Source organism: Emys orbicularis, chromosome 2 (genome assembly GCF_028017835.1).
Source record: "Emys orbicularis isolate rEmyOrb1 chromosome 2, rEmyOrb1.hap1, whole genome shotgun sequence".
Classification (NCBI taxonomy): Eukaryota; Metazoa; Chordata; order Testudines; family Emydidae; genus Emys; species Emys orbicularis.
Window position 1 is genome coordinate 71,597,049 of NC_088684.1, and position 72,089 is coordinate 71,669,137.

General features: G+C 40.2%; 1 protein-coding gene across 4 annotated transcripts; it reads left to right on the forward strand.

Annotated features, from left to right (window-relative positions):
* Window positions 1-3,536: 3,536 nt before the first annotated feature.
* Window positions 3,537-56,324, forward strand: ST18 (ST18 C2H2C-type zinc finger transcription factor). 4 transcript variants are annotated; one of them, XM_065398268.1, is made up of 19 exons: window positions 3,537-3,726; window positions 7,611-7,973; window positions 8,064-8,405; window positions 10,867-11,001; window positions 12,711-12,801; window positions 14,289-14,393; window positions 15,865-16,070; window positions 19,806-20,017; window positions 30,076-30,321; window positions 36,563-36,678; window positions 41,673-41,735; window positions 42,520-42,588; window positions 46,676-46,738; window positions 46,834-46,914; window positions 48,108-48,329; window positions 50,053-50,141; window positions 51,691-51,794; window positions 53,737-53,880; window positions 56,184-56,324. In XM_065398268.1, exons 1-19 carry the CDS (start codon window positions 3,546-3,548, stop codon window positions 56,322-56,324), a joined length of 2,973 nt encoding a protein of 990 aa, XP_065254340.1. In that variant the 5' UTR covers window positions 3,537-3,545. The 4 variants fall into 4 exon arrangements, with proteins under 4 accessions (XP_065254340.1, XP_065254339.1, XP_065254341.1 ...); XM_065398267.1 differs by having other exon boundaries at window positions 7,611-8,405; XM_065398269.1 differs by lacking the exon at window positions 30,076-30,321 and having other exon boundaries at window positions 7,611-8,405.
* Window positions 56,325-72,089: the final 15,765 nt, after the last annotated feature.

The following is a 72,089-nucleotide window of genomic DNA, read 5'->3' on the forward strand; positions in this document are numbered from 1 at the left end:
TTGCCAAAAAGGTGCTTGGCCAGAAATGGATTTTTTTTTAACAAAAAGCTTAAAGTTTAGTCACATGCTACCATCCAAAACAATCAGAATTTGTGCCAATTTAGCACACATAAGATATCTTGGAAGGATTAATTTATGCTGTTGCGCCTTGTAATATGTGTAACCAATAGGGAGCTGTTTGGAGACATGGATTTTTGCAAATCTTGCAGTTAAATCAGAGAGCCAAATACGAAATCCAGTACCCAAGGGCATTGTGTAGATTTATGATGCTTCCTAGGGTCTAGAAACCAATGAGTGGATTACATTGATCCATAAATGTAGTTTTTTCATCTGTGACAGATATAATATGAATGCTATTAGTCATATTACATAGCTGTATTCTCCTGTCTGAGAGAACAATGACCACAATGAAAAATTACTTATACAAAAAGTGAGAAAAGGGTTGAAGAATATTGTGTTGTGAGGCAGATCTTGTAGTGAAATGTCACATTTTGACTTCTTAGTTATGATGTGTCACCTAGATCACTGGTGGGCAACCTGCGGCCAGGGGCCCCACGCGGCCTGTCAGGGTAATTCACTGGTGGGCCGCAACACAGAGTTTACATTGACCGTCCTCAAGCATGGCTGCCTGCAGCTTCCAGTTGCCGCGGTTCGCCGTTCCTGGCCAATGGGAGCTGCAGGAAGCGGCGCAGGCTGCAGGTTGCCCACCACTGACCTAGATTGTCATGCCACTCAGATGCTAGCATGGTGGGGGCTGCATTGAATACATAGATATACTAGATAGCTGACAGACGTATAGATATTCAGGTCTTGTTGCAACTGAAAGATATGTTTAGATCTTCTGCTAACCTTCCACTCCAAAAGCTTGCACAAATGTGAAACAGCCACCACAAAATGTTACATTACTCAACCTGTTGTGGAAGGTATAGCATATTTCACACACATTTTTGTTTTGCGGACCTATAAATAGGTATATGTAAAAGTTATAATCAAGTTACAGGGCTACATTCTCAGCTAGTAAATGGCACAGCACCAATAAAATCTAAAGATCTGGCCTATGATATGTAGGAAAAATATTTATTTACTAACTTATTTATTTGTAGTATTTTATAGGAACCAAATATTGTATATATTGTAGTTCCTGGTCATGCACATTAGCTGAGCTGTTCAACCAAAGTTTGTTTTCATATTCCCTTGAGATAATTTTGTAGTAATCAGCATTCCATGCACATCATGTTATGTCTGCAGAAATATGACTTGGAAACCTATTGAAATTTGCTCAGTTACAATGAAGCATAGGGCAGCCACAAAAAACCCGTAAATAGACAAGATATATGGACATAGATAAAGCAGTGAATTGACACATTGTACGGTCCATGACACTGATGCAATCCCATTGGCATTGGTGGGAGTGCACTAGTGTAATGGAGAGGGGAATATGGCACACCATGTGTGCCAGAAGTATATATCTGATTTCAGCTCTTGTGGACAGATCCCAATGTGTACAGATCTATACAAATCAATAGCAAGAACGTAGTGTAACCTCCCCTAAATGAAAAGGCCTGGATTCACATAAGGACTGAGGGTGTTGTGACACTAAGTGTCATGGCACCTAGCTTTCAGGAGCCTAGAAAGTCACAGGAGCACTCTGTGATTCACAAAGCCTGAGTTAGGTACCTACGCCCCTCCACACACACACATATACACACACAGAAGGGACACCCAAGTCTGATCTGCAGAAAGGCACCTATCTCTATTTGCGATCCACTACCTTTGGAGTTAGGCACCTGTGCTGTTTTCACTACAACAATGAAGAGGAGGACCCCCCTTCTACCATTTAGCCCAGTGGTTAGTGTTAGAGTACAAGTCAGAGAGCAAGGGGTCGGGATTCTGGATCTCCCACATCCTGGGTGTGTACTGTAACCACCGGGTTATTGAGTCGTTCTCATGCTTGTGCTGTCTCTCTTGCTTGTTGTCTCTCTTTGGCTCAAATAGCTTTTTAATTATTTATCCACAGTGAAACAGCTTCAACAGAAGAGACTATGGCTATGTCTACGCTATGAGCTAGGGGTGTGATTTCCCTGCATACACGTACTTGCACTAGCTCTGGCTGAACTAGCATGAGTATACATCACAGTGTAGCTGCGGTAGCCTGAGTAGCAGCAGCAGCGGAGGTACAGCTTAGCCATGCTGAGTATGCACCCACCCGGTTCAGGCAGGTTTGTACTCGGCATGGCTAAGCCATACCTCCTTTGCCTCTTCCAATGCTGTCGTGGCTACACTGCTATTTATCCTTGTGCTGGCTCGATGAAAGCTAGTACGAGTATGTGTACACAAGCAGCACAATCAACACACCCTAGCTTGTAGACATAGCCTGAGGGCACTTCCTAGCAGAATATCCCATAGCCTAGTGGTTAGGGCACTCACCTGAGAGGTTTAGAGCCTAGTTCAAATCCCTTTTCCCCTTCTGGAAGAGGGGGGACTTGAACTGGAGGCCTTCCACATCTTTGGTCAATATACAAACCATTGCGCTAAAGTGATGAGGTGGAAGCAGCTGTTGTTGCGTTGTGTGAACTTGCTTGAGGGGGCAGATCCAGTAAGCATGCTGCGAGGCAGCCTACTGGATCAGGTCCTATACATGGCATAGGTGGCCAAACACCTACCTTCTCCTGGCTGGTGAAATACTCTGAGGCTTAGGTGGGAGATCAGTGTCTGAATGGAGGCTCAGGGGAAGAAATATAGGACCCTAGGGATCTTTTACTGTAAAAGGGAGTTTAGGTGCCTACAGGGTTCAGTAAGAGCACTGTGAATTGCAGTAGAGCTTAAAACTGGGATTTAGGTGCCTAAGTCTGGAGTTTAGGCACCTAAGTACATTTGTGAATCTAGGCCATGGTGACCAGAAAAATCAGACATTGACATTGTTTAGTTCATCTCATAAATCACACACAAAAAATGCCCTTAAATATGTGTCTTCACACTGAAAAAATGCATTCATCTTAAAATGGACTCTCACCCACCCATCAAAGACAAACAAACAAACCAAAAAAAAAAAAAAAAAAAAACCCACAAGCAGCAATGCAAAAGAAGCAAGCACATATCCAGACCCATGTAAGTAGAAGGGTCATAAAGTTACAGTATGCTGCAGTGTAACTGGTGGTATACTTTTCACATTAGCTGTTTCTCAGGATTAGCAAATCAATATAAATCTTTTCTCATCCCTTTCTGGGTGTATTTCATCTAGTGCAGGACAGATCTTAAATTAACATATGTTTACTTGGGATTAAGGATTTTTTATAACCAGACTTTGGTAGCAGTGAAAGAGAACCGGTGCAATGGATTTGTCTGTGCCCTGCTCTCTAGATCCAAGAGCTAAAACTAAACATCCTCTAAACACAGCTGGCTGGAAGTGCAAGTGTATTAGCATTTTACCAGCCTCATTTTTTCTACTTGAAATTAAAATATAGGACAGTGCTGTTTGTTTAATAATGTCCAATTTGTTTTCATTATTGCTGTTTTTAAATCAATGCAGTGCCTACAAATGCTCCATGGCTAAGAAGAGAAAAGCTGAAGAACAGATTTCAGGAGTTCCAGTCAATAAAAGGAAGTCCCTGTTAATGAAACCCCGTCACTACAGTCCCACTGTGGAATGCAGAGAAGAAAATGAGGACAGAACAGAGTTGCAGGAGGACGTCAATGTCCTCGAAACAAATGACACGCCTGCTACAGGTAGCAATGAAGAATGGCTCCAAATTAGTGTAAACTTCCTGCCCTCAAAGAAAAGAGGCCTGTCAAACTGAATGCTTTCAAAAAGAATGTAGAATGATTTGGGCTCAGAGTAGATTTGAGATAATACATTGTAATCTGGATATAAATATGGTAATTCAAAAACAAGGACCTTGTACAACATCTCCTTCTATGGTTGTTAATGCTGTGTAGGTCACAGAGACCTGCCATCACTGCAGGTCAGATAAGGAATGGTGTCTGCTTCTTAATATAGGCTGTCAAAGAATGAGGCTAAACATGTAGTGAAAAACTAACTACTTAGAAAAACACATTTGTAAAGAGAGGATTTTCACGTTAATATATTCAGCATGAGTGTGGGGGCAATCACCTGCTTAACAAAATGTTGACTTTAACATTTAGCAAAGCAATTTTATTCATGTGACTATTATCTGTGTTCTATTTAACCTGATCATTAGACTCTGCACTGTATTTATAATACCCAACCCAAACATGCTCAACAATTTATAGAAAGTTCTACCATGCAGGTGCTACAAAATGTGACTGCTGGGGGGAGAATATAAGATAAATTTATAATACACATATATATTTAAATAAATATATATAAATTATGTATGTATGTTTTCTGCCTTCACCATTCAACTATATATTCAAAATTAATGGAATACTTTTCAAAATAAATTGGCAGTTATTTTTTCTTTGAGGAGCCTTGCACAAGTTGTTAGCCCAACACTTAAGAAAGTGGTCTCAGATTTCAGTGGAATCAATACTGCATTTGTTAAAAAGAAAATAGTTGTCAATAGGTTATAAAGATCAATATCTAAGGAAAATGGGCAGATAATCTGAAATCTGAAATCATACATAATATGAAAAAGTAATGGTACCTCTATTTAAGAGGAAGCTGTCCTCAAGCCCCAGAATTGGGATCCAGATTCTGATGCAGATTCCCAAATTTTAGGGGGCTTTGGATCTAGAGTTATACCCACATCTACTTAGAATAGAATAAACTTTGTTCTTGAAAACCAATACCCTTTACATTTCTGGTACGTATAGCTGTTACAAAACTAGAATGTATACTTATATGTCTATATTGAAAGCCAAATTTATTATCCAGGTAAGAGAACTATGGGTGAAATTCTGGCCCTAATGAAGTCAATGGGAGTTTTGCTATTGACCTCATTGGGGCCAGGATTTTATTTTTGGTCAATCTTCTATCAGGGGTCTCTTTTGGAATGCAGATTTGTGGGTACATCTTGCAAGTTCCTGTGGAGGGCTGAGGGGGGGGGGGGTTACTTTTAAAATATATCTTAAACTAGTAGGGAATTGTGCACTGACTGTCCCATTCTGATGCAATCACTGAGCCAAACTTACTACCGACCCAAGCAAGCACAACTCTGCTGTTTCGCGGCTGTTCTGACCTCCTAGGAGTATTTCCATCTCATAATACCAGCAGTCTCCCAAAAAGCTTTAACTGACTTTTTCTGTGCTGATTCAGGCTGTACCCTGTACCTCCATAACTTCAGTGTTTTAATCCTCATAAATGTGCACAGTTTCTCCTGTGTCTATCTTCTGTACAACTCCAGGAAAATTCTGAGAGCAGGACAGCATGGTATAGAGTTAGAGTGTTTTAAAATCACTTTTTTGGTATCTTGATACAGTGTTGCCAACTCCCATGATTTTATTGTGAATCTCACAATATTTGGTTTTTGTCTGAAAGCCCCAACTCCAGGAGTGATGCAATTTCAAGAAATATCAGCATTAATTAATTTCTTAATGTAAGTTTCAAGCCCTTGTGGTTACAGAAAAAAACTTCAACATGTGAACCACAAAGGCTCAAAAAACAGAAGGCAATTAAAAAAACCCAAATCCACATTTTTAAAATCTCATAATTTTTAAACCAATCTCATGATTTTGGGGGGGGGCTGAGTCATTATTTTTTAATCTTGTTGTTGGTAATATGGTTAGTACAATCTTTTACCCAGTAAATTAATGAAAGGCATGTATCAAGCATACTTGTTCATAAAAAAAATTAGAGCCATTTGTATCAAAATGGCCTGGTGATGGGAGTATGTGTAATTCCAAGCAGAGCAGAGAGATAAGCTATTAAATCATAGACACTTATTTGTCAGAGGTTCATTACAGAACCACAAGGAATCACAATCATCATTACTAGATGCCATGTTTTGAAAATATAGCAAACTTTTTCATTCAGATGACTTCAAAGTCTATAGTGAGAGATGAGCTGGTTTAAAAGTTGCACCGAGCTTTGCAGACATTTAAAAAAAATACCCAAAACACACAACTATCTGCACATAGTGCATGAGGCCACCTCTCCCCATATGAGTCCAATTTTCTGAAGAAGAATAAGAATTAATAAATATTTTCTTTTAACATATAACAAACAGTTGAACCAAACAATTATGTAAACTGGAAATGACCCAAAATGCTAACAGTTTGGCAGCAGCAAAGTGAAATGCATTGTGGTGCACATGTGCATTTTTGTCCCTCTTTTCCCCTCCACAATAATCTGCACTTAATAGGAATATTTTAAACTATGTAGCTAAGCAACAGAGGTAATTGTTGCTTTCTAGAGCTTTTGTTAGGCACTCTAACACAGCCCAAATATGCATAATTAGGTATAATGTCTATAAATCATTATTGTACACATGTGGGTAGTTAAGTGGATTGAGAGAATAGTTCAATGAATTGGACATATTCACTGAAAATGCTTTTTATTTGTTTTCTGTCGTTCATAATACTTTAAAATTATCATAACCCTTTACACTTTCTCTTAATAGCTCACTGTGTTATTGAGAGAAACTTCATTTGCATTTTAGACTATGTTTAATTTATTATTTAAACCTGGAGTTCCTCTGATTCAGGAGACGATGGGTCCATCTTATCAAATATTATATGCTTATTTATCCATCCTTCTTTCTAGGAAGTAAAATGTTAAAATTTTCAGTTAATGTTGAATAGATCCCAACAAAAGAATGCACCCTATAATCAGCATTATTGAAGGGGCTAGTGTTGTGACTAAATTCTTCCCTTCGTCCAAAAATGCTTTTAGTTACTATGGCAATATTTACTTGATCCTGGCAAACCAGTGTTGATTTTAGAGAGATAATTACCAGAAAGAAAGATGATGGAGATGTATTTTTGAGTGTCCTTGTTAGAGCAAATGTTTTTATAAAAAATTAAATGAGATACAAAAGGCATATTGTCTTCCAACATTGACACCCTTACCTACACGCAGCCTTTACTACCTGCTGGCTGCTGCTTTTCGTCCAAAGAAAGATGTTTATTAACACAGGGTGTATTTCAATGGTGTCTTTAGCAGTCCTTTAAGAGTCTATTCATAAGAACCATTTCTGTTTGCTTGTGCATGACCTAATGTATCATTTAGTGTGGCAACTGTAATGGTGACCAAGAGCTTGCCCTTTGTAAACTATAGAGTCTTTTCAGTCAAGGTCTTTCATGCAATCTGAAGTGATTTGAAAAGTAATTGGGGACCCATTCTGAGAAATATTTGGGCATGTTAGACATGGAGGAGAGTGAAAATAGATCAAAGGAATGTTATATATTCAACAAAGAAAAATGTGAAAACATTCTATTTTCAAAGGGCTCTGCAGCCACACTACACAGATTTAATCTTAGAAGGGTTTGTGATGGTTATATACTACCAGTAATTTCAGATATTATCTTGGTAAAAGGGGGTGTTATTTCTTAAGGATTTTCAGAGTATCCTTGAGTAAATAAACAGCGATTGTTAATAAGTCTCTTCCCATTTAAGATTGAAACCAGGTTAGATCAAGATTAAGTTTCTCTATAGAAAGCATTCATTTTTCTCTTGCTTTTTTTCCTTATAGAAGAAAATACTACAAAATCACCTGATGAAACCTCTCATTCAGGTGGGCAAGAAAACTCCAGTCAAACGAAGGACAACTACACCCGCTACCAGGACCTCGTGGTCAAATCTTTAATGAACATAGGAAAACTAGCAAAAGATGCACCAGTTCAAATGGTGACTGAGAACCTAAATGACAGTGGCATCCAGTCCTTAAAGACAGAAAGTGATGATGTTGATGAATGTTACACAATTAACTCATCGGAAGGAAAAGAAAAGATTTGTGTTTCCGACCCACAATACTGTTCATCTGAAGACAATGAAAGTAGCTCTGAAATTTTGGACAATGAATGGGACAGTTCCTCGAACTTCTCAGAAGACACTAGCATAAAGCCCCATGTAACTCAGAGATATATTGCAGGGTGTAACCGACAAGACATTCTGGAAGTTCCAGAAATTAAGACTGAAGAAGCAGAATTTCGCCCCTGTGAAACAGTTTGTGACTCAGAAACAGAGCTAAGAGAATTGCAGGAATCTCATGTTGATCCTTTTGACAAGAGAATTCAGAATCCATTCCCTGAAAGCGAGGAAGATGATGAGTGCCTATCAGAAACTACAGACGTGTCAGTTGACCTGGACAAAACAAAAGGGAATTTGAGTTTGCTAGAACAAGCGATAGCTCTGCAGGCAGAGCAAGGTCATGTGTTTCACAGCACCTACAAAGAATTGGACAGGTTTCTTTTGGAGCATTTAGCTGGGGAAAGGAGACAAACCAAAGTTATTGACATTGGTGGGAGACAAATCTATAATAACAAACGTAAGAAATATTTTTGATTACTCATATTGGCTCAAACATTTATTCTACAGCTGGTAAACAATTTTGTACTGGATGTTACGTCAAAAGTAAAGATTCTGGAACAAGCCATATTCTTCAGCCTCATTCACCACCAGAAAAATTGCCATCTAAATTCCAAAATTTTTATTGTTTCTGATGATTTGTGGTAATCTATGAAAGAGAGAACACATTTCCATTTTCAGATACCAAGTCAGGCTTGTAATGCCAGAGATTAAAAAGATCTTGTATTGATTGGCAAACTGGGCACATTTGATATGGAATTCATGGATTGAGAATAACTATGGAACATCAAAAGATATCACTTTACACTCACTTTAATCTTTCCCAGGAATTCTCTTTTATAAATACAAAGTAAAGCAGTAGTCACCCTATAAAAGTTGCCATTTTTGCCTTTGATAAACAAATATGATTCCTTTGAAATATGCAGTATTCCCTAGAGTACGTCTCAATACTTACTGCAAATGCTGAAGTAAGTTATTTACTGGTTACCTAAGGCATTTAGAATCTAAGATAACTGGCAATTTTTTAAGGGTTACCACTGTATAATCCCTCTTGTACTGCTTAACTAGAGTATGCATTTACCTGCTTCTTCTGTGGAAAGTCACATACAGCTTACAGATGAAAATGCCCTTAGCACTGTACATACATGCTAGTCAACCTCCTTCCTAAGTTTCATATACTTATCCTTACCCTCATTTGCTCAAATAACCATAATCAATTCAGACCAGATTCTGATCCTTTTACTCATGTGGAATACTCACCCTTACTCCAGGAATGGTCACATTGGACTCAGTGGGACTACTTGCAGAGTAGCGTACTGCACAATGTGGGTAAGAATGGCAAAATCTGGTCCTTCCTGATTATTCTCAAGCAAGCACTTAGTTTGCAGTTTGGTTCAGAGATAACCTTCATAGGAAAAGTAACTTGAGCTTCCCTCACTCTACTTCTCCATGTGCTCCATATGCTCTGACAGCTTTTTTTACAGTACGGTACTAGGTCTGGAATTTTTTCATTTACAAAATCCAACTATGGCCAGTATTTCTTATACCAATTGTGTTGGGAATTCCACATCCTTCTCAGCTTTTTCTTTTTTTTCTTTTTTCTTTGTGGCTCCTATGTCAGTTAAATGTACTTGTTACCTTATACTGATCCTACTCTTTCCACTTAATGTTTTACACTACGTGCACTTAGATTTCAGATTAATGGAAGATTAAAGTAAATGATTTTTTTGTTTTAGGTCCACTTGTTGTTCTCTGTTAGTGCTGTAAACAATTTCCTACAGTGACTTCTTACTTCTGATTTGCTGTGACTCTAACAGGCACTGTGGTTCCCTGTTGATGTTCATTCTGTTTTCTTTCCTCCACATTTTTCTTATCTAAAGGCTTGCCAGAAAGTTTAACCCCGCAGCTGCTTCTGGTTCTACATCGTAGCCTAGCAAAATATCCTACTAGGTGGCTTTAACCTGTCTTTGACTACAGCTGTTTATCTCCCCTCAACTCCATGTTGTTGGCAGTGAATCACAGATTGATCTGAAACCATCCTCAGCAATTTATATGTCCACTTGCTGTCTGTCTCCTCTCACAAGAGAATTTCTGGATCAGAATTACTTCCCTTCTCATCCTTTTAGATTCTGCATTCAAAATCAAAATAAACACTTTCTAATCGGTACTTCCTGCACACTGCTAGTACCTTGCAATTGGAAGTTGAAAAATGCACTAAAGAGCCCAGCCTCTGCCTCATTGTACGTTGGTAGTTATACGGGTGGGCTGAGATAGTGCCCTGTGAAAGGGTATCAGTTATTCCATGTTTGCACTCTCATTGTGGGCTGATCTGCAGAGCAGTGCTGCCATGTGTACCAGAGGGAGCTGCCTGCCTAGCCTCTCAGATGTAAAGTGGCATGTATTCAGTTTCTTAACAAAGGACCAACAACCTAGAGATCTGTGATATTTAAGGAACTGCTCCTGGTTGCAATGCTTTTTGTTTGTTTGTTTCATCCCTCAGCTTTTATATGGTGATCCCAGTTTCCCAGAACCTGGCATTAACAGTATAAAAGATTGTTTCTGTTTCAATATTTATTCCTTTTTAGATCTTTCTGTTGGTTGCTGTTGCCAATTTCTGGCTTAATGGATGTGGCTTGTGTCCTGCTTGAGGCTCTGAATGGAATAAGTGACATCACAATCCCTAAGCCGCGTACGTTTAGCACACAATGGCATAGTGGGAGGTGAAAGTCATTGTTTAAAAGAGACAATGTGAGAATCAAAAGAGATGCTTAGATTGTGTAGTTACTCTAAGTCTAAGTTAAAGCCTTGGGAGGAAATTGCATCTGAAATATAGAAAAGTTATTTCACACTTCTAAGACTACTCAGCTGAGTGCAGGCAGGAAACCATAACTGGACAAAATCCTTATTTGATTTCTCTACAGATTCACCCAGGCCTGAAAAAAGAGAAACCAAATGTCCCATCCCAGGATGTGATGGCACAGGGCATGTGACTGGGCTGTACCCACATCACCGCAGTCTCTCAGGCTGTCCGCATAAAGTCAGAGTGCCACTAGAAAGTGAGTATCATCCTACAGTACAGAGAGCAACTGAACCAGGCCTAAGTCTCTAAGTCATGTGAGTTCATACTGGACACTCAGTGTAAACACTCAGGGCTGGATTGTAGCTAGCTCTGTGCAGATGCACAAGGCAGGAGATGGTTTGATGAGCTTTTGCCACTCTGGTGCTCCTGTGCAGAGTAGAGTTGCAATCCCAGTCCTTACACTTGTGGTGCTCAAGGCCTGGTTAAAACTAGCACCTGTAGTGGCACGAACCTCCCTGAAGGGGCTGGAGCGGAACAACAAGGTCATACCCACACACACACTGGCCAGTATAGCTGGGCTATCACATAGCCCTGTCTGAGTGTGCTGTTTTCCCATTTCAAATAACTGGAGGCTCAGACGTGTGCATTCAGCTATGTGACTGGTATGTCCCTCTCCCACTGAGACCAAGCGGGTCACCTCCACCTGCCAAGGAGAGGGAATCCGGCAGTTGCTTCATAGCATGCCTCTCTCCTATGACTGTATTATGCTAACCTATGTGTGGCCAGCCCAGCCTGAATTCCCCATTCATTTCTTGCTGTGCCAGTCTGATTACATTGGTTTGTGCTGGGTATGTCGTCTTCTGACATGATGCAGTGAAATGATATATAATAAGCCAAAATAGAATGTGAAACTATTACTTTGAACAACTTAGTCAGTCTGACTGGTTTTCTTTTCTTTTTTTTTTTTGTAGTGGCATTCGTAACAACAAATTAAAGGGATACTTGCACTTTACCAGTGTCCTCTTCTTAATTGTAGCTTTCTTTTTTAAATCTGTATTTATGGAAACATCTCTTGAGCTAACCAGGCTGCTGCAGTTGGAAGGCCTCAACAACATTAACTTTTTTAAAAAGCAAGTCTTTGTTAATTATCACACTTCCAATCAGCTCAGTACTGTTCTGCTGGGTGCAAAATGATTATCTGTAATCAAAATTTGCTTACTAACAGAACAACCCAGTTGATTAACAATCAGACAATCTTTTGAGGCAGTGTACACCTAAAAGGATAGCGTAGAGCTGACAGCATGAAGGGAGATGTACAAAGCTATAGAATTATGTTTTACTTCACGTTTGATAAATACAGATCCAAAACAGCTACTCTGGTTGGGGAGCCGAGAAATGTACATACAATGGGTCCTATTCACTACTGATGCAATTGTCACTACAATGGCTTCCAATGGCACAAATGCTGTCAGAGATCCCTGAATGTGCAAATTACAGCTTGGGGATAGGGTCCACTGGCATAAGGTGGATTTACATACATACTGAGCAGAAGAGAGTAAGGGATGCAAACTAAAGTGGGTGGAGCTAGAGCCAAAAGGGGTGTGTCCAGGACAGATGGATTTTGCACTCATGTATCATCTTCTTACTCCAGCATAAGGAGTGAAAAGTGCTGATGTCATTTAAAGCTTGCCCGGCCACTGATTTAAACCAGGCAGGGGCCATCGGATGACACAACATGAGACTATAGCATAGGCCTCTCAGCACCATCTTTTCTGAATTTGTAAGTTTCATTTGAGCTAGAGGGTACAAAATCAGAAGACAAGCTTTTGTGCATCACACTTGAGAATTTTTTATGTTGCTAGAAGAAAATGTTCCTTAGAGAGAAAGAAAGAGAGAGAGAGAGAGAGAGAGAGAGAGAGATTACTATATGTATGTTGCTACCCTTTACTCTTTCTTTGTGTTTAGTTCTTGCCATGCATGAAAATGTTTTAAAGTGCCCCACTCCAGGATGTACTGGAAGAGGACATGTCAACAGCAATCGCAACACACACAGAAGGTAATCCAGATCAGTTAGCATCCATTCAAATTAATATGTAGCTGGGAGGAAATTGCCACATATATTTGGAATTCAGGAATATGAACAATATAATGTACTGCAAACACTGATTGACCGATAGCTAACATTATTTATAATCAAGCAATTAATCTACACAATTGTGTTAAATATTAAATTTCAGTATAGTATCAAAAATATTATCTCCAGTACCAGGTATGACATAATCCATGATTCCTAATTCAGAGATGAGATTTCAAACTACAGTAATGAAACAAAATATATGTGAAACTTAATCATGTAAATGAAATATTATTAAATAAATAGATGTGCACCCCAACCAAAATCAGAGCCCCATTGTCCTACATGCTGTATGCATACATAGTGCATTCTTGTTATTTTTACTGTTATATTGCAGTTGCCTGGAGAAGCCAAAATCAGGGCCTGATTGTGCTAGTCATGGTACATAAGAGTAAAACAAAGACAGTTTATGACAAGTTGCGACAGGTGGATGGTTGCAATAAGGGGATGGAGTCGGGGACAGGAAATGGAAATGTTTCTAGTCATTTTCTTGTTTGAAAACCCCGGTCACATTTACAGCCCCTTTGAGACCAACTATATTATAAATCAGTACTGCTAATTATAAATGGATAGGAATTGAGGCAAACTGGAAATCAGCAGCAAAGAGAAAACATAACTTGAGACAGGATATGTACCTATTTCACAATCATACGCCAGATTTTTTTAATTTTTTTTCTGCCAAAGTCCGCCTTCCTATCAATCTGTAATAGGGTTTATTCAATAGTTCACCTGACATTGAGGGCAAAATAGACCTTTTTTAAAAAAAATTAAATAGAGATTTGCCTGGCCCAGAACCTCTGATCTGAACAGCCTAAAACTTTCAGCCTGGTTCAACTTCCAAACATTTCACCCAAGAAGCATACAAATTTCACATCTGACCCATCTCTGCATAATGGGATGGACCCCAAATCTGGATCCAAACAGCCACATTTGGATCTGAAATAGCAGCTGCTACTTCTACTGTGTGTGGGTGGGGGAGAGGGGGTGATAGGTGGAGTTGGGCCTATTGGACCCTGGTAGTCACAGATTCTTTGACATGCTTCAAACTCCACATACTCAGTGCAGGCTTGTTTAGCACCAATGAGGAGGCCACCCAATGCAGCTGCTCCACCCATGGCCTTCCTACATGCAGTGACACTCTGAGATAACAATGGCATGAAAGGCCTGCATGAGCCTCGAGAACCCCAATGAATTTCACCCTCCAGCGTTCTTTGCTTTTTGGCTTAAATTGGTGTGTATTTTTTTTTCTGTGCATTGTTAAACAGCTGCCACATTTCATCCCAGCGGTGGCTACAACTCAGTGGTAGGAGAAGCCATCTGTAATTTATGAAATCCTCTCAGGTCCTTTAGGACTGAAAGATAAGTTCATATTCTGGTAACTCAAATCATGCCACTCTTTTTTTAAACAGTCTTTCTGGCTGTCCAATTGCTGCAGCTGAAAAATTGGCAATGTCCCAGGAAAAAAATCAGCATGATTCTCCTAAAACTGGACAGTGCCACGCTCAGGTTCACAGGTAGGAGTCTCACATGACATGTCTCACACAGGTATTTCTGTCCAAATGCTGTGCTTTATTTTGTAAGGGATTTCGTTCCTTACAGCTTTTAACTCTGAGCTACTGAGGGAGCCTAGTTCATTGTAGCAGGCTGACCCTATACAAAAATGTGGGTAGCAAAACTGATTATGACTTGTGATAACCAAAGGACACTCAGCGGGTCCCTGTGTGTTCAACTAACATTAAATGACTACATGCATGTCCTTGAAAGATGAGTAAAAAAATCTCAAAAATATTATTTCAACACAAAACCATTATTTCAGGGGTGGTTCTGGAGTGCCTTCCTAGTGTTAACCAGCCTCCTATTTTGATTAGACTGGAGTTACTTGTTAAGAAGCTTTCCCAAATTGTCCCTCTGCTGCAATGCTTTGGCTCCTGAGGATTGGTTAAAGATCTTGTTGCTTCGTGAGCTCATCCCCGTTTTTGCAGCATGGGATTCCATGCTGATTTATACTGAGATCCTTTGCAAAGGAAACCCTTGGCAATCACAGCAGCATCTAACTATTGTAAGCGTAGTAGTATTTAAGTGGGCTAAGCACTCTCATTGCTCTATTTCTCTGCTATAACAGATTTCTGATTGACCCATCCAGTTACTTTACTGTAATGCAGTTACTCAGTTTAATTTATGTTTTATACTACAGTAGCAAAAAAGTGCTTTAAAAAATCCCAACCAAAAAAATCTCTCATTGAGGTTGTATTTGGTCTGAGAGTCCTATTGATCCTGTAGACTTGCATAAATTGCACATCATTGGCATCAGCACCATCATGGCCTATTATATTCAGGCCTATTTGGGGGCACTTTAATTTGTGGATTATTGACATGATTGGCTATAATGGCTCCTTCTGAGCCATTACAGAATATTGTGTCAATGTGTCTGCCAACTGCACGTGCCTTAACTCTACGTATGAAAAGTCCTTAGGAAATTATTGAAGACAAGTAGTTACGGCACAGTAGCTAAATGGAATAACACATTGTTAATTATTCTTTCCTCACAAATAGCAGAAGCAATTATTTTGGACCATGCTCTATCATATTTATTTGCCCAGAAAGCCCACCTCTAGAATGATGGTAGTGATCCACAGCTCTACAAGCCCCCGCTGACTCATGTGCAAAAGACCAAGCATGATCTCGTCCTTTTTTAAAGAAAGGAAACACCATCCTACGGTAGTGAATCTATAAACAGAACAGTAATTCTGTTAGTAAGTTACAGGATTGCTAGACCACTAGATCAGCCACAAAATAAATTTTTGTAACTGACGTGTACACCCTAAAATAGGCTTCTATAAAGGCAATGCTTATGATCCTTACTTATATCCATTTTGGCAGGTGCCATCCCACTATATCCTGTCTTTCAATGCAAGGTACTGAAAAAGATGTTCTTATTGTTTGTCCTTTCTGTTTTTCTCACTCTCCCTCTGGCAGTCTCTGCAGGACAAACTTAGCAAAGCAGCTCGAGCTATCTCAGTACAATTACCGAACTGCACAGCCAGCCACCTCTCCCAGAGCCACCCTGACAAAAGAGCAAGAGAAGTTTGGGAAAGTACCATTTGACTATGCCAGCTTTGATGCACAAGTCTTTGGCAAACGCACAATGGCACCAGCAGTGCAAGGCCAAAAAACCCCACCGTTCCTTGAATGTAAGCTTGAAACCCCCATCGTACTTGAAAGAAAAATAATATTTATCTGAGAGTTTTCTTGTTTCAGGAAATAATGCACACTAGCAAATGTCTTTAACCCATTGTGATCAGTATACCTGAAAATCTGCTGGAGTGACTACAACATCTTATTTGTTAATTAAGCTTTTAAAAGCAATTCCATGGTAAAAAAGAAAATACTTGACTTGTCGCTTTCCTGTTGGGCCAGATTGTGATACCCATATTCATGTGGTACTATTCCACCATGAGTAGTCCCATTTAAGTTAGAGATCAGATCGTGAACTGGCATAAATTGGCATAGCTCCATTGACATCCATAAAGCTATGCCAGTTTGCAGCAGCTGAGGATGTGTCCAAAGGGACTATTTGTGCAATATGCTACTACTCAGTGTGAGTAAGGTATCACAATTTAGCACACTGTTATGAGTAATTACATGTATAGATCCTCTTCATTGTAGGATCCACACAGATAACTGCTGTAAGTTTTTACTCTGTTGCATCAACCCTTAATAACACCACTATTGTTACAGCTATTTTAATGTGTGCACAAAATCTTGGCAAAAAATGCCATTGCTCTGAGGGCAATGGAAGAATCCTAAGGGGGTTTCTTTCATGTCAGAGCTGGGTTCAAAGGAATGTGGATCCAAAACAATGGCCATGAAAGTATTTCTTAATTTTTGTTTTGTTTGCTATCATTAAAATATAACCAAAGAAAGTGAAGATGGAAAAAAATAACCTAATGTTATACAGCTCACATAATCCAAAAAAACAAAGGACAGGCATAGTTAAGGTGAACAGAAAAGCAGCAATTAAAAAATAATAATAAAGAAGACCCTGTTTTTAGCTTTCAAATTATTAATAGCTTATATATATATTTAGGTATGGCACAATTTGATTTTATTTTTTATGTTGACAGACAATATTGATATTTGTTTTAAAATATGTTTTTCAATTTTTATTGATATACATTTTCACAGTGGCAGGAAATTATGTGGGAGTCGGACAATAGGGGAGGTCAGACAAAAATTGTTTAGTGACAGTAGATGTTGAGATTCAAAAATTTCAAGCTTTATAACTGTTAAAACACAAACTGTCAACACCACATGCCAAAATATACAAAGTAAATATCCTTAAATCAAATTCTAATAAGTTCTCAAGGAGCATTTTTCTTACTTTGCCTATCTGTAAATTTCAATTATTATCAATGGAAATATTTTTTCATCATTTTGTGTCTGCACGATGTTTATTGACAAAAATCTAATCCTGCCAAGCCTATTTATATTGGAGTATCTGAAGGCCACATTTACAAATGTAGAAACCTAAGTTGGGCCTGTAAAAGAGGCATGCTCAAACACAAACAGATTTGTGTGTTACTGGGCACTTGCATGAACAATTTCTAATTTTGTGCACAGAAGTGGACATGCTCCTTTAGTTATTTGTTTGCACATGCACAAGTCTATTTAACAGTTGCATTTGAAGTGCTTATATTTGAAATGTTTGCATATATATGCAAATAAATTCATTATACAATTTCAAAAGAACATCATATAATTAATTGAATTTTCTAACATCATGCTTGTGAAGATTGCACAATACACAACTGTTACTACAATGCAAAGACAAAAGTGTAAGAGTGCATGAATATAGTAGACATGGGGACGTATGAAGGATTGGAATAATAAAACAATTGTGTAGAGTTTTGTTCAGCAGCCTAAGCAAATAAGAATCTAGAAATTCATTAAAAAGCAACAGAGGGTCCTGTGGCACCTTTAAGACTAACAGAAGTATTGGGAGCATAAGCTTTTGTGGGTAAGAACCTCACTTCTTCAGATGCAAGAAATTCATTAGTACTCTTTGGATTTTGCACATATGAATTTGACCTGCTGACACATGACACATGCTCATTTAGTAACATGGTTTTTTTGGTGGTATCTTTGAAGTGGATAATGGAAGAAGCACTTTAAATCAAACTCTAGTTTAAGTAGGTTCGGTGACTCAGATCAGTTGAACTAACTGATAAAAAGCGTAGACTAATGATTTTCCAGACACTCCGGCTTTACAGTAATTTGCACTGGTATAAGGGAGAGCAGAATTGGGCTGTCAGTCTCAGTTCTCACTAGATGGATCCAATATTTAGAAACATTCAAGCACGGAGCTCAATTGTAGTCAGTGTACAAAAGAAATATTGTTTTGGGGATGATATGACTTTTGGGTCTGACCTATAACTTTTAATCAAAGCATCCCAAAATTTTAGGGAAGTTTGGATCTTGACCTAAATTTTTTATGTAGCCCTCAAATGTATAATGGGTGAAAAACCTAGATCCAAAGGGAATTTAATCTTGGGGATTGATAGCTGGATCCCAACTTCTGTAGTTCAATCCACAGCTACATAACAAACACATGGTTATGTGCAGCAATGTTCTTATGTTCATGATGCTGATAAAGAATTATGATTTTGCTTATTTCTTCTTTTTTGCTTAGGTTCTAGATATGTATTTGTTTAAAATACAGCTGAATATTGTTTCCAATTTTACACATCGTTGTAAAGCACTTTAAGAGCTACAGATGAAAGGATGCATTGTTATTGTTTGTGAAGACCTGAATTTATGGTTCTAGGTTTCCCCTATCACAGTCAGAGCAACCTATAACACAGAGCAAAGAAGGGCACCTCCTGGCTCTCCTTTAGAGTCTTTGTTAGTGATAGGGGAGAAACATAGAACCATGTACTCCATTTTTGACATGTAAAATAGCTTTTCTATTCACCTGTAAGGCAATCTCTTCATTCTTAATTGACCTCGTTGTGTCTGGTAGCTACATAATATTCCAGAAGATCCCAGCTATAAGAGGAACAACAAGATGAATTAAGTACCACCTTAACTCTGAATGTTCTTTGGTTGTATTTTTTAAGTCTAACATTTAAATATTGGGATTTTCGTTAACATGATACTGCACATGTCCCCAAGGGGTAATGTTTGTATTCCATTTCCCCAGCCTCTCCAAGAGGCAAATCTTGTTCACCTTGCATGGTGTCAAGTATCAGGGGGTAGCCGTGTTAGTCTGTATCTACAAAAACAACAAGGAGTCTGGTGGCACCTTAAAGACTAACAGATTTATTTGGGATGCATCCGAAAGCTTATGCCCAAATAAATCTGTTAGTCTTTAAGGTGCCACCAGACTCCTTGTTGTTCTTGTTCACCTTACTCATCCAAGTAATCCCATTTGAATAATGGGGCTGCTCACAGAAGTAAGGCAAGCAGGCTATAGCCTTAATGTTGTTTTACCTAAATCTTCACACTTCCATCTTATTTTGACACAATGGTGCTCTAAGAATGAAAATCCCTTATGAATTTGATTATTTTTCCCAATATGTTTGTTAAGTAAGTTGCAAGAGCAATGTTGGGGTCAAATCTTGAGATCCCTGCTCATTTTTACTCAGTCTTTGCTCAGGAGTGAGTAAAACCTGAGTAAGAACCACAGAGTTTATCCCTTCGAATTTTTATGGTAAAAATGTAAATACCAAAGGTATTCTTGTGACAAAAATCAAATAATTTGATCCCTGAGCCTATTTTTTTAGAGCAATCCCGAGTAACCAATAGAAAATGGTTTTTTAATGTATTCTTCACATAACTTAACGTATGAAATTATAACCTGAAAAATGAATCTGTTTAATGGGGGAAACCACATACATGCAATTGCTAATCAAATCTCTCTTCAACAGCAAAGCATTTTTCACATCCAGTGAAATTTTCTAATCGACTGCCTAGTGCTAGCGCCCACACACAGAGCCCTTGTCATGCCAACTCTTATAGCTACGGTCAATGTAGTGAAGACACCCACATAGCAGCAGCTGCTGCTATCCTGAACCTTTCCACCCGCTGCAGGGAAGCAGCAGAGATCCTCTCCAGCAAACCGCAGAGTCTGGCTGCCAAGGTAGGGTAGTCCAAGAACCTGGAGGGTGTGCTAGCTACTGAAATGTGTGCATAAACTGTCTTTCATGGTAGTGACTGCATTAAATCTCAAAAAGGAGGCTTCTGTTTGCATGCTCTTTTGAAGACAGACAGAAAAAAATAGTAATATACTGACTGCTTCTGAAAACAAAATTTGCAGGAATTAGGTTTTGATTATCTTCATAACTGGATCCAAAGTACATGGAAGGGTGGAGGGAGGAGGAAACACCAAATCAAATAATTTTTTGGTAGGTAATGGAGCTGGGTCTGTTAATGAAGGATTTTTCCTTATCTTGAAACCTGTGGTAAGCAACCATTCAAATGATTGATAAAAATCAGCTGATTAACAGAGGTTTTATAAGAAAGGTGGAGCAGCAGCATATTCATTACGTCTGCTTATGATCTTTCTTACAGCAGTTGTAGAGTAACTCTACTGACTTCAGTGGAGTTAATTCTGATTTTTACTGGTGGAAGTGAGAGGAAAGCCAAACCCTTTGTGTTTGGAGATACTTCGGACAAGTCTCTTTAAGACTGAAGGCCACCTAATAAGAGTAGCTCCTTGTGTGGGTTTCATTGGAGTCATGTTTTCAGTTTGGTCTGAGATGTCTCACTGTTCTTTGTCATTCACAAGTGTCACCATTATGATTTAGTAGCCTTATTTTATGTGACATTACATAGAACCACATTGCTGATGCAACTAGTCAAAATACATTTCTGTGACCTCCTTCGTGGGAATAGGAGAAGCATTTTTGTTTATTATTTGTATTGCAGCCCCATTGTGCTAGAAATTGTACAAATACATATCCTTGCCCTAAAGAGAAGATGAACGGTTATAGTTAAACAATCTGGCCAGGAGGAAACTGTTGGTGTAAGACAAGACATGTACTAAAATAATACATAAAATATTATATTTATACTTGGTGTGGGCCTTCAGGATCTATCTATCTATCTATCTATCTATCTATCTATCTAATTCTAATCTGTCCATCACTGTCCTATTTAGGCACCAGGCTCAATCTGGCTGGAAGGAGTTTCCACATCTGTTGGCCTACAATGTTCATTGGACCTCCTGCTCTCCACAATCACATAGGCGATTTGGTATTCTTTGTGTGAAATCCCTTCTTTCCAGTAGCTGGTGTAACACCTCCTTAGGTGTTCTGAGCTCTGCGCTCCTGCAAAGTGGAATCTCCTATTTTGCTGAGTCTGATTTCCATTTGTCACAGCCAGGGTACTGAAATTGATGTTGGGGGACTCCACTAAGCAGACATTCTAATGTGGGGCCATGTTCATACCCACCCAGCTAGACGTCAGTCAGCCCAGAGAAATATTTACCAGGAGCCCAGAGGAAAGAGTGGATTCTTTCCTAGTTGACAGATCCATTTCTGATGTTAGCCACAGAGAGCTTCTTACGCCAGACTTCAGTAGAGGTTTCCTGTCGTGTTGAGAGGGAGGTTGATGCCAATGGTTGAATTAAATTGCTGCCCCAGCCTTTGGCTGAACTCAGTAACAGACCTTTCTTGCCAGCAAAGAGCAATAAAGGGACCATGCAAAACCCAAAGATTTTCTATTCTACACCTGCTTCATGTTTGCCAAATCATGGTAGGTTTGAGTGGGATTGAACATAATAGTACAACACTCAGAGACACTTGGGGCACACAGTTTATTCCTTTCTCAGCCCCAGGACTAGCAGCCTAAAAGAAAATCATCTGTATACCTTGTCATCTGCCTGCCTCCACTTTTGCCAGACTTTCAATAGGACACAGTGACAGCCCAGTACTACAAAACATGTGACAGAAGAATCAGAATTAGCTTCTTGCCAGAACAGAGGCAAATAAGCTTCAAACTGAGTCAGTGGCCAAAACCACACACAACCCTTTTTTATATGGTTTTAGCGATTTATTACTTTTAGCAAATCGGGCTCTTAGAAGAAAATATGGAAATAGATTCTCTAGGAAACTGTATCTCCAATAAGGGGAACTATCTTTATTTTAATATGCCGCAACTCAAGTGATTTTTAAAAAATACCTACAACTATTTTTAAATGTTCCTGATTTTTTGTGACGGACATCTGCTACGGGAACATTTAACTATTTGCACATCTTATGTATTTTTCAAATTGTCTAATAGATCCTAAGGATTCTATCTACTGTATATTGCATTTGTGCACAAATAATACAATAACAGCAATAGATTCATTTGACACAACTGTTAATTATTTCCTTTATTTGTTCTCAGCAATACACATAGGTGCCACACCTGAAAATTTTTGTGTGAGGGGCTTAATTTGGGACTGTGTAAATCCAGATCCCTGGGCTCTGCTCCTACATCCTGTCCATTTGCCAAAAAATAATAAATAAAGCAGTACAGACAGCACCACTGCAGATCAAAGCTCCATGACTTGCAAGGGTGTTTATCTCCTGCATGGCCTTTAAGTATTGTCCCACCATTGCACAATGGCATACCTTGCTGATGTGAGTGATATGGGTGGATGGATCTGCACCGGTTCTGTTGCATTCAGGTTACTCTGTGTCTGCAGAGGCAGCGGCAGGATTTCTTCTCAAAGAGTAGCTGAAAGTGCATATCTGTAAATATATCTGAACAGTTTATTTTTACAAAAGTCATTTCCCAGTGCTGTTTCTAGTATTTCATGTCTGCCAAATTTTGTGTCTTGGTTTCTAAAACTTTGTTCATTTCTTAGTAAGCATTTGCCCTTTTGCCTTGAAAATGGGTCATTTTTCATTAAAAATATCCAATACTTAAGTGGGAAAATTACATTTGTTTTTAAAAAAATAGCAAGTTTCATTTTTTTTGGTGAATTTGGAATATCTTCAACTATGTTGGAAAAACTTCCTGCATTTCTAGGTTTCAGGGGGAAAGGAAGGTGAGTAACCTGAGCTAAATAAAGGAAGGGGGGGAAATTCACATTATACTTTTAGCAGTGCTCATAGCCAGAAAAGTAGCACAGTGACAATTGATGTACAGTGTGGATCGACCATATAGAACTATAAAAATTATCTCATGATGGACTGGGTTTACTTTCAGTCCAAATTAATTTGGATTCCAAGTTCCTTCAATTAATTTGCAGCTAACTGCATACAAAATATAGTGGCCATCCTGGAAACCTTTAGAATGTTTTTGTTTGTTTGTTTGTTTGTTGTTTTTTAAATAGGTACTATTACTGTGATATTCACAGGGCTGGACCTGGTTTCTAGATAAAACCACCTGGGATGCTGCTATGCTGGGCCCCTGAAATATAGAAATGATACAGATACAGTCCTCAACCCAAATAAAAGAATCAGGCATTGCATCGCAGTCTCGCAGCATAGGGCCCAATCCAACTCCCACTGAAGCAAATGGAAGTTGGGTCATTGGAAGTTGGGTCAGGCCCATGTTCTCTAGCACAATGCAAGTGCACATAGCAGGTCCTGTCAGAAATTTTCTCTGTTTTACAACCATCACCACTGCTGCTACTCACAGAGGTAGAAGCACGCAGTACAATCTATCTTTATCCTCATCACTGCTGCTTGCCAAGCATTCTGTTGAATGTTTTGGTGTTTTTCCCACCTGTTTAGACAAAATGGCATATGCACACAGTGCCTTGAAAGAAAACAAAAAAATGACACTTGCTTGAAATGTTTGAAGTTCAAATACCGTTGTTGTTTTTAACAAAACCCGAAAACACAAACTATGTCATCTGTCCATTCTTGGATATTGATGATGATGACGACTGCATCAGTTATGTAGATAATGCAGTTGATTGGCAGCATGCTTACCAGACAAGCCCCTACCCCAAACATCTTCAAATCTAAATACAGAACAATCTGCTTACAGAACAAGACCAATGGCTAGCATGACCTTCTGAAGAAAAAAACGACACACTGAATAGCTCTAGCTGTTGCATTGTTACACGGCTGCAGATATTGTATCATTGCAGTGTTCTTCTCTTTCTTTCTTTAGTTTGCAAGTTGCTCAGGGCAGGGACTGTGTCTTTGTGTGTGTGTGTCTCAAACAGTGTCAAGGGTAGCATAAGATCCTGATCTTGCAAACACTTACACCCATGCTTAACTTTAAGCATCTGAGTATTCCAGATTACTTCTATGGAAGAACTTGCATGCTTAAAGTTAAGCATGGGTGTAAGTCTTTGCAGAATCGGGACCCAAGTGCTTACATTTTTAAAATAATTGTTAGCAACCCTTTCCCCCCAGCATAATACCTTGAATGCAGGCACATTAGGAATCACATTCATTCAAAGAGTAATATAGTGTGCACACTTAAAGAATTCATTGTGATTTTATAGATTTATTGGTTCCAGAGATATTTCTTATATTGAAAATAAAGTGTATTTTAGAATAGTAATAACCAGACTGAGCTTTCCCAGTGCATCTATTGCACAGTGGGAAAACAAAATAACAGGTGTTTTTCTTTCTCTGCAAAAAGAACAGGAGTACTTGTGGCACCTTAGAGACTAACAAATTTATTAGAGCATAAGCTTTCGTGGGCTACAGCCCACTTCTTCGGATGCATATAGAGTGAAACATATATTGAGGAGATATATATACACACATAGAGAGAGCATGAACAGGTGGGAGTTGTCTTACCAACTCTGAGAGGCCAATTAAGTAAGAGAAAAAAACTTTTGAAGTGATAATCAAGATAGCTTAGTACAGACAGTTTGATAAGAAGTGTGAGAATACTTACAAGGGGAGATAGATTCAATGTTTGTAATGGCTCAGCCATTCCCAGTCCTTATTCAATCCTGAGTTGATTGTGTCTAGTTTGCATATCAATTCCAGCTCAACAGTCTCTCGTTGGAGTCTGTCTTTGAAGTTTTTCTGTTGTAAAATAACCACCCGCAGGTCTGTCATTGAATGGCCAGACAGGTTAAAGTGTTCTCCCACTGGTTTTTGAGTATTATGATTCCTGATGTCAGATTTGTGTCCATTGATTCTTTTGCGTAGAGACTGTCCGGTTTGGCCAATGTACATGGCAGAGGGGCATTGCTGGCACATGATGGCATATATCACATTGGTAGATGTGCAGGTCAACGAGCCCCTGATGGTATGGCGGTTTTGATTAGGCCCTATGATGATGTCACTTGAATAGATATGTGGACAGAGTTGGCATCGGGCTTTGTTACAAGGATAGGTTCCTGGGTCAGTGTTTTTGTTCAGTGATGTGTGGTTGCTGGTGAGTATTTGCTTTAGGTTGGGGGGTTGTCTGTAAGCGAGGACAGGTCTGTCTCCCAAGATCTGTGAGAGTAAACCTATCCTGAAAGATGATCCTTTACTCTCTAAAGTGCCACAAGTACTCCTGTTCTTTTTGCGGATACAGACTAACACGGCTGGTACTCTGAAACCTTTCTTTCTCTGGACAATCAAAGAACGGATAGAAAGCCCTATATGTTACAGTAGAACCTCCCTAAGACCCCAGTTCTGCATTGAGAATCATGTGGAAACAATGATTCACCATGCTGATCAAACTGTAGTGTAAAGGCCTAACTTGGAATTGTTACTTCAGAGACATTGCAGAATATTAAATATTGTGAGTTACCAAATGAGCCAACAAAAACAAAAGCAAGGGATAAATCCATCATAATGGGCCATACCTTGTTCATTTAGTAGATTAATGTAGTTCAGTTTTAATGGTTAATGGCAATACTTCATAGTGTACTAGGAAATGTTCTGTAATATATTTTATAAAATAAAGAAGTCAGATTGTGAGACCTCACGACAAAGCTCAGTTATTAATCTAAGCTATTAAATCTTTGCTGTGAAGTGGCTAGTAATTTTTGTGTACAATTTTTGTGGTATTCATATTAGCGTGGCACTTCTGCTGTATCTGTTTCACAGCACAGATCCTAGGGAAAAGGGGAAATATGTTTTAGTCATTTTTCTCTCATTTTTCATTCTAAACTCCTTTTTCCAGCTGTTTCTCAGACCTGTGGGGGTGATTATACTCTCATTGACATCAGAGTAAATCAGGAGTAGCTTGAATGCCATTAGCATGGGTCTGTTCTCACATTGGTTTTGCACTGGTTTCACTTTATTGTCTTCACAAAATTGTTTCCTGGTTTACATCAGCATAAGTGAGATCAGACTCAGGCCCTTTACTGATTTAATATAGGGAAAAATCAGGCACGTGAGCCTTCATTGGCCAGATTTATATTTTATACTTCTGTAGTTTATATACTTCAGTTTTTAAGCTAAGAACTTGTACATTTTACATTGCTATGGTGAACTTATTTGAAAGGTGTCATGGTGTGAAACCAAACAGTCCTCCTCTAGCCCTCGTTAATTTTAATAGGATCAAAATTGGGTCTTTACTGAAGTCAAAACTGCTCTTAGAACAGGAACCAAATATTACAAGTCAAATATACGTTCCTTCTATTTTTTATTTCGTAGCTGGTAGTCTAACAAAAACTTTTGGCATTTTTGTCTTGTTAATTTCCCTTTAAAATAAATACTGGGAAAATAAGTAAAGGAGACATATTCAGAGGAAGGTAGGATGAGAATAGAAAAGAAAATTGGAACAGTCTCTGTGACCATCCTTTTTTCTTCACCATTTGGAGTTTGCAATGAATGCAGCAGAGTGTTCAGAATAAAAAGCCATTCTGTAAATTTGTGATCCATCCGACTATGAGCAAAAGGGAATATTTTTCCATTACTATATTTAATTGTTGTGTGCATCTGTGAGCTCACTTAAACCCCATCTGTACACTGCTTCACAAATGCATACAATCCATGCTTTTTCTGGTTGGAATTTGGTGCGCGTTGCACAACCCAACTTCTGTGTGAATTTTGGGAAAGCACTGGAAAATCTCTTAATAGCCACATCAGTAAATGTTCTTCCCATCAATCAAATCTCATTGGTGCAGCGAATGATGCCCTATTTCCAGTGATGATATATATTTCCTGACATTTTGCAATCTGCAATTTAATTTGGGCGGACTATGACTGTTTTTGTTCAATTTTTTGTTGTTGTCGCCTTCAGAGTAGTTGATATTTTGTCAGTGACAGAGAATCTGCACTATTTATGGTTTTTTGCACTATAAAAGTACTGCAGCCCAGTCACATGGCTTCTTCTCCTAAGCCATCTGTCACAGAGGTCTGGAATTTTATGTGAATGTTGGTTGTGCAGACTTAACTCAAGTTTTTTTTATTATGAAAAATGTCACCAACTACAATATTTAGCATTTTACTTTACATTGGTCATTAAACTTGATTACTGTAGGTCTGTTTCATTGCTATAGTTACATATCAACTGTGAAGCCAAAAAACGCTGGGGCAATCATGGCCAACCTATATTGTCGGATCCTGGAGAATGTACTTGGCAAAGATATAGTTAATATCTTGGATTTTTGTAACTAAGGTTTATTAATGCTGGTATAAAAATGTATTTGATATTATACAGATGGCATAAGATGTTGTGGTTACTAAGTTATTATCCAGGATAAGCTGTACTGTCAAATTCAGGGCTTAAAACTATCACAGGAGATTAAACTATTTACTAAAAAGGGGCAAAAAGATATAACCAAAGCGTCTTAGTATGAACATATTAGAAGTGTATTTACTTCCCATAAATATAATAACGCATAGCTCTCTTTAAGCTGAGTGATTGAAAATGTGAACTTTGTCATGCAAGAGAAACAAATACAAGAGGTGCCTTTGAGTTTCTAAATTGTGCACAAGCAGCTAGCCGAGTAGTCCTTGGAACTAGGCTAGTGCATCTCTCTTAGGCTTTTGGCCCCACAGCAAGAGTTGATCATTAAGTTCTTCATTTCCAACAATGCCTAGTGACTTTGTATGTTTTGGTCTCAGGTGCCCAACTTGAGGCACCGCACAGAAGCCTGATTTTCAGAAGGCGGGCGCTTAACAGTTCTGAAGATTGGTTCCCTTTAAGGTGTCTCAAGCTGGGCACCCAAAAATTGACCCACCCCAAATCGCTCATGACTTTTGAAAATGTAGGCCTGGATCACTGGCTACCATCTGCATTCACAGCCTGCCAACAAATATGCTTGAGGAAACTGCTTTCCTTTGCTGAAGAAAGTCTAGATGGGCAATACTAACAGTGAATTGTTGGATGGCCTTTAAATGCTTATAAAGGCCAGGAAGTTGCTAATTATGTTACCAAATCTTTGGCCTCCTTCAGTAAAATGACATTACTGCTGCTGGTACCATGATTTGAAGTGGATCACAATGTGGAAGTCACCCTATGGTTAAATGGGCATTGTGATTTCATTTATTCTTTGAAAATGGTGCCACTGAAGGATTAGTACATGGCTACCTGGATGGTGCCTGTGCTCCATCTGAGTCCAGCCAGGGTGGTCTATCATACCATCAACACTGAAGCAGAACTCCGCATTCCATTGTATTGGATTGTAAGCTCTTTGAGGAAGTGACTGTCTCTTACTATGGTTATACAGTACCTAGCACATTTGGGCCCCAAGCTCTAACTGGGGCCTCTGGGCCCTTCTGCAATACAAATAATAAAACAATAACAATGGGAACATATAGTGTTAACTGCAGACATCTTTGTACTTACTGCCTGATAAGTCATCTTTACTCTGATGTCAGCCCATAACCCCAAAGCCAGTGTTGACCTGTTAAGACTGGACAATTTATGCAATAAGACTACATAGGTCTCTGCTCTTCCAGAGGCCAGAAAGCCATACATACTCACAGCCTGAAACCAGATTCTCATTCCATGGTCCCATTTGACTAATAACTGTGAGCTGTGGCAGAAGCTGACTCTTTTAATTTGCCCCCATCCACACACATATAACGTTGCTCCTTGATTTGAGACCTGCCCTTTGGCGCCATCTCATGGCTTTTCTGTCCATGCAGAGGGGATGGGGATGCCCAGAGGCAGTGGAAACTCCACAAACAAGTGACAGGGAGATGGTTTGCAACTTCTTAAATGAGGTTGTAGACAGGCCAGGTGTGTGGGTGATGTGTTTTCAGAGGTGAGGAAACCCAACAGGCAGGGGGAGAGCTGGATTGTTACTTCAGATACTGACAAAACCTAGGGTCAGCCCTGCCTAAATTATATAGTACATAGGATGTATATTTGTAGCCTCTGTTACTGAATCCCACTTTAAGGACACAATTGCCAGACCAAGAATTCTGTCTTCTATTCGCTTTTATGGTCAACTGTGGAAGGAGAGGGGGAGGGAACAAGGAACTTTCCCTTCCCTGTGCTCCTAAGAAAGGCAGTAGCAGCCCCTGCTACCAGGTCTCAAGATGACATAAGGAGAGAGGGAGGGGCAAGGATGAGGCCTACCACACACACGTACCAGCCAGCAGAACTAGCCCATTGAAGAGGAGAGTGTATGCTGTATGCTGGAGATCTCTGAGAGGAATCGTACATGGTGCCTCCAGGAGCTTTCCCTATGCCGGTGTGGCTCTACCCTGCTCCTATTGCAGGTCTGTGCCTTAATGGCACAATCTGGCACTTGTTTTGTAGTAAATCTTTTTAAAGGTGCTTTCCAAGTCAAATTCTGCTTAAGGCAATATGTTATTTTCAGTGCTGTATGAAACATCAGGGGAAAATTCTCCTTCATCTGTTTTAGCACATTTCCGCCCCCCATGTTACAGATGTTGTAATATTTCCGGGGCATGAGGGAGGAGAGGGTGGAAATGTAATAATAATGCTGTTGATGAACTAAGCAGTGCATTAATGCTTTTAACTGTGACTGGGGGTCATAGTTCTCTCTAAGAGTAAAAAGATCAAGAAGATTTAAAGCTAAACTTTTTTTAAATAAACTCAGATTTAGCATGTATAGTTTACATTTTAGAAGCATCTTATTTAAATGCTACTTACTGTGTTTAAGCTCAGAAGCCTGGAGAGCATTACTGAGGTTACACTTAAGTCTGCCTAAGAATTAAACATTAACTGATGTAAATCCAAAAGCTGGTTTTAGACTCAGATAAATTTAAATAAAAGCGTGCATTTACAATTATCCGTTAAAAGCACCACATGGCTATTTTGCAGCCTCAAACTGTGCATTGTCTAAACATTTCTCTATTTCCTGTTATATATCAGGGAGCTGAGATAGAAGTGGATGAAAATGGCACTCTGGATTTGAGCATGAAAAAGAACCGAAACCAGGACAAGGTTATGCCTCTAACTTCTTCCAACGCAGCACTTCCCACTCCTTCCTCTTCTCCCTTCAAAACAAGCAGCATTCTGGTAAATGCAGCCTTCTACCAGGCTCTCTGTGAACAGGAGGGCTGGGATATGCCAATCAACTATAGCAAGACACATGGCAGGAAAGAGGAAGAGAAAGAGGTATCTTTTCAGCTTTTCAGTTAGAGCAGTTGAAGAACTGACACTAAAGCCCTCTGTTTCAAAAGTGGCCTCTAATCTTGGGTGCTTGAATGCCCAGCTTGAGACATCCTGGCCTCAATATTCAAAAGTGATGACTGATTTGGAGTACCCAATCTGATACATCTTAACGAAGACTGATTTGCAGAATGTGGGTGCTCAGCAGTTTGTGAAAATCAGGCCAATTTTAATGGTGTCTCAAATACAGCACATAAAATCATTAGTCACTTTTGAAAATCTTGGTCCTAAGGCCTTACTTTTAGAACTGCTGGGCACTTGTAAAGCAACTGTTCATTTTAACCAGAATAATGGGGCATGCAAGTCTCTCAACCTGCATAACCTAAGGCATCCAAAATTAGAACCCATTTTTGAAAATGTATCCCTACTCTCCAGTGACTGGAGGGTCATGACCTAACTGTAGTATATTTTTGGTCTTTTTAAAAAGTAAAAGTAACCTTATAATTTTGAAGTGCAATGTAATTCTTCCAAGCAACTTTATTATTTTGTGCATTCCAGACATCTCTGTGTTTGGGTATGTATAAATACAGGCATGAAATCCTACAATAATTTTTCACTGGGACAAAGTATTATCATTTCTTTGACACATTTCAGGTGTGCATTGCTCACATCATCCTATTGCGAGTCTTACAGGGTTCAAAGATTAAAATTCCAGAAATGCACACTCCCCAATATATTGCTGGAATTAGGGAATATCAATTGAAATAAATAGCCCAAAAATACAAAAACCTAAATAAATCACCCAAAACTAACTCTCAGGATGGGTACAGGCAGCTGCCATGACGAGACTCCACAAGACAGGCTGCCAGGTGTTAGGTGGTCGTATGGTAGCTGCCGTGTCCAGGAGAGCCAAGTGCTGATAATTTTCTTGCTTTATGTGTCTTTGTTTTTGCCCCTTTTGTGTATTTTTTTATTGACTGTTGGCAGCATAGTGTCCTTTGGTTTTCTTATTTCTTTTTTTGGCTGCATGTTTCTCTTGAACTTAACTGCCAGAATAGGGTTCAGAGAAGGTTTGGATGGATTTGTTATCGTGGTGAAGAATATTCATAGGCAAGTAACTAAATGAAATCTTGGTAATGGACAGAGATGGGCCTGAGTTGCAGAGTTCAGTTCCAGCCCCAAAGTTCCCCATAGTTCAGATCTGGAGTTTTAGTTCAGGTTCGAATATATGGCTATCCCATTTGTATTTGCATGAAGTAGAAAAGTAGCACTTTAGCATTGTAGTTATTATAGAAGTGGTTTTTTTTCTGAATTATCATGATTGGTGAACTTTAATAAAGTAACATATTCAACAAGGATAGATCCACCTAGAGCTGAGGATGGGGATTCACCTCTAGTATTTCAAAATGCCTGGTAGAAAAAGGGTATCAGTCACGTGAATAGAAAACTCTCAGGATGGGTACAGGCAGTTGCCATCACGAGACTACACAAGACAGGCTGCCAAGTGTTAGGTGGTCTTATGGTAGCTGTCATGTCCTGGAGAGCTAAGTGCTGTGATCCCCACTCTGCTGATGCTGATCTGTAACCCAGGGTTAAGCATCTAGAATAACAATTTTTATTGAGAAAAGACAGACAGTGGCTGGAGAGTGGTTTAAATTATGTAGTGAGTAAGAGGACCAGATTCTTCCCTGCAATATGGCCCCTTTGTGCTGCACTGCCAGCAGGTATATCCAGCCTTGAGAAAATTATCCCACTGCCAGGGAATCCACTGGTATTGCAGACCTGGCAAAGAGCTCTCATGCCACTCCTCTTCCCTGCTGCCAGCGTAGCATAGAATAGGGATCATGGCTAGAGGAAAGAGGGCACGGATAGAACACCCCTATGCCACGCTGTTCCCCTACTGCAGTTTTGGCCAACTGTGGTGTGGGGACTGGCCCCAGGCACTGCATAAGCAGCATCAGTGCCATCACTGAGGAGGCCACAAAGTTGAGTATACAGCCATCTTTGCACCCCACCACCCCAATGGACTGCACTGTGTGCAATTTGTCCGTAATCAGGGATCTGGCCCAAGACCTCTGCTCTGAGCACTTCTGCTCCCAGAGAACATTGACATGGCCAATGGTCTCAGGGCCAATGGTTCTGTTTTGCAAGTAGAAGTCTGGCAGTTATCCCCATGCAAAGCAAATGAATGATAATATCTATTTCTAATTCATTGTTATCTGGTTCATATGCACAACAGTTGCTTAATTTTGGTGGTAATTTCCAGAAAATATTGTCTTTCTCTCTCTTAGTGAAATAGCCTGTCCAGATGCCCCCTAAAAAAAAAATTCTGAATTTGGAAAAAGCTCAACATCTCTGTAAAAAGGAAAGCACCGAGAAATAACCAGAGCTGTCAGTTTAGTTCAACTGTCAGTTCTCCAAAGATTTCAGGGCTTAAAAATGTTAAAAGTGCCAGATGCTATTATCTGTTATTCATGTTACCATTATGTTCTGGTCTTTGCTGAAATCAATATAAACTTCCATCTGTACATTAATGGAATTTCATTGCTCGCTTGCTTTCTTTTGTGCCCGCGCGTGAATACACACACACACTCTTTGTAGAAAATAGACCTCTGGTTCTGATTTTTTTTAAATCTAATATGCTTTAGAATTCTAATAACATTTCATTCTAACTCTGCTGTCTAGAAATTGTACTCTGCACTTAATTAACTGAGATAAGTATCCACTTACCATAAGTGAAAAAAAAAGGGATGGATGATGGGGGGGAGTTTTTTTGACCCATTCTATAAAGGATTTATGTCACACAGTAAATATGAAATCCACTAGAGGAGTGCACAGCCCAGGTACCTGGTCTACGTGCTCAGCACTATATGTGCAAAGCCAAGGAAAGAATTCTCTGCTCCAACTTGCAGTAGTAGCTTGCAGCTGCTAATGCAGGCTATGGACAGGACTAGCTACTCAGGGGCCAATGGACAGCCCATACGTGTGTTTATTGCCAGTGGATCTGCATGGTCAGGGACCAGCTGGCCATGAACATAGCCCAGTTTGCCTCCTCCAGCCTCCCCTGGCATGCAAGGAACTTCAGTGTCTTTCTGCATGGCCCCTTTGCATCATGCCTCCCTTCTAGTTACTACTGCAATTTTTAACTTCCCCAGCCCCCAGGATTTCATGCTGCTTGAATAATAACAATATCCCCCAAACTATTAAGGGAAATTATTGGTTTAAATGTTTGTCTCTGTCCTTCTTCAGAAATATACTAGAGAATTTCAACAGGAAAAAGACAGATTTTTATTATCCCCTTAATCTCAATTAGCACCTTTTTCATGCTATGTGCTTCCCTTTAAAACATGTCTTTCTTTTGCAAAGAATCTCAGACAAAAAAACTTTATTTACAGTGGAATTAAGATTGTAAGAAAGTACCTGTTAATATAAAAGAGTATTCTTACATTATTGCAATGCAGGGAATTATTAAAATTGCAATGCAGGGAATTCACAGTTAACATGTGAAAACCCAGATGTTTGAAAGTCAAAACATTCAAACCAGAGCTGGCACTAGGCATAAGCAGACTAAGCAATTGCTTAGGGTCCCAAGCAGCTCAATGGGGCCTTCTGTAACTTGCAAGCAACACTATCTAATGAATGTATGTGCTGCACATATCAGACACTTACTGGGTGTATCTCTCTCTCTCTCTGTCACTCACACACACACACACACACACACACACACATCTTCCACTTGATATAAAGAACAAATCCCTTTGATGGGAGCATTAATAGGTCCCTTATCCTCTATGTGAGTCGGCCACTAGAGGGCAACATAAAACACACATAAAATCATAAAATGCAGTCCGGCTGGAGCAGGTAAATAGGGACATTAAGCCTGGCTTGTGAAGTTATTTGGGGTCTCTGGCCCATGCTGCAGGATGCAGGGAGGTACCAGTCTCTAGTTTCTGATTAATGATGGATTTGCTCTTCATAGGCAGCTATAGTGCTGAGGTTCCTCTCTGATAGTAAGGGTCAACAGTTAGCACTTGAAAAGTACATACGGAAGGGTGGTCAGAGTAAAGGGCAGAGTTCAAGTTGATGGGAGAAATGCTGACCCCTTTGAAATCAATGGCAAAACTCTGATATTTAGACTTTTGAACAACATTTTTTAAATTTCCTAATTTTCAAATGCTGCTTTTTAACATTAACTCCAAATTGTATTTACTTTCACAGGTTTAGTTTTTTATATTTACTTTTTAATAATGTTTTAAATGAATAAATATTTATATTATATTAATTAAAATTAAATTGAAGTAAAATAAAGTAATAGATAATTACACCTTTGGGATCTTTTAAGGTTATCTTTATCTGAAATTTTCCTTTAAAAACAAAATCCCTAAAGCCTAAAATATTAGTTGAATTGCCTCCATTTAAAAGTATTAATAATTACCATGAAAAAACTGTGTAGAAAAAAAATGAAGAAAAATATTTGTACTCTCTATGTTAGTTATAGTAGCATATGAGATGATTCCCAAACAATCTAACCTCACAAATGCAGTTGTAAAAATTAGCAGTAATTGATTTATCAATAATATGACGAGGTTTATATGTGTGTATATATAATGTGAGTTATAGTAGGCAATAGATAGCCAACACCTGAAAGCAGAAGGAAGTAATGTAAAGGAACCAGCTACAGACTGGCATAGGTGAGCTGCCAGAACTGGGGAGCATATGGAAGCTTTATCAGAAGCAACACCCCCATTAGGCAGAAGCTCATAGGTGCTGGAATAGGGGTGCAGTCACACCCCCTGGTTTGAAGTGGTTTCCATTAAGTACAGGGTTTACAGTTTGATTGAATGTCTCTCAGTACTCCCATTATACAAATTGTTCCAGCACCCCTGCAGAAGCTCCATTTGCAGTCCACATTCACCCCAGTTTCTGCTGCTCTCGTCACTCTGTGCTTATCAGCTTCACAGAAGTCCCTGTCCCTGTGGTTCTCTCCAGTCCTGGAGATCCTCTAAGTGCCACAATTCCCCAGCCCTTATCCTGGAGAGCTTGTCAACTGTACAATGCCAGAAGCACCTACAGTACTAGGTCTGGGAGCTTTGCAGGACCAAAGTGCTTCTTGTCCCAACCTTAGGCAGCAATCTCTGGTCCTATTAAGCCTTTTCTGCAAAGCCTACTTATCTGCGACTCCTTGCTCCAGTGGCGTTTATAAACTGGCATGAATCCCAGCTGGGAATTCTACAGACTTTATAGTTCTGCCAGGGACTCTGGAGATTTCTCAAAGGTTTATGTGTTCATAATGAATCTCTCCAAATGAACCACTTAACCTTCCAAAAAATTTCAAACCCACTAGTCCTCAGTGAGGACAAAACAATCTTGAACTTTCTAGACCAAGCCATTTTGAAGCAATGACATTCTAAAAAGAGAAGTCTTCAGAAAGTGAAACTGTAATATTCAATATTTCAGATTTCCAAAATGTCTTTTCAATGGAGTGACTACTATGTCTCTATAATATCCATTAAACAGCAAAACAACAGATGGTAACATTTAAATTTTTATCTACAAATGAACAGGCCAGGTTAGAACTGAAGACCATTCCTACAGTTCTGCAAGAAAATTGCAAAGAACATTTGTGATTTTTTTTCATAACAAGACTCTACTATTTGGATAAGATTAAAACATCACTTCATGCCACACTCTTAGGGAGTTTTGCATTTACATCTCCTAGACTGCAGCTTAATGATTTATTTGTTTATGGTACAATCATATTTATTTGTACAGCATACAGTAGCACAGTGATTTACTTGCAGAAGAAAACCAGAGTAATCCCCCCTTGCAAAACTTTAGGTTCTGTAACTCAAAATGTTCAATAACTTTCAGGCCAAGGGCTGTATTTTCCCCTTCTTTTCTCTATGGATTTTTTCTTTCGCTAGCATTATCATTTTCCAAATATAACCCCTGTTTACCCAGGATACAGCCTCAAGACCTCGTGTGGCTTCGAGACCTCTAGGAATTATTTTACAAATAAATCATTGCACATAGTAAAACATCTATCCCTCAATCTCTGAAAATATGGTGCATTAATCTTTTATCATATCTCCATCACTGCTGAAAGCTTAGATAATTTTGCCTGTATGTTCTTCAAGAGGTCCCCCACACACACACACACACATACACAAAAACAAAAGATTGGTTGAATATAAGAAAGACAGGGAAGAGAGAAAACCCTTTGTGACATTCTTATCTGATATTTCAGAAAGATCCATTGAGCTCCCCAGAAAACCTGGAGGAAAAAAAGTATCCAGGAGATGTCTCCATACCGAGTCCAAAACCCAAGCTCCATCCAAGAGATCTCAAGAAGGAACTCATCACGTGAGTCACAAAAATGTCACATTTTCCTTTCTCCTCTTCTGTGAAGACTAAAGACACTAAGCACAGCAGAACGTCTGTGAGTCAGCTGCTTTGGAGGAGCTGTGCAGGGGAATTCTGCACCCACTGCTTCCTACACAAGAGTGTTCCATTGTGGCTCTCTTGGGCTGGGCAGCAGTGAGATTTATAGTCAAGGCAAGTCAGGAAAGGACTGTCGGCCTGGATGGAGGATTCATGACTATATAGATTTACTGGCTAACCCCACCTCTCATGCACAGAGGTAATAAAATGGCAGCAGCCACCACTACACACGTGGATTGTAGTAATGATTGCAGAGTGGCTGTTCTGAGACTCCTATTACTGTTGTGGAAAACAGATTTTATTCCCCTCTGTCCTCCATGGAGATCCCCTACAGTGATTTTGTGTAGGAATCCAGGGCATAGCTCTAGGATTTAAAAGAAGCAGAGCCGATAAAAAATATGGACCATAAAGACAAACAACTCACTAAGGACTCAATCCTGCCTATCTGCAGAGAACCATGTGCAAACTCAGAAAAGATTGATAGCTAAAGACAATGAGGGTAGCAGAGGTTACCACACATACTGCACAATGATGTCCATGTCAGAATGGCATGTAGATGTCACCATGAGTGTAGTTCTAAGATGCATGCTGCCCTTCTATAAGATAATGGAAAATCAGCATCCATATCCATACGTTACATTATGTGTGCATATTACCAGATGATCCCAGAGTTCTCAAGCAGGAAGGTAAGGAGGAAAACAGCTTCAGATGAGTTTAGTTCAAGGACTAAATCAAGAGTCTGAAATTCCTTTGTATGAGAATAATACAGACTGAGGATAAATTCAATATGCTTTAGATTAAAGGATCATTCTTAAAAGAAACCTCAGCTGTTCCTTTACAATAAATTACAGGAGTTCAGACTTCTTAAATGCTGGTGCTGAATGTAAGACAAGTAACACTGACTGTAAAAAAAAATCCGTTGAGCAGCATTGTCCCCAGGTACATTCCATGTACTCCAGATGTTGAACAACATAATGTGCTTGCTGGACAAAGTATTTTAAGGCCATTGCTCAAAATAGAAAAAAATAGTCTCTGCCTTGTACATTACAAAATAATTAACTGTCTGCTCTCCCCAGATCCCCAATATACAGAGCATGATTCTCTTCTCGCTTACACTGGTGTAACTCAGTAGAAGCTCCACTGAAGTCTGTGAAGTTACAACAGTGTAAAACTTGTGTGAGTGGAGAATCAGGCCCACAGTCTCCTTCATTTTTTGCAAGATGGCCTGCGTCCTAGAGCTCGACCCACAAATGAATGTGGGGTGTCTGCCTCAGAGTCATTTCCTTTCTGCATGTCCTTGTTGTCAGTATTTGTTATGCAGTAACAGCAGGTTCTGCACTGTACTGAACATAGATGAAGAAACAGTCCTTGTTCAAGGTGTTTATAGGGTAAACAGACTGTTCCCTTACTTGCACAATCTGAACTATAATATGTCTCACTTCCTTTTAAAAAACAGATTTAAAGTAGGAAAATGAAGCAGCTTTTGAGCATTAACACAGACTGGGCCATTTTGTTATCTGATAAAGCAACACAGTTGAGGAAACATATAGAATAACACAGCAGAGTCACTTGGCACCTACCTTTTAAAAACAATAAAAACCAAAACCAACTGCGACTTATACAGATTTGCCTCAAGTGGCAGGGAACAAAGCAGTGTATGTGCTGATTAAGAAAGTTAATTAATAACTTAGTTTTATAAGGATTAGATCTGAGACCTTCCAAACAGGCAGATTATTTAAAACGATTGAATGAGGTCATGTTATTCACCAGTCTGTTTACATGTGTAATGCCAGTAGCCAGTTTGCATGCACAGGCCAAGATTTTCAGAAATGACTAGTGATTTTGGGTGTCCAGCTTGAGATTCCCTAGAGGGGCCTTGTTTTCAGAAAAAGCTGATTACCCACCTTCTGAAAATTAGGCCCTTTTCAACTGTCTCTTTTTGGACACCCAAGACCACTAATCATGTCTTAAAATCCTGGCCATGCTCCTTGAAAAATCTTTGGATTCACATCAAAACATTGTCAACATCTAAAACGTTTTTTTGACATCCATAGACTGCTCTGTCTCTCATTTAATATTCACCTGGGACTCAGTACACATATTTCATTGCTGTTTTCCCCTCTATCTCCCAACCCTGGTAGGCGCCTCAAGACAAAAGCAGTCTGCACCACTTACTGATGATAGTCCATAGCACATCACTGCAGACTCATTCACAGCTGAACTCCATGACATCAACCCTTGTCCTGCTATTTGCTTTGCAGACTCAGTGGCACTGAGTCAGTGAGACTCAATCTCTGTCTCTGGAAATTACGTTTCCTAAGGGAAAACTCTGTAGAGTGAGTCTTTCACCTCTGGTAGTGCAATCTGCATATTGGCTGTTCACCATATTGTATCTGCAATTGCAGTTCATGACCTAAATGGTCTCAGGCTTGAGTTTATTCTGCCTCTTGTAAAACAACAACAACAAAAAATGGTTGTGAATTTATTAAAAACACTAATGTCTTTCCTTCTGTGATGTTTATTGCTTTGTGATATGGGCTGATTTCCAGATGTTGATAAAGACATTTTCCTTCTTTTCGTAATAACTGGGTGTCCTTTCTTCACCATATTATCAGATTACTTACAAGAATTGCATCCAGTTTTAACACATACACAGTGGATACATTGCACACAGAGTGGCAATGTATAGCTAAAGTGCACCTGTCCAGACAATGAAACAAGAAACATTTTTAATATATTGGATGAAGAATCCATAGCTGATACTGGGGGCAGACAGTATGTACTGTGTGCCCACTGAGCCCAGAACATACTGAGCAAGTCAATACAAGTGGCTCCATCATGAGGAAGTTCTTATAATGACATAGGCCCTTGAAAAAAAAATTATATCTATACACAGAGGATGATTTCCAACAGCTCCAATGGGCCATTCCAGCAACTTCGAATAGCTGGGTCATAGAAACACCCTGGCCATACCCATCCTGCAAGAGGTGATGTAGAGCCAGCTACACTGATTGTGCCTGTTGGGGACTCCTCTACACTGGAGAACTCTGATGGAGCACATCTGTCTGGTTTGAGACCCTGATTGAGTCAATATAAAGGCCCCTCAAACCCTGATTTTCAGGTATATTAAAGACCCTTTATACAACTCCAACAGCATAAAGAGCCTTACAACGTGCGTACATGTAATTCATCCCTGCTCCTGTCCTTTCTGCTTTACACCACTAGAGCAGTATATAGGGACTTAAGTGTGAATGAGAATCAGGCCTCAATGAGTAAGGCCTGGTCTACACTCAGGGCTGGCTTTAGGGTGATTCAGCCGATTCCCTGGAATCGGGCCCCGCGCCCCTAAGAGGGCCCCACAACGTCCCGAAGGAGCTGCCGCCGAAGTCCCGCCACTGTCTTCGGCGGCAGCTCAATCGCTGCCGCGGAGGAAGGTCCCTCCGCCAAAGTGCCGCCGAAGGCACCGGCAGCTGATCGAGCTGCCGCCAAAGTCCCGGCACTGTCGTCATCGGCATTTCGGCGGAGGGACCTTCCTCCGCGGCAGTGATTGAGCTGTCGCCGAAGACAGCGGCGGGACTTCGGTGGCAGCTCCTTCGAATCGGGCCCCGCGGTGCCTAAAGCTGGCCCTGTCTACGCTACACGGGTAGGTCAACATAAGCTGCCTTGCGTCAACCTAGCTGTGGAAGTGTCTTCGCATAAATTTGGCTCCTGCAGACATAAGTGCCTCTCTACGCTGATTTAGCAACACCATCTCCCCAAGTGGCGCAGAGTCACGGTCGATGTAACTATGTCGATGCAGTGGCTGTGTAGACACTGCGTTGCTTACGTTGACTGTTACTGGCCTCCAGGAGCCGTCCCATAATGCCCCACACTGACAATGCAATCGATACAAGCACTCCTGGAGAGGATGTGCACCGCCGACGCAAGGAGCAAAATGTGCATGCACACAAGCGATTTAATAACAAAGATAGCTGTATGCCAACGTAAGTTAGGTCGATATCATTTTGTAGTGTAGACATAGCCTAAGTCAGACTTATTTTACTACTTTGGAGCAATTTTTTAGTGCTTTGCCACTTACACTCACTTTACACTAATCTTGTAATTTATGATCCCCTTACTAGGGCCATTAGCAAGGATTGAACTCAAGATGTGGCATTGCAGCACACTCCTATACAATTTGAGCTATGGAAATAAGTCAGTTAGCTGGTAGAAGCCCGTGGGATGTTAGTGGAGACATGGCACAATTTTGCCAGTGTACTACATGTATACCATCATTTTTGTTATTGCTGAATATAGCCCAGAAGCTTCCTAGGGAATTGAACCTGTTCACTCCGGGCTGCAGTTGGATGAATGGTCAGTTGTGTCTGTCCTGGAAGTCACAATGACACCTAATTACGTTACTGGAAGTCTTTAAATCAAGACCGAATGCCTTTCTAAAAGATATGTTCTAGCTCAGCCAGAAGTTATGGGCATGGTGCAGGCATTGCTGGCTGAGGTTCTGAGGCCTATTGTTATGCAGGAAGTCAGACTTAGATGTTCATAATGGTACTTGCTGACCTTAAAATCTATGAATTGTCATAAAAAATAGCTGGCAGTAATGAAACTACCCAGACTGCACCATGATCTGTGGTAACTGCAAAATCTATGCAAAACATATGGTGGTTTCAGCTAACCCAGAGATACATAAAATTGTTTTGATTCACATGGGTTATGAAACTTTACACAACTGTACTGTGTTCTAACCCATATACTTAGATCGAGAGTGGTACTGTCATGATGATAACATTGATTTTAGATCATGTCAAATGTAGTTGGTGTGAAGTTGGTATGTGGCAGGTTGTTGTTTAGCGGGGGGGTGAACTGTATTTACATAATTTGGAAACAGTCTTAATTCTAACTGCACTTTCTATACACAGCTGCCCGACTCCAGGATGTGATGGCAGTGGTCACGTAACAGGAAACTATGCATCACACCGCAGGTGAGAAATGACAAAAACTCATAACAGGAAGTAGAGCTGCTTTCTTTACAGTCAGCTTCTAATATTTTTATATATAACACTATTGGGCAAATAATTTTCAGCCAATTAATGTACCCAGCAAACTCAGCCTTTGTTTTTTCTTGTGGTATATCTCTCAAGGTTTTTTTAGCTGATTACAAACAGTTCACTTTGATTATTTGTTATGCAAGCTGTGTGGATTAGCTGAGATTGGTTAGATAAGTCATATGGTACTGTTTGTGCGTCCTTAAGTGGATGAGTGTGCAAACACTACTGCCATGAATACAGATTTAAAAGTAGGTTTCCACAAACTTTAGTACAGGTGGCTCTGAAGTTCTCAAATTTGCAAATGCTTTTTGTGTGGTGGCCCTTATTTCCTCTCTGAGCTGGGACAATGGTCCCATCTCCTGCCGTTCCCTTTGGATGTATGGAGGAAGCAGTCCTTGCCTTTCCCCAACAATATGAACTACAGCTCTTTATGCTGGCAACACAAAAGAGTGGGAAAGCTCTTTGTACTCTAACCAGCTCCATGCATAACTGCTTTGGGACCAGACAGAACCTGGCTCCGAGCAAGTAACCTGCTCCGATCTAAAGAATGACTACCCTGTATTATCTAGCTCTCGTTTGCCAACAGCAAGTGTGGTTTTTTAGGGTTTGGGGGGGGGGGCTGTTTCTATTCCATAATAAATAATTAATGCTTTTCTAGAAAAATCATTTTCTGTTTTAGCATATTGAAGAAAACATGTTTCACATCTGTTTTCCTTAGTGTTTCCGGGTGCCCATTAGCCGACAAGACATTAAAATCCCTTATGGCTGCCAACTCTCAAGAGCTTAAGTAAGTAATGACAATAGAAAAAAAGGCTTTGGTTTGGTGATTGCTGTTCATCTCATATTGGCATGTTTCCCAAACAAATGCAGTTATTTAATAGGTAAGAGAATTGATCTTTGTAAAATAAAAGCCAGTTCAACCCCTTGTCCCAAACGTGAAAACAAATTGAAACCAAAGCCTTTAAGAAAAGTTGGGCTCACTTTTCTTTGTTTTTCATGTTTTTGCACCTCTTCATATCCATACACTTCCCCAAACCTGGTGCAGATACTCCGAACGTTGAAAGAGAGGCTGTTCTGATGGTATTTCTGAACCAGCTGGAGCCAGGAAGTACCAAAGTCTTACAAAGAATCTGATCTCACAAAATACCCCGTCTGATTTCTAGATCAAAGAGGTTAGGATAAGTATTCAGACATTTGAAAACCAAAACAAGCCAAGCCTGCAAATCTTCAGTCTTCATCCTCCAGCACTAGATAGATACCCACAGCTTAATGTCACTGAGGCAGCTGTCAAATCATATGATTCAGTGTTGCATATTTCTCACCATGAAATGACACAAAAGGGTTTTGCAGGCCCCAGTAGATAGGCAGATGTACAGGGCCTTAAGCAGACCTCAGTAATCTGCACAGCTGGCCATGGGAGTCAGCAGAGGGATTGGCAGCCAATCACCTAGTTAATGGACGGCTTTTGTCAACAGAAGGGAGTGAAGTAAAAGGATGGTTGGCGCTTTTTAGCTACATCTACACTGCAAGCTACGGGTGTGAGTCCCCTGCTTGTAGTGTAGATGTAGCTTTTGACAGGTTTGCCAGCCCTCTTTTCTCTTTGCATCAATAAATGGGGTCCTGCCGTATATGGCTTAGAACATAGTGGGGGTTTGTGGGCCTGTACACCCTGCCCATATTTAGAGTCGCCCTCAGTCCAAATAGAGGAAAGTAAGTTCTGATGATGGTACGTTTACACTGCTTTAATGGCGTTTCAAGTACAGGTGGCCAAATCCAGGTTTTAAGTTCAGGGTTTAGCTAGAAAGTTTGTCAACTTCCCAAAATAAAACAATGCCGCTTCCAGTCATGATATTCAGGTGCTGCCCTGCATTGTAAAAAATATGTTGTGTGACTCTAGCCAAGGAAAGCCTGCTCTCTAGGGACAGAGCAAAGGCAGTAGGAAAAGGCCAGCTATGTGGGCAAGAGGTGAAAGCTGTTCTTAGAGCATAGTCATTACTGAGGTGCTGACACAGTGGCCTGACATTTCAACTTTGGGGTCTGCTGAACTCACCTCCCCAGCATTTGGTTTGAATAAAGCTGTGGAAAGAGTGACAGAACAAAGATTCGTGAAAATGGTGCCAATTTCTAAATCAGTCGCTGATTCAGCGCTTTTACTTGCTTTCCATGAACTCAGAGCTGAATGGGTGTTCACACAAACAAAATAAATGGCTGCTCTGCATGCAAACCCACATAGTCACATGTGAACAGTGACATTTGCATACCCACATAGATACTGTTTAACTAAAGCTTATAAAGTTTCAGTTGTGTAATAAGGAAAGAGAAGCAACAACATGTGACCTGAGTTACTAACCACATGCTATGAATAACGAGTGAGTCATGGAAGATATAGTCAAAGTTCACGAACAGCCCATAAGCAGAAATAGGTTGCATGAAGTGTTCAGCGTCGAATTTCAAATAACCAGCAAAATAGTAAAACTCAAAATTTGTTCCCAGACCATTTGAAAAGAGAAAAAAGGGTCCAGTAAAATTATTTGCTACACATCGGTCATCCAGCTTCAGGTCTGAGCAAAAACTAATTTCACTCTATCCAATTTTAAATAAAATCACATTTTAAAAAAGGTATATTTTTCTACAGCATTATCTAGAAAAAAAATATAGGAAGAAGGAAGGAGAAAAGAAACCCTAAACCCAGATCCTGAAAACACTTCTGCAACTGCGTAGCTATACTCACATCAGTATTGCCTTTTAGTTCACAGGGACTACATGAGTAAAAAACCTCATGGTGTGTCTACACTGCAAATGCTGATTGCAATGTAGATATATCCTTAGATGCATAAGGATTTGCAGGATCAAGCCCCCAGTGACCATTGTCCTAGTTTTATTTCACATAGTTATACAGATATATATGGCATCAAAAAGAACAGATGCATATATTTTTACAATAATGTTCACATTCAATTCGCAATAATCAAGTTAAACTTTTGCCTTCTATTTTGACTCACTAAGCCAGCAAGATACCTTTTCTGATTTTCAGCTAATCTACAGTTTGCAGTGAAGAACAGATTTTAAAAGTGGTTACTTTAGTCAGATTGAAGACACTTAAAATTAGAGGCTTATTGGTACACAGAGTACTACAGAAAAGGACTGGTACAGAATACCTTACCTGGTGCCTGAGATGATAAAGGTTCCCAAATTTTAAAGGCAGAAGGAACCATTATGATCATCTAGCTTAATTTTCCACATAACACAGCCATGGAATTTCACCCAGTAATTTCTGCATCAAGCCTATAATTTCTGTTTGAGCTATAGCATATCTTTTAGAAAGGCAGCCAGTCTTATTTTATAAAGTTCAAGTGATGGAAAATCCACTACGCCCCTTGATCAGTCTTTCCTGTGATTAATTACCAATATAAGTTAGCTCTTTATCATTTCTTTAAACCCATTTAAAGAATGTTGATCCCCCCAACTATCATGGTTTAAATATTGATGCAGTAAAAAAATAGAATAATACACTTCTAAAAGGTGCAACTGTACCTTTAAAAGAGAGTTTACAACTGTATATTTAGGTGTTTAATACAGTATCCCAGTATGCCTGTACTTAGATCACCCAACCACAATGCTTCCACCACGGGTAAGATGTTGTGACGTGTAGAGGGTTATTGAACAATGTGAATTTCTATAGTGGATCAGTACAAGGTTACTTGGCACAGATGTTTCTGTAATTCTGATACTCTGGAAAAAACATAGTGTTCAAAGGCCCTTGGGGAGGCTTAGCTTTAGTACTCAAAACTGTACAAAAATGCACAAATACCTGGCACAGCATCTGAAGGTAAATGTTTTCCTTGTGCTGTTAGTGCTGCTTTGTACGCCTAGGTGTGTTTCTTCTTTCTGAATTTTTAAAAGGAACACTTACGGCAAAAGAGAAAATCCCTTCAAATATGTACAAGATTCATTTTGAACCTAAATATCTGCCACTCAACCAGCAAGTGCCTGATCCAAAGCCCATTGTAGTCAATGAAAAGGCTCTTATTGACTTCAGTAGACTTTAGAATCATAGAATCATAGAATATCAGTAGTCCAACCCCCTGCTCAAAGCAGGACCAATCCCCAGACAGATTTTTGCCCCACATGCATTGGCACAGCCAACATGTCTATTCAATCTGAGCACCAGTGAGAAAGTATGGTCATAACAGTAAGATACAGGTTTATTCCTTCCATTAGGATGCTGAAATATTTTGTTACTAAACTTTCAAATTTGAAGGCTTCTGTTTGCTGCATGCAGAAAAGCCCCTGAACTCTAAAATGGAATCAAGGCCCACTTGCCAAATAAAATACCCAGTCATATCCTATGTAAAACAGACGTGGTCTCCTTTCTGTGTACAGAGCTAAAAAACAGAAACTCCTGAGTTCTTCTCCTGGCTATGATGTTGATTTTCTCTGTGACCTTTAGTGACATAACTTCTCAGCCTCAATTTCCCCTTCTATAAAATATATTGAAAATGTGCCGGTCATTGTAAGTCTGACATCAAATAAACACATAACAGTTATTTAACAGAGAAGTCAACAAATAAAAGGCTACATGTTTGTTTTTCCACAGTTGCTCCTTCATAAGAAAAGAAATATTTTGCTATGAAAAAATTAACATATACTGTTCAAATCTGCAATGCTGTGTTATACAATATATTTCAAGTTCCCTATTTAAAAAAAACAATTATAGAAGAAAACATGAAAGCAGTTTGCCTACTGGAAAAAAATATCAGCAAGAGCTAGTTGTGTTTGTTCAGCAAAAGTGCCACTGCTGTTTCTTCCACTGAAGACAAATTTGTCTGTTCCTTTTTAAAAAGTCATTTCTTTTGCTCTGTGCATTATATTAGGTGTCCCACACCTGGTTGTGATGGCTCTGGTCATGTGACTGGAAATTATGCTTCACACAGAAGGTAAGAATCATTCAGTTGTTTGGGAGTGAAGCTGTGGGAAATCATGGAACGTGTCAGCGGAACAAAATTGTTTTTCTTTTGTGTACTTCTTTCAGCTTGTCTGGTTGCCCTCGTGCCAGGAAAGGTGGTGTCAAAGTTACTCCTACCAAGGAAGAAAAAGAAGACCCTGAACTTAAGTAAGTGCAGAAGCAAGAGTTTATCAGCCAAAAGGGAGAACAAGATGGTGCTTGGTACATCCCAAGAAATGTGCAAGTTATTCTTAGACGTATGTGGGTGTGTCCTACTGTTAAAGCTAAGATAAAGGATATTTCCACAGCTACTGAAACTGGTGGAACATTTCATTCCAGTCCGATCTGACACAAAGTGTGGCAAAATTTAGGAAAATTCACAGTCTAAAATTCACAACATTTTAGACTGTGGCAAAATCTTGCTATATTTGCTACAATAAACTGTAGCAGTGGTGAAATTTAAGCCTGGATCCAATTAACAAATTCTTGCAAACATTCACCAAAATCTCATGTATCACACTTGGAGACACAAAGGGTGAAATCCATCCCTATGCAAAGAGCTACCACAAGTCACACGTTAAGCCCTGAAAATGTGGATTACGGGGATAGAAGTGGTACATAGGCCTTATGCCATCCCTCTTCTGTACAGGGGTAAAATTTTAACCAAGGCAAGAACTGATAACTCTACATAAATCAACTTTATTCCTAACTCGAATATATGTTCTGTGAAAATAAATAAATAAACAATCAGCTGCCAAGCCCTGTAGGACCAGTTCATTTACAACAAAGGACTTAGTTATTTCCTGTGCTGCTCTTACTATTTAGTATTTCAGTTAGTGATTGTCTTTCAGACGTCTGGTATGTCATATGAAAGGCCCTAGGCATGTTCTCATTAATGCTGACAGAACTCTGCAAAACTATCAGGTTTCACCTTGGCAAGTATTTGGAATATATTTGGAAATAACAGTTTTCCACCTGCAGAAAACCACCTTTTGTTTTTTGCCAAAAATTTGAATAGAGAACAAAAAATGTTGCCTCTTCACAAACCCGTTAAAATGTGATTCTTTTCCCCCCTCTGATAACAATTTTTTTCTCTTTGACATAGTTTTATATGATGTCAATGCTGAAGTGGTTAAGGCATACAGCTGTATTAGAAATGCCTAATCCTGAGATTTGCCAAACACCCCTCATTCTCACGGACATCAGTGGGACATTCAGGTGCTTCTCAGGATCAAGCCATAATACAGTTGCACAGACAGCGTAGTAGCCACTTAGACTCCTTTTCTTAGATCGTTATTTTTAGACTATTGTCTTCTGTTCTCTTGAGTAAATATAAGGATTCTTTTGCTGTGTTTCTGTAGATGTCCAGTGATAGGCTGTGATGGCCAAGGTCACATATCAGGTAAATACACTTCTCATCGCACTGCTTCTGGTTGTCCTTTGGCTGCCAAGAGACAGAAGGAGAGTCCTCTCAATGGGTCTTCATTATCCTGGAAACTGAACAAACAAGAGCTGCCACACTGTCCTTTGCCAGGCTGCAACGGGCTGGGTCATGTTAATAATGTTTTTGTCACCCACAGAAGGTATAATTTTGTGTTTTCTCTCTTGTTTGTTGTTTTTTCTTGACAATCCACTGTAGTGTTGCTTTTAAAAAAATAAAGCTGTAATCTAATTAAATTATGTTGAATTCTTATAAAGAGTTTATATAGCAGTTGAGGCGATAGGAAGCTGAATAACTTGAGAGTTTGCATGAGGTTAGAACTGTTTTTAACATTGCCCACGAGACAATGACTTTCACAGATCTTTCTAGATTTCCTGAGACTGATTACAGGTTTTTGGTACAAGAAGAAGGTAGCTAGACATATTTGAAATTACCGGTATTGATTGTGTATCTTTAGTAGGTAATCCAAAATGTTATTGGAATTTCACCACAAGGTTTTGCAAAAGCAACAATTGCATTAATTTTGTTATTTCACAAATTGCAAAATTCTTACCAGCCATCTCCATGCAGGAGAAAGCTTACATGAGACCTGTGCTTTCTAGATCCAGCCCTGAAGACATTACAAGGAGAAAAAAAAAATCTTAAGAACTTCCTAGTTAACATGATTTGTAAGATGATGCATTTTCCCAGTGTAGAGAAGACTGAACAAGTTTCTGGTGGCCTGCTAGCATTGGGACATCTTTCTGGCCAGTAGTCTGCTCAAGACAAAGAAATAGTGGTCTATACTTCAAATCTTAGAAGCCCTCATTGCTCCCTGTGTGGAAACACCACTTTCATTAGAACTCTTATTTTTCACAAGCTAAGCAAAACCATGACTTTGTCCCACTGGTGCAAAATTTTCCTTCACTCCCAGCTTGACTAAATCAGAATATGAATCCCTCTGCCATTTCTTGAGCATAGGGGTAGTTCTTATTGTTTACTTCTAAAGACAGTGCAGTCAATCTTAGCCCTTGAGTGCTCTCTGCAAATGGCCTCATATAATTACCAATTGTAAGATTTGAAATAGCAAATAGCTCTGACAGTCATCAAAAAGCAAAGTGACTACACCTCTACCTCGATATAACGCTGTCCTTGGGAGCCAAAAAATCTTACCGCGTTATAGATGAAACTGCATTATATCAAACTTGCTTTGATCCACCGGAGTTCGCGGCCCCACCCCCCCCCGGAGCACTGCTTTACTGCATTATATCCGAATTCATGTTATATTGGGTCGCGTTATATCGGGGTAGAGGTGTATATATAATACAATCTTTTAAAAAAGCTATTGCAGCCTATAGTATAAATCCAGAGGTATCATCATATTGGTCATTATTATGCATCATCAAAATGATACTATAGTTAGGCACAGTGAAAATCTTCACGTCAGATTTTTTTTTTTTAGTTGGTAAACTCAGCATTCAAAGGGATGCTACTGCCCCCTTTTTTCTGAAGCATAATTCGTCAATAAACACAGTGGAAAGTTTTGCTTAAAAATTGATGGGACAATATGACCTCAAGATTTCTGTAAATATCACATTCACATAACCTTAGAGTAGCTCCCACTGCTATTTTCATTTGTTTGAAATGTCTGTAAAAACAGTTTGCTTCGAGGCTGAGACTTCAGTGCCAATTTTCAAGCCAGAATTTTTTTTTTTTTACAGCTAAAATTGCTCTTTGTGAATTATTTTATTCCCTGTAACAAGGTTATAATGGAGCTGCTGACATGACCTTAGGAATCGAGGTCTGAACATGAGCACTGTAACATTGCTATGAAAGGATTGCTTCCATTTTCACATGGGTCACAGCATTTTTTCTATCTTTTCTAGCTTGTCAGGGTGTCCTCTGAATGCACAAGCCATAAAAAAGGGCAAAATCTCAGAAGAACTAATGACTATCAAGCTTAAAGCAAGTGGGGGTAAGGAGACATGCAAATGATGATTACATTTATACAGCTGCTAGGGACCCAATTCTCATTTACACGTTGCCTCTTTACACTACACTGACCATGTAAAGGGGTCTGAAAATGGGTATAAATGCCTTTAAGTTCTCTTTCTTTAAAAGCAATAACATTTCTTCACAGAAGATACATGTCATTCACACATCATTTACATCCATGGACCATAACATGTGGGGTACACAACTACACAACTAAGTCTGATTCAGGTTTGGGGTTTGTTTTTTTCTGTGTTATTCATAAACCAGCAGGAGTTACCTCAGTTAAATAAAGATTTTCAAACAAACCCCCAGAGGGATACATGTGTAAAGCAGAGTTTAGCTACCTCGTTCCCATGACCTTCATATTGTATTGCTCAGTCTCCGTGCAATACTTTGACAATTCTCCCCACATTAAATAGAATGGAACATCTGTCAAATAGTTATAGGGAACTTGATTCTGTTTCCTGTGGGTAGGGCCCAGGGACAGGATTCAGGAGACTTTGGTGGTATTCTTTACCCTTGGGCAAGTGAATTCACTTCTCTCTGTTCCCCACCCTTTGTCCATATTGTCTATTTAGACTGTAAGGTCTTCAGGACAGGGACTGTCTCTTACTGTGTGCTTGTAATATGCCCAACACAATGGGGTGCTGAGCTTAGCGGCCTGTAGGTGCTATGGAAATAAAAATAATTAATCTGCAAGCAGAATTAGACCCAGAGTGATACTGAGTGAGGGGAAAATGTTCATCACTGGGGGGGGTGGATGCTCAGTACATCTCAGGATCAGGCTTTTATTGAGGCTTGGGTGGGTTGTTCTTTTTCAGCTGGTAGGTGTGAATAGTGAGTGCTGCTTTTTCTCATTTTGCCTCTTTTGCCTCTTTTGGCCTCTCTACAACTTCCCTCTCACAGTACTTTAAACCACACTATGTGTCACAGCAAACTAAAGCCCTGATCCTTCTCTATCAGTCAGCCCATACAGAGCTCCTTGCAGGACCAGGGCAGATCGTCAGCTGGTGTCAATCGCCATAGCTCTATTGAAGCCAATTGAGTTATGAGGATCTGATCCCCCTGGAGGAGGAGGGGGAGAGGGACTGCTCTTACTTTTCTGCTACATCTAAAAATCTCCACCAAAATCACAACATACCCTGCATTATTGTTTTTAAAGATTATGTTTTGGATTTTCCTCTCTCAATGCCCACAGATCCTCTTTCCCTCTCACATCTCTCTCCCTGCTGTGGTTGATTGTTTTACTGAACAGTGGGGGGACCCACTCTGACAGGGAAATACAGTAGGTCAGTGAAACTCAAATTACCCTTTGACCCTTGATCTCTCTTCCTGCTTTCAAAGACGCTTCAACACAGGGTGCAGTTTTGACAAACATCATCAGTAAAAACCCATTTAAAGATCCCCAGTTTAATCTGAAAGCATGTTTTTTTGTGCAACACAGTTCAATGCACAGGTACCCACAGAATATTACTTCTTTTCACATGTTCACATTTAAATCTGTCTTTGGTCCATTCACCTTTTTGCAGGTATCGAGACTGATGAGGAAATCAGACACTTGGATGAGGAAATAAAAGAACTGAATGAATCCAATCTTAAAATTGAAGCTGACATGATGAAACTTCAAACCCAGGTATAACAACAAAGCAAACAATTCAATCAGTTCTAATGTACATATGTAATGTTATTTTTAAGCTTATTTATCCTTTTTCTCATCTACACACATGCCATTGCATTGTGGCTTTAAATAATTTTTGACAAGCTTTTCCATTTAACAGTAAACGCCTGCGTATTAGTAGAAAAGACTTCCAGGGTGAATAAAAGGAACTAAGCATTTTAGGAACTAATCTTAGCAAACAAGGAAATCATATTTACTGTATAAAATGTGTACTTTCTTTTGTTAACCACACGCCTGCATATGATATCCTGTGGGCATTTTAAGAACCCATGTAAGGAGGCTTCATAGTAATATAATGAAGCCATTAGGTCACAAGACTGTGAATTCTTATTAACACACTCTAACTACTACTGAGAGTAGATTTTTATTATTATTATTATTTACCGTTTTCCCTAGTTCTGGTCACCATATTCAGCTAATGAATATTTTAATTTAAATAGTCTGAATTTTGCTTCTGCACAGTAGATAGCAGACAGCGGCTGCATTTGCTAACCTGTGCAGTGCATTAGGTAGGGTAGGAGCTATTGCAAAGGCACAGATCTCTTGATCTTTTTCCATTTTTTATTATATGTATATGAGTGAGTTTATGGTGAAGGTGCTGGTTGCAGGTCCACAGTTCAGGTTGAGCTGAGTATGTAAATACACAGGGTGACATATATACTCAATTCTATTTCACCTGGTGAACTAGGTGAAAGTGAGAACAGAAACTTACCTCAGAATGTTAGGAGCATTAGGATTCTAGGTGGAACTTCCTGAAGGGTAATAGACCTGAAAAATAAGAACGAATCCAACTTCATCCCAAACAAGTTCAATATAGTTTATAGTGGCCTCAAATTACAATTGTGTGGTATTTATTATTGGTGAATCACCTGCATTATAGCCTGAACTAGAGACTTGCTGAATCCGCACATCCCCTGCTTGTCTTTGTCCTGTCACTTCTTAAATTGACCTGGCCAACAGTTGTGATTGTATCAAGAAACTCAAGAGCAGGGGTTGTGGTGATTTATGCTGCACTTTCACCCACTTTGCACAGATATAAATTACTATACAAGATGTTAGGCTGTGGAGAATCAGGACCCAGCATCTCTAGCTTCAGCTTTTCAGCACATTTTTTTGCATGCGAACTTTCACAAATGTGTACATTCCAAGCTCTCTCATTCTTGTTAGTTATTCTCCAGAAAAGGATGTCATTTTGCTAACCTCAGTGTTGGTTCTTCCAAAATTATATTTTCATCTGTCTGTCTAGAGATCGACTGCACAATCATATTTGTTCCATACACAACTTCTCAATTTCCTCCCCAGTATATTTCATTTCTTATTGTCTCCACTCTCTGCCCTATTTCTATTCCCAATCAGTTCAGAACTCTAACCTTCACCCAGGGGGAGGGCAGAAAAGTAGCACAAGAGCTAATACCAGTGTTGCAGCTATTATAGTCAATCAGCAGGGATGCTGTGAGAACAGAAGAGCAATGTAAACATCAGCTTTCTTCTTCCTTCCCCCAACCCTGAGGCCACACTCCCCATTCCCAACTACACAATGACCCTTCCACCTCCCTGGCAGCTTGAGACCTGGGGTCTCTAATCCATTTCGGAACTCATCTTCCCAACACAATACACTCCTCACTCAGCAGGGCCACTGTCTACAGCTTCATTTAAATAAGTTTTCCTTGTGAAACAACAGCAGAGTTCACTGGTTCAGAATTAATGTGACTTATCCCCTATTATGAATATCTTGTGGCCATGTTATGCGCGACTCTTATAAAAACATAACTGAGGTTCAGATCTCAATTGGCAGCTTTCACAGTCTTGTGCTCCCTCTTCCAAGGGAAACCTTTCATTTTGGGTTCAAACTCCAATCATAATGCTGCCAAGGGTCTTGTTGTGTGTGTGATTTTAGATCACATCTATGGAGAGCAATCTGAAAACAATAGAAGAAGAGAACAAACTTATAGAGCAGAACAACGAGAGCCTGCTGAAGGAATTAGCTGGCTTAAGCCAAGCCCTCATCACCAGCCTTGCCGACATTCAGCTTCCACAAATGGTAAGTCTGTAGCTAAAAACATTGCCACTTCTTTGAGAGCATTTGTCTACACGTTTGGCCAGAGTGGTCACTCAGTGTATCACTGATGTGGGTTCCATTCCATCTCACATGGGACTGCCTTCCAGGGTTTAATCAATTTCCCCACACTTCATTACTCTCCCTCTACACGAGCATGATGCAGTAAATGCATGAAGTTTGGAATATTACTAGCTCCAACGTTTGAAATATAGAGAGGTAGTGGAGCCCAAACTCTGTCCTGGTATAAGAGGATGCAGAGCAAATATTTGATGCAAGGCAAGTATTTTATGCTAGTCCCAACCTGAAGGAGTGTCCCTGTCCCATCCAGGGTTAAGCTAAGTCCTCAGGTGTGGGAAAGTGTCCTGGACTTCGAGGCACTGCAGTAACATGGGGCAATCTTCATCCAGGCAAGAATAAATTTTTGCCTCACTTTCCTAAGGCCCATCTACAAGATTCAGTGTGGCTGGTGTGTATTCTCATTCAAAACAGAACCATGCCAAAGGCCAAGTGGGAGGAGCCATATTCACATACTGCCCATGCTTTACCCTCCAGGAATAGAATCCCATTTGTGTAAAACATTAGTTTATTTAAAATCAAACTATACTGCATGTCTCTGGGATTGGTAATGGGATATGGGTACCCTTAAGGATGGAACCTTGCATTTCTGGGTCGCTCAGTCTGGAAGTAACTGTAGTCGATACTCTGATGTCCTTCCAGTATCTTATGTGCAATGAGTTTGATTGTCACATTCTGAATTTTCCCTGATGTAGGGAAGAATCCTTTGGTGGCTCTGTGCTCTGGACCCCTGTTCCTTGAGATCCCTGTTCACTGCACTTCAGGAATCCCAGACTCATAGGAGGATCCCTAAGGGACTGCCCTAGTTTACAGGAGCCTATTTGCTCTAAGCTATGTCAGGTGCTGGTTCAGACTTGGTCAGGCTGAGGATCAGGGAAGCAGAAATCCACCTTTCCCCATCCTCCCAACCATGTCCATCACCAAGTGCAGCGCAGCCAGATCCAAGAATCTGGTTGTAGGTTTTGATCTACACTAGAAAATGTTGTATCCATTTTTCCACCATGACGAAAGCAATGGTATAACTCCTATTGTAGACAGGGCTCAGACGTCTTCACTCCTCATGACAATGGAACCATCAAACAGCATGGACAGCACCATTTCATGATAATCTTCTCTCAGCAGATTTTCACGATGCAATGTTGTATATGTCTGAATTCCAACTAAATTACCTCTTAGCACCAGTACAACTGCATCAGTGCCGGAAAAGAATTACAACATAGTCTAGGATAGATTAGGCCTTCATCTTGGTCCTGTGAAACAATGAGTGTCTCCTGTAAGGTGATGAGCACTCTCAGCTCATGCTACAGTTAAGATGAGGGTCTAGAGTCTTATTCAATTGGATCTCTGACAGCACTCATCGAGTCCTATATTCATTTTACTGTACAGTCACAATGTTGCAAACATGTGAGGAGTTTACTGATTCTGCCCTGTAATTTGGCTGGGAATTGGCCAACTCCCTTCATGGAAGATAATAAAAGTTTGGTTTGAGAGCCTGATTCAGGAAATGCTTAATACTCCTACTGAAGTAAGTGGAACGCACTCACTTGGTTCAAGTTAGGCACCTGGTTAAGTACTTGCTGAACCAGGGCATTAAGGATTTGGCTCAGTATGTGTGTGTATTCTCTTTCTACCTGTCTTTCTTTGCTCTCTCCACACCCAGACGCTCCCCATTTTGTTCTTAAAACCCAGATTGTGCATTTTGCTCATAAGGTTTTACCCCATTTCATCCCCACCCACCATTGTCGTAGTACTTTGTTCTGTAACTGCCTCTGGAGCTAGGAACAATGTACGCCCATTAAGATCCAAATCCTCCTCCTTATTTACACACAGTCCCACTGTACTCCGAGGCAGTACATGCTTGAATAAGGCACACAGAATTTGGCCAGAATTAAAGAGCGGGGCACACCTAAGACAAATGGCTCACAATCCCCAATAAATCGATTGCTACCCGCCGATCCGGCGGGTAGTGAAAACGTGCCCTTAGAGGGCAAGCATGTGGTTCCTACAACAAATTAAACTCCCTTCACCTCCAACAAACCCATCAGTAACTTGGATGCCTGCCATGCGTCTGACCTCAGCTGTCCCCAGACGCTTTCAGACAGGACCGACATATTGTCACTTTGCATATTGTCTGTTAACATTCTTTTTGGGGGGAGGAGGCCTTAATTTTGGCTCCTGAAATTGGTATAATATGTTTTGTTTTCATTTAGGGGCCAATCAGTGAGCAGAACTTCGAAGCATATGTAAATACACTCACAGACATGTACAGCAATCTGGAACGGGACTATTCCCCGGAATGCAAAGCTCTGCTGGAAAGTATCAAACAGGCAGTGAAGGGCATCCATGTGTAGGATGTGAAGGCTGCTGGGCAACAGAAATTACTTAACAGCAGTAAACTCCAGATGGATCTGTTAGGAGTTCATGTACTGCTAAGGCGTGTAGGTTGCCGTGCTGCATTTACAATTGCAACATTGCACTAATTTTCCCAGCTGACATAAAAAGGAAGGAAAACACAACAGACTATTTGTATTAACAGCAATGCACTCAATTAATATATTGTATTTATTTCAGTACAATTCCTTTTTTTCCTTCTTTTGCACTCAGTTTTTGTAAAGTGAATGTAAAAAGTGTGTGCAACTATTTTTTATATTTTTATTTATTTCTAATCAAAGAGTTGTGTTTTTTATCTTTTAACAGCATTTTTGCGGCCTGCCATATTTTTACAAATGTGTTTATTAATTTATTTTCCAATGGGATTTTAAATAGACTGAAAGTTATACTGTAAATTAAATATCTTGCTGGGTTTGTACAGGAAGAAAAAAAATACTATGAAAGTAACAAATGACCGAACTGTTGTTCTAGTTTTATTTTCATCACATCCTGCTTTTTTATAATGGCTTTGTATCAGAAATGGGTTTGCAGTAACATAAGATGTGAGGAAGCAAGGAATGAAAAGATAAATGGCTCCCACTAGTGGGGAAGCTGCGCTCTAAAAAGCACAGTTTGCTGGAACACAGTGTGTTTAAGAATTTGTTAGCAATAATGAAATATAGCAATCAGCAAAGCATTTGACTTGGCTGTGTGTTTTAGCCTACGCAAACAATTATTTAAAATATTTCAAAAGAACTTCAGAATTATTTTAACAATGCAGTTTTTTTTCCAAGTTAGTTCAGAGAGAAAAACTAATCATCCCTAAACAAGAGAGATGATTTGATACGACTAGTACTTTTTTAGTACACTATGTTGTTACATTAGACAAGCGACCAATATGATTATGCATTTGTATTTGCAAAACACAAAAGCATCCAAACTGAAGATTTTGTACATATCAGTTAATCCAACAAATCTCCCCTGAAATGGCATTTATCGTACTAGTTGGAACTGAGAGAAGCTTAGAAGGCGGCAACCTGGAGAAAAATAATACTCCAGTCTCACTGTAATTGGTTTTCTCTTAACCTGAACTGTAGCAATGCACTGGTTGGTTTTAACCCCTCCTTATACACAAAGACAATGTTGGTATTGAATCGGTTACCAGTCTTTTGGTAGGGTGCCAAGTGCTACAGTACATATGGACACACACAGACGCACACATGTTCAAAGGTACTTGGCTGTGCATCTGTATTCAGTTAGCCTGGGTTTTGAATTTCTGAATCAATCAGAGTTTAGTAGTTGCTATACCAGAGGCAATGTCTATTTCAGGGATTGTAAGTAATTAAGCACTGTTTCAAAAGTTTTTTTTATATTTATTTTTTTTAAAAAAAAGGTATAAACAACCAGCTAAACTGCCTTTTTTGTATGCACACACACCTCATGTGCATATGTGCCTCAGTGTAAATGTATACATGGATCTAGCGTGTGTTTAATTTTTCTGTGCTACAATGAAAGTGTTTATTTTTATTAGCCTCATTTATATTTAGACTGAATATGATGGCATTCACAGGCTTGACATATACAAATATATTATTAATGTTCCTGCACAAAAAGTAATATTCAAAGGTGATTCAACTCATGCACTGTGGTCACTGTTCTGCATTAGGTGGGGCTTGCTTTTCATTTGAGGGTTGGTTTAATCCTCTAATCTATTTAGTTTAGACGGAAGAAGATGTATGTTCTTAGAAGCTGTGTTTATTTTTAAATCAATTTTTCAAAAAGCTACAGTATGTGCTGTCTAATATAAATAGGAGGACACCAAACAAAAATTTGCTATTAAAGTTATTGTACTTGCTAAAAAAAAAAAGCAAACATTTGCTATACTTGTTAAATGCATACAAAATGAGTTCACTCATTACAAAGACTAAAATGTAATTAACTACATATTTTAACAAATTTGTTATATATTTTATTTAATTTACATTTAAAAAAAATCTCTTGCCAACCTATATATTTATTACTATGATTTACGATGGCTTCAGGTTAATTTGTCTGTGTTTGGATTGTTTGCTCAGGATGTTTTGTGAAGTATGTTCGTATTTATTTGCTTCCTTTGTACTTGATGTGTTTAGTAATGTGCACTGATTTTTTTTCTTTTTTCTTTTTTTTCTTTTTTGTGTTAAACTGCATTGATGAGCTATACTGTAAATTAGACCTTTTGTAAAAAGCAATGATGTATGCATTTTTTAATTTGGAGTAGTTTGTATACTGTTTCTTCATACAATTAATATTTCTTACATCAAAGCAACAAAACTGTGTTCTGTGCTGTACATTTGGTGTATGGTAGGAAATAAAATTGATAATGAAACATCGCTGCAAGTTTTGGGGAGGGGGTGTTGAGCCTTCAGATGACAATCTGTATTGCACATTCTTAGCAGCACCTGGCACAATACAATGTGTCAGATGTTTTGCTTGTTTTGTGTACAAAATGTGTCATCCCTGTAAGTAAATTTATGGTACAAATATTTTAATTAGTGATTTACATTGTCAGATGGAAGTAAGAAAAAAATGGAAATACTTAAGTGATCCCTTTCATTACCCAGGGAAAAGAAATCAAGAAAATAATTACTACATTTAAACATTATTTAATGCACCATGCATTCTTTTCTTGGCAGTTTCAGACTCTACACTAGCAAAGGAAAGGATATGTGCTGACCTTTAACAGCTGCTAAATGGTATTTAAACATAAAAGCCATTGTAAAGTTTGTAACAGTTAGGAGCCACCTACCATTTCAGTGCAATTTTTTGCTGAGATTTGCAGTGGTGAGACATTGCACAAATGAAGAATCTGCTGGTTTTAGAAAGAAGATATTTCCAGTTTCTAACTGATTCTGTGTTCCATTGTCAATTGAAGTGGAAACAGGATAATTTAGTTTTGTTAATAGAAAATATTTTACTATCTTTAATGTACATGTCAATTTTTAGACTCCAATCTTATGTGGCTAAATTGAGAATGACTTTAATTCACTAAAATAAATGTGAAACTGGAAGGGCTAAAGCTAGGGAAGGTGGTGGAGTAGAATTGATGTAGATGGGCAAAGTCACACCATTTGAAAATTATTCAAATGCTGGAAAAACAAACATGTCCAGAGTTGGAAGTAGAGATAGGCCCAAGATGCAAAATTTGGATCCACGTGTGAATTTTGGACACCCCTGACATCTGGAAGTGTTTGGAGCTGGGGTTTTGGTACAGCTCATTATAGATAGAGGGGCCTTTTGAAAAATTCGGATCCATATCTAGGGTTGCCAGGCATCTGATTATTGACCAGAACGCCTGGTCGAATAGGGACCCTGGCAGCTCCGGTCAGCACAGCTGACCAGGCTGCTAAAAGTCCGGTTGGCCACAGCGGGGCAGGCAGGCTCCGTGTGGCTCACAAGAAGCAGCCAGCATGTCCCTCCAGCTCCTACACAGAGGCGTGGCCAGGGGACTCCATGCGCTGCCCCCGCCTGCAGGCGCCACCCTGAGCATTGGCTCCACAGCTCCCATTGGCCAGGAACCACAGCCAATGGAGGCAGCACCTGCGGGCGGGGGCAACGCGCAGAGCTCTGTGGCCACCCCTCTGCTTAGGAGCCGGAGGGACATGCTGCTTCCCGGGAGCCACGAGGACTTCCTCCATCACCGGGAAATACCAGGGCCGCCTGAGATTAGCACCACCCGGACCCCACATCTTAAATCCCCTCCTGTGCCCCAGCCCTGAACTCCCTCACGCACTCCGAACTCCTCATCCCCCAGCCCGGAGCCCCCTCCTGCACCCCAAACCCCTCATCCCCAGGCCCACGCCGGAGTCCTCATCCCCATCCCACATCCCAATCCCCTGCCCCCACCTGGATCCCCCTCCTGCACTCTGAATCCCTCATTTCTTGTCTCACCCTGGAGCCCGTACCCCCAGTAAGAGCCCTCACCCCCTCCCACATCCCAATCCCCTGCCCCAGCCCGTTGAAAACGAGCAAGTGAGCGAGGGTGGCGGAGAGCGAGTGACAAAGGGAGGGGGGATGGAGTGAGTGGGGGCGGGGCCTCAGAGAAGAGGCGCGTCCTTGAGGAAGGAGTGGGGCAAGGGTGTTCGGTTTTCTGCAATTAGAAAGTTGACAACCTTATCCATATCAGGTTTGAATTCCAACCCATCTCCAGATTCAGGGATGTTTAGATCTAGAAATTTGGTTCAAGTCTATTTCTAAGAAGAAGGTGAAATTGACTTGTAAGGTAAAGTGAAAACTGGGCTACTGTTGTTTAGTTTTCTCCTTCACCCTTTGTTTCCACACCCTCTGCAGGTAAACCACACCAGTTTAGACCACCTTTTGCTCACTCAGTGGACCATATAAGGAGGTAATATGTGCAGCAGGTACATTACACACCTAGTTGATATGTGTGTAAATGAGTCTGAGTCCTTGGTTTTCATTTACACGTAGGCCCCTTTACATCACTATAGCATAAATTATCCCTGTACATTACCAGAGCAGTAGAAAGAGGCTTTTGTGTAAATGTGAGTGTTTTGTGTGCCCTGAGTGTTTTGTGCAAACTTGCCTGAGGGGCCCAGTTTAGGAGGCTTGTTCAGAGGCTACCGACCAGATCGGGCTCCCCACACACAACTTGGGAAGCCGGATGCCTGTCTTTCCCTGTTTCTGAATCACTCTGGGGTTTAGGTGGAAGATATCAGTGCACATGCTCATGTGGGGAGATAGGTGCCCCAGAGCCTAAAGTGAGGCTGAAGTGCACATGTCCAAAGGCAAAAACTTAGGCACCAAGTTTAACTGTCTATAGCAGTGGTGGGCAACTTGTGGCCCACGGGCTGCACGCAGCCCAACAGGGTAATCCGCTGGCAGGCTGCAAGACAGTTTGTTTACATTGACTGTCCACAGGCGTGGCCGCCCGCAGTTCCCAGTGGGCGCGGTTCACCATTCCCGGCCAATGGGAGTTGCGGGAAGTGGTGACCAGCACGTCCCTGCAGCCCGCGCCACTTCCTGCAGCTCCCATTGGCTGGGAATGGCAAACCGTGGCCATTGGGAGCTGTGGATTACCGCAGGCGGACTGCGGGCTGCAGGTTGCCCACCACTGGTCTATAGGGTGAGGCAGCAGGTGAACAGAAATTTTGTGGATTGCAGCAGTGCCTAAAAACAGGACTTAGGCCCCTGAAAACAGGACTTAGGCACCCTAGTAACTGTGTGGATCATACCCACTGTCTTTAATATATGCTAAGCTAGTTGAGTTAGAGTTTAGGCAACTCCTTAAAATCACCCTTTAAATATGGGGCTCTGAACGTGGCCCCATATCCCCTGACTTCCAGTTCTGGTTAAATCACTAAATCATGCTGCACTTGCAAATTCTAGCCCAAGGGAGTTCATTATCATTTGCGTTACATCAGCTTATTGGTCCAAGGTACCTTAGAGCTACCAGCATAGTCGCTGAAAGTAAATGTTCAATTAGGACCACCTCCTGCTCACTTCCCAGGTGAATGGGATTACTCACCTAAAACAGCAAAATCTGGCCTTTAATTAGTAATGTAAGCAAGACCCTGACACTCGTGTTAATATTTATTTGAAACAATTAAGGTTGTTTCCTCTTCTGGAAGGTCTCATCTATACATATGTATGGAGAGGTAGGCATGGAATGTCCATGACAGGCCGTGACCCTGTAGAAGCCTTTCTGTGAGTGCACCACCTGCGTCAAACCACAGAAATGAGAAAGAGGCAGGGCCAGGCAAATGACTGCGCTCCACAGTATCATCTGATCCTCCCACGCACATGGTGCCCTCCAGTGCATGATAAAGCTGACAACATCTTCTGTGGTATAGACCACTGGCCCCAAAATTGTGGGTTTGGGGCAGCAGCCACAAGAAGACATACCCTCTCTAGGGCTTACAGTCTTCTGAAATTAGTGAGTAGGAAATCAAACACACTTTTCCCAGGGGCTTTTGATAGAAAATATTAAATGGTATGTGAAATAGTTAAATTGTTGTTACATAAAGACTGTTACAGGATAGGTTTTTAACTAGCCACCGAAATTATTGCTTTTATGTCCAGCATTGAAATTAGTGTCTTCCACAACAGAGGCTGAATTATGTAAACAAGCCCAGGTAAATCATTTTTAATCTAACACAAAAAAGGCCTTCTGTCTGAAATAACCTCTAAAACATTTCCAGTCTGCTATTGTAGCACATTTAATAAATCATTCTGAGGCAGAATGGATGATAAAACCTGTATGTGTGTGTGGTTTAAATCACTATTTGTCTTTGTTTAAAATATTATTCAGCGTTGTAAATTATAATTACCTAGGGACTTCTGCTGTGCTAAAAGTTTGCCTTATAATTTATGCAGATTTGAGAGAGAGAGAGAGAGAGAGTGTGTGTGTGTGTGTGTAAAAAACTTGTTCTCCCACAGGTCCTCATTCAACAAAGCATTTACATATGTGCTTAAGTCCCAATAACGTCTATGGGATTTAAGCATGAGCTAAAGTGCTTTATTGAATTGGCGCTTCAAATACCAGAATGGAGAACAAGACCAGCCAAAGTCACAATCTGATACACAATCTGATATTTGATTAATCCATGAAAACAAATTGGCATCTTAACTGGCAGAGACAAAGGTCTTCAAGCCTAATGTGTAGCAATCCAACTCTGTTCTCTACTGCAATTATATTTATATTTAGCAATTAAGTGGGAATAAATCACCTTTTCCTCCATGCTCTATTGGCCTATCTCTGTAATTATAATATGCACATTTCCAATAATACTCAAACTTTACCTTTAATATGGTGCGTACACTTTTGCTAGATGCACTTCCATCCCCCAGTCTTATAGCCTCTGACTATGTGAAGTGATGAGATGATGCAGTGGTATGATGAACGTAAGCTTCTTTGTGGGCTAATGTACTGTCTGTGTTTAAAATATTATTCAGTGGTGTAAATTCTAATCACCTTGGGACTTCTGCTGTGCTGAAAGTTTGCCTTATAATTTATGCAGATGTATTACTCCGACTTTAGTGGACAATCTCCTTTGTTCATCTGGCATAGAATAGTGCTGGGGTGATGGATCTGCATGCATCTTTCATGTAATGTAGGACAGTGACCTAGTTTCATTACCTTTCAACATCTCATTTTGGTTTGTTTTTCTTTTGCCTCTTGTGTTCTAGCCATTCTTAGTCAGCCAAGCTTATGCATAATTTCATTAAGGATTAGCCTGATTTCTTGTCTGACTTAGTGATACATATTTCTTGTTCAAATGTTTTTCATTGTTAAAGGATTTTAATGGGGGATACTGCCCAAGTATTTGGGGGGATTTTTTCAGCTATTGTATAATTATTTTTGCATTGCTATTATTTTACCTCTTTGTTATTATTGGTCAAGACTTTCAAATGAAACTAGTGATTTTGAGTGCCCAGCTTGAGACATCTTAAAAGGGCCTGATTTACAGAGGGTGACAGCTCAGTTTTTTCTCAGAATCATGGCCTTTTGACATATCTCTCAAGCTGGACACTGAATGTTACTACTTATGTTATGATCATTATTTTACTATAATTTATTTGTATTACAATAGCAGCCAGAGACCCCAGTCAGGATTGGGGCCTCGTTGTTCTGGGTACAGTATAAACATACAATAAAAGACAATCTAACTCCTTAAATGCCCCAAACTTAAATCAATGGCCAGACAAACATCTCTGTTACTGTTAAGACATCTTTTTACTACTGATGAACAAACTGCTAAAGAATAAGAATCAGAATAAGAATCAGCCTAAATCCAACCTCAAACTTCCTATTAAATTGAAGATGTGGATCAGTTCAGACAAAGGAAAGACTGTCCCCGCCACAGGAACTGAGCCCACTCATGTTTGTCTTCTCTTTATTGCTAAAGTTAGAGCTGTGGCTCAAAATATGAGACCCCTGGTCTCCTTTAATTGGACTCTCACAAACTCTAGCATACTCTCTTGTTTGCCCTAAAACAAGAAGCTCCACAGAGTGCAAAATTTGGACTTAGAAGCAAAAGGGAGGCTGATGTCCAGCACGCTGCCTTTATCTTTCATGGGAGCAGGGGAGGAGTTTAGCGCGTTAGTGTTGTGAGTAGTCCACTTATGTGCCTCCTGTAGGGTGGCCGTGTTCCCTAACAAATAGAGTATTAGACTCAGGAGCCTATTCCTAGCTTGGCCACTGGCCTTTTGGGTGATCTTGGGCAAGTCAGTTCACCTCAGTTTCCCCATCTGTAATGCACCTGGAGGACTACTGATGAGCAAAGTAATTATTATACTGTTAGAGGAGTAGTATTGAGATAGATGCGACTACCCATGGAAGTGTTATGCCCATTAGGAAGCGTTTGCAGGATTGAACCCTGTATTATGGCCATTGCTGATGGCCACCTTGCTTCATCTATTCTGATAAAATGTCAATCTTTAGCTTTTGGTAGCACTGAATATTACGGAACATGATGTGCAGGAGTGATCTCTATATGGTTCCTTTCTTTAGCATCCTCAGAACTGTGTCCATTTTACTCTTGAGAGATACAACACAAATCCCCACAGCTCTGGTATAGAATCGAAGCCCACGTTTATCAGCACCTACATGCTTCCCGATGCTGGGTTATTTTATGCTGCTATCATGGTTCTCATTTTATTCCTATGATGCCTGGATTGCATCATTTCCTCCAGCAATATTGTCCAGTCAATGCTGTTAGTTGGTGTAGTGAGGCGGCTGCCCCACTCCCTGAATTTGAGCTGCAGCAGGCCAGTGGGCCTGCGCAGACAGGGAGCCAATCAGGGAAGGCCTTATAGGGAGCCAATCAGGGCCCAGATTGGAGGGAGCCAATCAAGGCCAGGCTCAGCCCTATAAGAAGGCTGCTCAGGACAGGCGCAGGCAGTCTGTCCCAGGCCTTCAACAGGGGAAGGTCTGTCTCCAGGCTGGGAGACTAGCACCCGGGACAGCGCAGTGCTGGGCAGGCCCAGGGGGAGCAGAGGGTAACTCCAGCCCGGAGTCTGTCAGGCTGCAGGCCCTGAAGGGAAGGGCCTAGCCGGTGCGAGGGGCCGAAGGGGAAGCGGCCCAGGGACGTGGACAGACAGAGGGAGAGAAGGAGGGCAGGACGGCTGCCACTAGAGGGTCCCTGGGTTGGGACCCAGAGTAGTGGGCGGGCCTGGGTCCCCCCCTTGCCTTGCATCCGGCTGACGGAGCGGCCATCTAGAGCTGCACCAACCCCCTGCCAAGAGGGGAGTGACTTTGAGGGTGCAGTTGGCCACATCGGCCAGGACGCAGAGAGGCAGCTGATTGATCCCCCCCCCCCCCGGAAGGGGGCGAGGATGGACTAAGGGGCACTGCCGGAGGGCAGTGGCTCAAAGAGGACGCCGCGAGCTTGGGAGCAATGCGGCTCCGGACACGCCAACCGAGGGCAAGACGACGGATGGGACACCACCAGGAGGGGGCGCTCCACTGGACAGAGCTAATTCCCGAGACAACCAGTAGGAGGCGCTAGGTGGTGAGGCCCAACCCCATCACAGTTGGTACGGCAGAAGTTTTACAAACTCAGTGACTCACAACTTTTTAAAAACAAATGAGAAGGTGTTGCCATGTGGCCCGTTTACCTTTTAGGTATTTGAGTCTATGGTTAAGGGCCCTTTATTGGTGACAATTTTTCATCTTCAGTAGAGATTAAAATTTGGGAACCTGAGAATTGCCAGGCTGGCTCAAACCAGTGGGCCATCAAGTCCAGTATCATACCTCCAACAGCGGCCAGGACCAGATGCTTCAAAGGAAAGTGCAAGAAATCCTGCAGTATACAGTTATGTGATAACCCATCTACAGGGAAAGTTGCCTCCTGTCTCCCCATCAGTTAGAGGTTGGTTTATGCCCTGAAGCATGAAGGTGAATATCCCTTCCAAAACTCTCACGTTATTTTAATCCTTACTATTCTAACTCTGGATGGGTGAAAAAATTGGAAAAATTGCTGTCCTGCTGCTCAGTCTTCCCACAATACAATTGAATTCTCTCGTGTCAGTTTGGGAACAGAGGATGACTGTAGCCATCATTGATTGTCTGAGACTAATGCCGACTTAGTATCAACGATGCCCTTTTCGCCACCAGATTATGAGACAATGCAGGCCTGTCTGATAAGGTGCTGTACAAGTTCCAGGAGGTTCCAAATACAGCAGCAAGGTTTCTCATCCAGACTAAAGGATCAGAGTTTATTTCCCCAATGCTGACAGCTTTACACTGGCTTCCAGTTAATTAAAGCTTTGATTACAATACTGCGCTATTTACATGCAAGATTTGGCATGGTCTTGGCCATTCATATGTAAATGAACTTGTACGCCTTTCTGATAATGTCAGTCTTCCAATTCTTACTCCACATTTCAGGACATGTAACTTTATATACTTTAGCTGTGATGCCCCCACGGCATATTATCTCAATTCTGAGATTCATTTATGATTAATCTGTCACTGGTTTTAAACCAAAACTTCAATTGTACAGTACTCGGCAAACTTTTTGGCTCATGAAGGCGGCAAATATAATTACATTATTTGTACAGTGTCCTGCTATGCTTCAGTGTGAAGAGTGCATTATACATTTATTTTTGCCTTATTTTTCCCACGTTTTAGTTTTTGTTCCACCAAAACTTCAGACAAGCAACTCTGTAGCTATTCCTCTATTTTTCTCAGTCATTTGTTCTCTCTGTGATCATCAACACTTTTTTTTAAAATGAGCTAAACCCAGACTATTCTCTTTTGTTCTGGTAGGCTGGGGTTTTAGGGAGCTGTTTATTCATGGGGTAATTCTTATATGTATGTAGATCAAGGCATTAGATATTTTTATCCCCTACTTGTTATTAACAAGCCAGATGGTACAGGCTGCCTCCACTCATATTTGCAATTATCAGACTGCAAAATGAAATATACATGGGGCAAAGGAGAGGATGTCTATTAAAGAAGCATCACTGAGAAGTGCCTTTCTTGGAGACTTTGATTTACAAAAGGGGATAGAAGCTAGGGTATGCAGCCTCCTATGCCGTGTACAGCATTAGCTGGAGCAAACTTGTCTAACCGTCAACATTTCAATACTTTTTCACTCTTTTCCCCTCTTGTATCAACCCTTATCACTGAAATCTTGACTCAGATTCTGTCAATTAGATTTTGTCTGTGTAAGATAGAAGAGCAATTTGATTGGCTTTCAAAACTGTCAGTCTGTGTGGTGGGTGTGTAGCCAGAGAAGGTATGGAAGAATTGGAAATTAACGTAGAGTTTGTGCATCCTCCCTCCCAACTCTTCTCCCCTCCCCCCACACATATATATTATTAAATCTTAATAATAGAGAAATTGCTCCAACACTGGAATGAAATATACAGAAAGGCTAGTACAATTTATACAAGTATTATCACATAAGGGTAATTTCCAACCTTTGATTTTAAATATAGCAACATCTGATTATCCTTATAAGTATATATGTTATTAACAAACTGTGAGTTAGATCTTTTTAGAGAGAGTCATGCCCCGGGTCAGTGATTCCTGATAATACCTAAAACGTCAACTTGGGTCAATCAATGGCATCGTTTACAGTGCTTTAACTTAGTCAGCACAGACATCTGTGGGGAATGTTTTGGGTGAAACTCATATTCCCAGCACTTTGGCCTGCAAAGCATAAACACAGGTAGCTAGGGCTATAGTGAGTTACGTGGGAACTGTTTTGCATGAAATTCACATACCCTGTTTCAGGCTAAAAGCACTAACAAAATTGAATGGGGGCCTGAATCTGTGGCCCAAGAACTGGTCAGCTAGGAGAATTTAGATTAAAAGCAATTGTTTTCCTAGATTTCCCCAGTTGCTCCTAGGGGCTATTCAGGGATTAATGACCCAGGATGTATATTAATGGATTCTGATGGGTTGCTATAATTTGAGGCATTTCAGATTGAAGAGCATAGTTGGAGAAATTCCAGAGAACATCTTCCCCTCAAAAAAAAACCCTTCCACAAGAACAGGGAAGAAGGTGGCTTTGTGGTTAAGGAACAGGACTGGGAGTCCACTGGCTTGTGTTATGTTCCTAGCTCCTGTGCATCCTATGTGAGCTTGGGCAAGTCATTAAGGAAGTATTTTCAGACACGAGCCTCCATATCTGCATACTTGCCTCTATGTGCTCGCACCTGCATTCACATTTCAAATATCCTAATGCCTATGAGGTGCATGTTTGTCAGTGCAAATTCTCACTCTTGGGTTCACATGGGTGTTTTGATTATTTAAAGACTGAATGCAGGTGTTTGCATCTGCTGTGTTAACATGCAATTACATGTGTATGCAACTGAAGATGCACATAAGGTGAAGGCTGGAAGGGCGTGATTGGAAATATAACTCTTACTTCTCCTGTGCCCCAGTTTCCCGTCTTCGAAATGAGGATGATAATACTGTCCCCACCACCACTGATGGCAGTAGACCCAACTGATGTTTGTAAAGCACTTTGAAATTCTTTAAAGGAAGTGCAAAGAGTTAATCATATGTGCAATCAATTCATTCACTTACAGCCCAGAAGGGACCTTTGTGGCCCTCAGAGTTGGTGTATAATAATAGTTATGTTGTTCCAGTAAAGTGTATCCCATCACCTTCCTTCTGTATCTATTCTTCTGCAGGCCGTTGCTGTTACTGACATTCCCAGGAAAGGTTAGGAGGAGATGAGAAATGTTCAAAACATAATCTCCTTACAGGTTTAAGACTGAGTTGACAATCTCTCCTAGTTGTCACAACTCCACCAGATCAATTCACTAGTTTTGTTTTTATTTAATAAAATGAGCTAGTCCAAAGGTTGATTGGTTTCCTGAAGACTCAGCACTGAATTAGATGTTTGAAGAGCACTGACATCCAAGCAATTATCTCAGGCCTGTATTGCAAAGAAGTGGTTAAATAGATGAACATCTGTGTACTCACGTATAGTTGCTGTTTCACCCACAAGCAGCTGTGGCACGCACAGGCAAAAATTCTCTACATGGTGATAATTATAGTGTGCATTACAAAGGAGGCATAGTCACAAAAGCATGCAATCAGCATATGCTTTTTACTTTATCTGGAATGGGGCAGCCCTGCCAGATCCAAGGCTAATATACATAAAATGGGTTTCTCGGCCAAAATAAAAAAAAAAACACATTTAATCAGATCTGAACAAGTTTGGGAAACTCGCATGGTGAACAGATTTTTTTTTTAATTTCAAGTTTGCCAGGCTGACAAGCTTCATTAAGTCAATGGGAGAAACAATTAAGCACATAAAAGTGCCATTCTGGGCTCCCAAATTCTTCAATAGGTTACAACATGAAACCATTCTCTGTGGTTTTGTTTTAATAAACTTTCATTGCTCACTCCACATTACTGGTCTATCGCAGGCTGATGCTGTTAGCAAACTATTTCAACGAGCCACAATACACCTCTACCCCGATATAACACTGTCCTCGGGAGCCAAAAAATCTTACCGCGTTATAGGTGAAACCGCGTTATATCGAACTTGCTTTGGTCCACCGGAGCGCGCAGCCCTGCCCCCCCCGGAGCACTGCTTTACCGCGTTATATCCGAATTCGTGTTATATCGGGTCGCGTTATATCGGGGTAGAGGTGTATTCACATTATTTACTTGTTTGATGGGAGGTTCTCCAGGCTCCAGTTAGGACTTGGGGTCTCATTGTACTAGCTATTGTGTTAGCATTTAACAACGTGATGCTCCCTGAACTAAGGATCTTATGAGGTGTACTAGTTTTCCCTTCTTAATTTCTTTCCTCATCTTGGTCACTGCTCTGTACAAGTGAAATTCTCTCCTGGGCCAGCACAAGGTCTATGACCCACCTATGGGCTCGCACAAAATCTATCCACCACTGAAATCCCACTCATGGGATTTTCAGAACTTAAGTGGGACTTACATGATGCACAGACACCTGCTGGCCCTCTGCATAGGAGTATATTTCACCTGTATATAATTTACTCACTCTGTATCTATGCCCTGTCAGACTTGACTATCTCCTTAATTATTAGAAGCTGAGGGTCGTTCCATATGTGAAATACAGGTAATTATCCCTAAAGTTGAAACAAAGAATCAGTTTTGACCTCTGATTTTGATATCACAAGGTGTTCATGATCTCCAAAGAAAATGTACAGGCAAACAAATGCCTGTACATTTCGGGGCAGTGTCAATTAGCTACCATACATTTAGAAAGAGATACTCAGTAATGTAGGACTCAATCATTTCTAAAATGTAACTTTTTTCCCTTGAGTACACCTGCATTCCATTCATGGCTCCAAAGGGCACAATCTAGCCCAAAGTAATTCAGAAGTAATAGCATGTAGCAGGAATTAGTGATAAATACGTCTTCCTAAATTACCCATGAAGGAGTATCTTTATACCCAAATAAATCCTAATACACTGTAAAATCCTAGGGAAACCGTTTTCTATCCATAGAACTGGGTTCCCTACATAAGAAAGATATTAATTAAACTTAAAAAGTCCAACAGCTATTATGTGCCATTAAGTAGGTACTCAGATAAGGGCCATATAAGTCTCTTTATAGATAGATCAATCAATCCTCCTTTTTCATTGTATACACTGCCCTCACTCATTTACAGTGGACCTTATGACTCCTGGTTTCCATCATTCGCAGGACATTCATACTGTTGCTACATTAGTCATAAGTATCCTAACAGTTCTAAGACTCAGCCACAAAAAAAGTTGTGAGTTGGAAGGGGATACGAAAAATTGTGTATACTGAATAAACAAAGAGATGAACAGACTAGACACATTATTGTTATTTACTCCCTGTATCTATAAGGAGCTCAGTCATTTGTGTTAGAAGATAATAGGACATGTAAAGCTATACTGAGTTGTGTGTATGAGAATCATTGCCTTCTACTGGAATAAGCTTAGAATAATTCTTTATGATCCGTCTAGCAGAATTATTGGAGTAAGCTGTTTGGCTTATTAGTAATACCTGTGTGTAGGAAGCCAAAGCCAATGGCTTGAGTTCAAAACCCATTGTATTCTTTTAATACTGCTGTATTTTATGATCACATGGATTTCTGATCCAGCAGAAACTGGGGATTACATGACAAGGAAATGGCATAGGCCAGACTGAAATTTTGAAAATGGTAGTTTCTTTTACAGTAGGAAAATCACAAGATGATTATGGTAAAGAGAGCAAAAGTCATGGAAATATTGTTTAGCAGTCACAAACCTTTATTTTTCACTCAAATAACCAGTCAGCCAGTGTCTTTTATTCATTGCTCAAGCACAATGCAAAACTTCACAGAATCCACTCCAATGAGAGAGATCACACATGCCCATCCTCAGGAACAATTGCTACGTCACTTTAAAAAGCAAACCAACATTACACATTACACTAAGTGAGACAAGGTGGGTGAGGTAATATTTTCAGGTCTAAAGAAGAAATCTGTGTAAGCTTGAAAGCTTGTCTCTCTCTCATCAACAGAGGTTGGTGCAGTAAAAGATATTACCTCACTCACCTTGTCTCTCTAATATACTGGGGCCAAGATAGCTATAACAACACTGCAAACTTCTTACACTTGTCAGGCTCCTGTTTCCTTCCCCAGACTGCTGAAGAGCACTGTGTCTTGATAGCATGACTTTGCAAATCTGAGCTTGTGTTGTTACACTGTATGATGCACAGGAGGAAAATGAGAAAAGGGAAGTTTAGGCTAAATATCAGGGGGGAAATTTTCTGATCGTGAAATGTATTTTA

Coding starts and splice junctions, on each gene's coding strand:
- ST18 (XM_065398267.1), top strand. CDS start 3,546: ATGGCTAAGAAGAGAAAAGCTGAAGAACAGATTTCAGGAGTTCCAGTC. Junction 14,394..15,864: donor TGCCACGCTCAGGTTCACAG/GTAGGAGTCTCA, acceptor CAGTCTCTGCAG/GACAAACTTAGCAAAGCAGC. Junction 42,589..46,675: donor GCCAACTCTCAAGAGCTTAA/GTAAGTAATGAC, acceptor GCATTATATTAG/GTGTCCCACACCTGGTTGTG.